At 46.6% G+C, this 51,414-nt stretch overlaps 5 protein-coding genes across 7 annotated transcripts in view; 2 read left to right on the top strand and 3 right to left on the bottom strand.

Moving 5' to 3' along the window:
* The first annotated feature begins 2,233 nt into the window (after window positions 1-2,233).
* Window positions 2,234-18,372, top strand: clvs2 (clavesin 2). Its single transcript, XM_076013066.1, has 5 exons — window positions 2,234-3,732; window positions 4,687-4,861; window positions 15,458-15,568; window positions 15,661-15,893; window positions 17,010-18,372. The coding sequence occupies exons 1-5, from the start codon at window positions 3,344-3,346 to the stop codon at window positions 17,101-17,103; spliced, it is 1,002 nt and encodes a 333-aa protein (XP_075869181.1). The 5' UTR covers window positions 2,234-3,343; the 3' UTR covers window positions 17,104-18,372.
* Window positions 18,373-21,957: 3,585 nt separating this feature from the next.
* Window positions 21,958-32,823, bottom strand: LOC142879668 (uncharacterized; the record flags this gene model as incomplete). The annotated part of the gene is made up of 25 exons (XM_076013054.1): window positions 21,958-23,002; window positions 23,040-24,433; window positions 24,966-25,010; window positions 25,990-26,016; window positions 26,095-26,142; window positions 26,491-26,526; window positions 26,670-26,765; window positions 26,847-26,894; window positions 26,976-27,023; window positions 27,291-27,341; window positions 27,610-27,654; window positions 27,786-27,824; window positions 27,921-27,968; window positions 28,160-28,489; window positions 28,583-28,630; window positions 28,722-28,775; window positions 29,026-29,073; window positions 29,216-29,254; window positions 29,353-29,421; window positions 29,539-29,574; window positions 29,742-29,780; window positions 30,084-30,140; window positions 30,226-30,435; window positions 30,605-30,745; window positions 31,080-32,823. Coding segments are annotated over 24 exons (3,498 nt in total), but the record flags the coding sequence as incomplete, so codon positions are not given.
* A 152-nt stretch (window positions 32,824-32,975) lies between these two features.
* On the bottom strand, window positions 32,976-38,473 carry LOC142879667 (triadin-like). 2 transcript variants are annotated; one of them, XM_076013051.1, is made up of 6 exons: window positions 38,180-38,473; window positions 36,269-36,496; window positions 35,231-35,281; window positions 34,188-34,313; window positions 33,830-33,856; window positions 32,976-33,092 (listed from the first exon to the last, which is right to left on the bottom strand). In XM_076013051.1, exons 1-6 carry the CDS (start codon window positions 38,196-38,198, stop codon window positions 33,031-33,033), a joined length of 513 nt encoding a protein of 170 aa, XP_075869166.1. In that variant the 5' UTR covers window positions 38,199-38,473; the 3' UTR covers window positions 32,976-33,030. The 2 variants fall into 2 exon arrangements, with proteins under 2 accessions (XP_075869166.1, XP_075869167.1); XM_076013052.1 differs by lacking the exon at window positions 35,231-35,281.
* Window positions 38,474-43,439: 4,966 nt separating this feature from the next.
* Window positions 43,440-47,053, bottom strand: LOC142879672 (uncharacterized). Of its 2 annotated transcripts, XM_076013063.1 has the most exons (7): window positions 46,739-47,048; window positions 46,021-46,212; window positions 45,652-45,854; window positions 45,516-45,543; window positions 44,360-44,434; window positions 43,939-44,013; window positions 43,440-43,770 (listed from the first exon to the last, which is right to left on the bottom strand). In XM_076013063.1, the coding sequence occupies exons 1-7, from the start codon at window positions 46,752-46,754 to the stop codon at window positions 43,685-43,687; spliced, it is 675 nt and encodes a 224-aa protein (XP_075869178.1). In that variant the 5' UTR covers window positions 46,755-47,048; the 3' UTR covers window positions 43,440-43,684. The 2 variants fall into 2 exon arrangements, with proteins under 2 accessions (XP_075869178.1, XP_075869176.1); XM_076013061.1 differs by having other exon boundaries at window positions 45,516-45,854; window positions 46,739-47,053.
* Window positions 47,054-49,874: 2,821 nt separating this feature from the next.
* znf512 (zinc finger protein 512) overlaps window positions 49,875-51,414 on the top strand; it is a 6,889-nt gene continuing 5,349 nt past the window's right edge. Inside the window, exons 1-2 of the mRNA XM_076013090.1 lie at window positions 49,875-50,235; window positions 51,233-51,414. The exon at window positions 51,233-51,414 is cut by the window's right edge and continues 88 nt beyond it. Of these exons, the coding sequence (XP_075869205.1) occupies window positions 51,266-51,414 (149 nt within the window). The 5' untranslated portion in view covers window positions 49,875-50,235; window positions 51,233-51,265. The remainder of the gene's footprint in view (window positions 50,236-51,232) is intronic.

Below are 51,414 nucleotides of genomic sequence, written 5' to 3'. Positions count from 1 at the left end.
TGACCAGTTCACTGACCAGTGAAATTGACGCGTTATGATTGGACGGAGGAGGAGACGGAATATTTTTTTTTCCAAGTAATCAAAGAGAAAAATAGAACAACCATTCCTGACAGCAAACAAATGTAAACAAACAAAAGTTACGGCTTCTGTGCTCCGCACCATTCAACGGAAACACCTGCAAATTGCAATTGTACTTTGTGGATATTTCAGAAAGGTGGCTTTTATTTTGCTAAAACGTGTCATTGAAACGCAGCTAGTGAGAGCCGCCTCCTCCTCTGCGCTTAACGAGCTTAATGAGGAGCAGGTGAAGCTAATGAGGGTCACTCACCGGGATACAGAGCAGGCAGCAGGTGACTCAGCCCACCTGTAGGCAACCACAGGAAGTGGACAAAAACTGCTTCCTGTGTTGAACCTTTAACCCTCTTGTGCTGCTTGAACGTCACATTTCCCACCATCTCTACTTGCGGCTGATGTATGTTGTCATCTCTTCATTCCTCCTGTGGTTTCCACCCAGGAGCTCCTCTGTCTCCTCCTCCTCCCTGCATTTTCCCTTCATCTCTCCTGCCATGTCATTCTTTTTTAGGTTGTTCTCGCCTCTTCTCTCTATTCTTGTCCCTGTGTCTTCTGTCCTCTTCTCGTCTCCTGACAAAGTGATGGTTGAAGGTCAAAGGTCTCCTCCTCTTGCTCCTCATCTTCTGTCCTTCTTCCTCCCTTCTGCTCTCATGTCTGTTGATGCAAAGAAAAATGTCCTCACATTTCTATCCTCTCTTCTCTTCTCCTGTTTTTCCATGAGCCTCTCTTCCTCTTTTACTCCTCCCCTTCTCTCCTCTTCTTCTTCCTCTCCCTCTTTTTCCACCCCCCCCTCCAACAGTGTATTTCTACCTCTTTTCTTTAATCCTTTTCTCCTGCACTCCACTCCATTTCCTCACCGCCTCCTGTCCTTTCCTTTCACCTCCTCCTCCTCTTTGTCTCCTTTTCTCTCTAATCTCCTCCTCCTCCCCTCATCTCTCTGCTCGGACTCTCTCTCTCTCTCTCTCTCTCTCTCTCTCTCTCCCTCTCCCTCGTGTCCTCGGCTCGTGTTATTCTTTCGCTCAGCCGTCGGTAAAACCTTGCCTGTGGCGCGACAATAGAAATTAATTCAGCATGTTTAAGTGCAGCTGTCTGGTCAGCACTGAGCAGGTGCCATCTACCCCCCACCCACCCACCTCCCCCGCCTCCCCCAGCCACCCGGTTATTCATCCCTCTCTCCACCCCTCCTCTGGGTCCACACTTCATGAATGAAGCCCCTCCCTGATAAATCCCCCACCCCCTCCAGCAAAATCCTGATTATGAAAAAATATGATAAGAGTGAAGAAAGTGGCTGTTGGTCCCTCCAACTCCTCCTCAACTCCTCTGGACCCACAAAGATGAACATTTGTGTGTCTTTTTAGTTTAATTAGCAGCATTGAAACATTTCTATTTCCTTTATCTTATTATTTTTTTTTTTTGAAGATCAGAATAAATCTCAGTGCACAACAACCATGCATTCAATATCTTTTCTCCAAATTTTGAATGATGAGTTGCTGATCGCTTTTCTACTATCCTGGGAACAATCTAGATTTTTTAGAAATTGTTTTTATTGTCTCAGAGAGGAGCTTGCAGCAGAATTCCACACCAACCATACGCATCTTTTTTTTTTTCCTTCCTAAAAGAAAGCACAACCACATTTTTTTTCTAGACCTGTGACGTCACTTTGCAGCAGGTGGCAGGTCTTGACTTGACTTTGTTGGGGCAGAAACTCCTCCAGTTACTAACGACTAACAACACGGCAGCTTTCACAGATATGTGACGCTGCTGCTGCTATTGGCTGGCAGCCTCCCAGTGTACTCAAATACAACTGAAATTGTGATGATAATACGTAACCGCTTGGAGATGCCTTCACCGGAACTGCAGCAAAACCTCAATATCTTCAACCTGTTAAAATGGATCCATGAACCTGGCAGCCTCTCATTCCGTGAGCATCCAGAGGAGAGGCTGGAAGTGGACCTCCACCCTCCCCCTCCTCCCCTCCTCCAGCTCTCCATCTCTCCATCCCCCTCAGCATCCTCCCTCCCTCCCTCCTCCCCGCTCCACCAGCCCCGGTTTTTAAAATATCTGCTGCCTTTTTTCATCCCCCAAACTCCGCCCCCTTTCCTCCTCCTGACACCCACCCTTCCCTCCCCCCCTCCCCTCCTCCCCTCTGCCGGTGGCGTCCGTACATCGACCGGAGCACCAGCCAGGCTCCCTTGTTGTCAGTCACTTTCCTCCGCGAGCAGACGGCAGCAGCCGGAGCAGGAGGCAGTAATCCCCTCCGGCCCACCCCACCCTCTGAAAGGAGCCAGAAAAAAAAGAGAGAAAAAAAAAACACAGAAAGGGGCTCGACGGAAACCTCGCGGGACACCTGTGCTGGTGGAAAACAGGAATTATTGTTACTATTTTATTTTTATTTTTATTTTAAACGGCGGGCAGATCTAATTTGAGCGCCGCGCTGAGGAGGGAGGAGGGAGGCAGATGATGGTGATGCTGAGCAGCAGAATCTGCTTCGACTGACGGCGCCACCGGCAGCAGCGGCAGCAGCAGCAGCAGCAGCACCGGCTGCGGACGAGCGGACGGACAGAAGGACAGACGGGTGGATTGGATGGATGGATGGATGGCTGGATGGATAGACGGATGGATGGAGGTGAAGGCGGAGGCATGGTGACGGTGGCGGTGATATAGCAGGTGCCGCCGCTGCAGGTTCCGTGCCGCATCGTCCTCCGGCCGCCAGAAGCGACGCCGCGGGAGTCGGTGATGCTGTCGTCGTCATTCGAGGAGAGGCTTTCTGACATGGAGGAGGGACGCGGCCGCGTGAGCTCAGGCCGCCCCCATCAGCAGGTTGGATGTAGCGCCTGAACACAAGATAGAGGAGAAAAGAGAGACAGAGAGAGAAACCAGCTCGGACGACCTGAGTCATGATACACGCGGAGGGAAAATCGCGATAAAGTTGAAATCTTTCCCGAGGTGGAATTGCGACGTTTCTGCGCGTAGAAAACGCGGAGTGAATGACACGTCGTGTGGATAATGCATCATCGGGAGCATCGCAGCAGCAGCAGCAGCAGCAGCGGCGGCGGCGGTAGCAGCGTCTGTGCCAGTTCAGGGTGGATTACGTGTGCAGAGCAGCAGGCCTCCATCTGAAGTCAGCCTGAGAGCCCGAGAAGCTCAGAGACTCTGAATCTGTGCTGCACCCTGTTGCTGAGCGTCTCATTGTTGCTGTTTCCCTCACTGACTGACTGACTGACTGACTGACTGACTGCTGTGGACTGACTGACACCACTGTGGCCACAAGATGACTCACTTGCAGGCCGGCCTCTCTCCAGAGACCTTGGAGAAGGCCAAGGTGGAGCTGAAGGAGAACCCGGAGACGCTGCACCAGGACATCCAGGAGGTGCGCGACATGATCATCACCCGGCCGGACATCGGCTTCCTCAGGACAGACGACGCCTTCATCCTCAGGTTCCTGCGAGCGCGCAAGTTCAACCACTTTGAGGCGTTCCGCCTGCTGGCGCAGTACTTTGAGTACCGCCAGCAGAACCTGGACATGTTCAAGAACCTGAAGGCCACCGACCCGGGCATCAAGCAGGCGCTGAAGGACGGCTTCCCCGGCGTGCTCTCCAACCTGGACAGATACGGCAGGAAAATCCTGGTGCTGTTTGCCGCTAACTGGGACCAGAGCAGGTAAAGGAAGAGGAGGTGCAGGGCTGGAGGGGGGGGGGTGGTCGTGTGCGGTTTTAGGAGCAGGAGGTCCATAGTGACGTGGAGAAGGTTCTGGTTTGAGGAGCTGTCCTTTCAGCACCAGCCAGCTCACTGGAAAGACCACAGGGAGCTGCAGCTGGTGCCTCCAGGACCTTCTCCAGAGTTTTTATCTTTTGCAATGTTTTTTGCAGGGAGGGATTGTTGAGGTGATGATTGATGATTCTCAAAGTCGGAACTCACAAGTTGTTGTTCTGTCGGGGGGGATTTTTCAGGCAAGACTCTGATCGGCCTTAAAACTCAGGCGCCGAGATGTTGTCTTGTCATCCCCACCACCCCCCCTCCCCCAACACACCCCCACCCACCACTCTCAAGTCAGTTAAAAAAAAAAGAAAAAATCTTCAGGAGCTTCAGCCAGCGGCTGAGAACCGCTGCCGTTCATCCCTCTGAGGGTTTGTGTCAAATTCTGTACGAAAGTCTCACAGGCCCGTCTGAAAAAGCTTTCATCCCACGAACCAGTTTCAGCTGGTTGGAGGACGACTGGTGGGCCTGTCAGCGTCCAATCAGGGGCGGAGGGGGGCGGGGTTTAGTTGTGGCTGAAGCAGGAAGCTACTGCCCCCGTTTTGCACGCAAAAACTGAGACATTTTCTTCTGTGGAGCAGCTGGATTTCCAAATCCCCCTCTGATCTGCTTGTCCTTCCTCGTTTACAAACTATATATTCCTAGAACTATGTAAACCAAAAAATATTTCTTTCTCTTTATAGCTTCTTTTTTTTTTTAAGGCAGGACACAAAATCCAGACATGTGGAGAGCAAACAGGCACAAAGTGATGCTTGGTCTGGACTTTTTCTCCCCGTCAGAAACAAAAAAAAAAAAGAAAAGAAGGAAAAACAAATTTGCATAGTAATATTGACCCGCCGCGACCTTTCACCCCTGCAGATACACCTTTGTGGACATCCTGAGGGCCATCCTGCTGTCGCTGGAGTCCATGATCGAGGACCCGGAGCTGCAGGTCAACGGCTTCATCCTCATCATCGACTGGAGCAACTTCACCTTCAAGCAGGCGTCCAAGCTGACGCCCAGCATGCTGCGGCTCGCCATCGAGGGCCTGCAGGTAAGAAGCTGCTGCTGCTCGCCGCTGTTGGCCCGAACTGAGGGATGGCTGAGCGAGTTCAGGGTTGACGATCAGCGAAACTGGTCAATCCGAGCAGTGCTGGGAAAATTCCCAGCACTGAGTCACCGTCTGAGGTCTTTGTTGCCCGAAGAGCTTTTCCGTCGAGTGTAAAATGCAGCAGGCTGGTCGACCGGTGTTGGAAGGGAAGGTTTGCCGCCCCTCCAACACCAGAGCAGACACTCTGGCTGGTCCGAGTCTCGGCCCCTAATTGACTCTGAAGGGAGAGTTTGTCATTTTATTTTTTCATTTTCTTATCCAACGGCGGCGGAGCAGACCTCCAGCCTCGCAGCGGGCCACTTAGGGGACGAGTCGAGCACCGCGTTCCAGCCGTGAGCTTGTTTAAAGAGCAACGGGAGGAATAATGATATTTCCATTGAGGTTCCACACCGCTGGCCGCCTTGTCAGGGCTCGTTTGGCAGCTAGATGGAGCAAAGGAAAGCGATGCTTATCGCCGGCTCCCTGTTTTCTTTTCCCTTCTGGTGAAAAAAGAGAACGCTGAGGAGGTTTCACGGGCCTCTTGGTGCAGCTTGAAAAAACCATTTTGCAGTGTGTGTAAGTGTGTGCGTGCGCGTGTCAATCGGTTCGTCACCGCTTTCTCTCGTGTGAATCATCTGGCGATTTGCGTGGAGCGAGTCGGCCCGCGATCCGAGCGGAAGCGTCGCCGCAGAAAGTGACTCGCAGCCGACAGATGCCAAAACTGTCCGCTGAGCTGTACATTTTTAATTTGAGAGGTTTTTGAGGTTAATTCATGTGGGAAAATCTTCACGCCTTCAGCATCACAATGGCAAAACTCTCGTTGACACAAGTGAACAAGTCAGCAAAGTTATGACTGCTGCGTTTCCATGACCCCCTAGAGTTGCGCAAAACCTAAATATTGCAGTAAAAAAAAAACAACTCAACTTGGAAAAAACCTCTCAAATATGGCTGAAAGGTTTCGACGCTCTCGTGAGGTGGTTTTTCACACGTATCCATGTAGAGGTATATCGCAACATTACGGCTTGAGCGCTTCACACCATTCAATGGAAAGCCCTGCAAATCGCAATCGTACTCTGTTGAAATTTTAGAAATATCTCTTTTATTTTGAAAACGCAGCTACTGACTGAAATGAGCTAAAGATCATTTTTACATGTATGAGTTTTTTTGTTTTTTTTTCCTTTTTGTTATACCCATTCTTAAAAAAAAATGCCTCATCCAGGTTTAAGTCAGTGGACACAACAACATACAAAAAAAACATCAATAAACATTGCTCTATGGTGCGACTCGTGGGCAGCTCGGACCAGCTGCTCATTCAACACTGATATCTCACCAGCCAATCAAATGGCAGATCCTCAGTGCATTAAAGTTGCAAGGTCAGAAACTTCAATTTATTTATTTATTTATTTTTTCATTTGCAAAGGATCGTCCGACAAAAAAAAAAAGCATCTAATAAAGTGGGCGGAGGAACCAGATGGAACCTCAGCGAATCACTGAGCCGCTTCCGCGAATCACTTTGAACCAGACAGCCGACGTCCACTCCCTCCCTCCCTCCACTCTCTCCACCCTCGCCCTTAACTGACGTCCCCGTCAGGACAGTCGAAGTACAGAACCACACACACACACACACACACACACACACACACACACACACCCGCTGCACTGGCGGGACCAGTTCATATACACAGTGTAGACGGCCGGGATGCCTGCCGGCTCTCCAGACACAGATTAGAGGCTGAATTATAGATGGCAGCTGTTAGCAGAAGCCTGAGTCACTCCCAGCTGCGGCCGCCACAACCAACCAACCGGGCAGCGGCTGCGTATTGTGTCTGACACAAGAGCCAAAAGAGTGACGCTGCGATTCATGCCTGATGCTGGCTTTTACTGTGAAAACACACTGAATTGAACACAGCACGGGTTGTGTTTTAATTCCAACGTACTCTCACTGCTTATAATGAAGACAGCAATAATAGTAACACTAATAATATGGGAGCCCGTCGACAATCTTATATAACCTGAGGCTTCAAATGCAAATGACAGAGTTTCCAGCGCTACTAATCAAACTGACACGGATTTATCTGATCTTCTCATCGTCACTCTGTCTGAAATAAAATCAGGGGTGACAGCTGAACTCCCAGAATGCATCTGTGCTGAGTAAGGGCCACGAATGACATCAGCGGCGCAGCTTCATGTTCCTCGCTGCGGCAGATTGTGCCGACGCTGCGCTCATCTTTATTTCCGTCAATGATTCAGAACCGCAAAAATAAAAAAATAATAATAAATAAAATCCTTCATTTGATTTATTTACATTTTAGAAGCGGGCGGCGGAAAGTGACGACGACTCTGACTCAAGCCAGTGTGAAGAATGCAGCGCTGCTTTGTTCATTTTTCAAAAAAACAAAACAAAACATGGGACACGTCAGACTCTTGAAAGTTTATTTCTACTTTCTCTGAGCAACAAATCTCCTTTGCCCCTCGAACGCATCATCAAACAGCGTTGACGTGTGTGTGCCACGAATCCATCACCAGCACAGTTAGCGTTCGTGTCCCTGCTCGGCGCGTGAGAATCGTGGTGCTGAGTCACTCCAACACACACACACACACACACACACACACACACACACACACACACACACACACACTCACCCAGGTCTGAATATTTCAGAAGTGATGGCAGTGAGTCACTGCAGTCTGAGCTGTTCCGCTTCAACCCTCTGAAAACTGGTTAGACCTTGAAGAGCTGCTGAGATCGACTCACCTGCAGCTGCAGGTGGCGCTCACTCGCTCTCCTCTGCATCAGGGCCTGATGCGTTTTGATGTCTGATTTACCCCAAACGCATCGCTCACTTTACTCCTGGGTGCATCAGCAGCTTATCACCTGCTGCTGCTGCTGCTGCTGCTGCTGCTGCTGCTGCTGCTGCTGCCAGGACGGATCTCTTGCTCTCTCCACAGATTTTGTTTTTGCTTCTGTGGCTCTGGCGCCGTTTGACAGGAGTGTGGACTCGTTGTGCAACCCCCCCCCCCCCCTCTCCTCCACTCCCCCCTCCTCAAAAAACGAAAAAAAAACAAACAACAAAGTTTTACAAGGTTGCAAAAAAATCCATTTGTGCAGGGAAACTTCAGTCAATATAAAACAATTTAACTGCTTGTTCTTTAATTGATTTTGGAACGATTAGAACGCAAACAAAATTCGAAAGCCTGCGCAGTGAATCAAGTGATTTGTTTTAATGCACCGCGTCAAAGCAGTCGTACTGAGGAGCGACCCCGAGGCCGTGCAGCCGACCTCGGACTTCTTGGTGACCCAGTCCAGTCCAAACCTTGAAAATTGGGTTTAAACCTGCCAATTATTGGAGGGTCATTGGTGGGTGGAGCCACAGTGCGCAGCTCCCGCCCATTCATTTGTCAAAATGGGGGAAAAAAAAAATGTTTCTTGGCTAAGCCGCTTCCTTGTTTGCACTCGCAGTAGCCTCAGTTACAGGCTGACAACTGCGGCGCTGTTTGTTGCAAATGTTTTTCTCCCTGGCTGGGTTTTTTTTTAATTGGACGACAGCGCTTTCGTCTCGCACGGTCTCACCTTTGATTCCGCTGCGATTGATATTTCATCCTTTTTTCAGCTTTCACTGAAAAACGCTTTTTAACAGCCGACGTCTGATTGTCTGACTGTGATTACGCCAAATCAGGTACAATGGAACTGAATGTTTCACAAAAATACTTTCATTCTTTTCTGGTGCCTTGGAAGAAAAAACAAAACAAAAACAAAAACAAAAAAAAACCCTCCAATCTATTATGTTTTGCTGTTTTCTGCCTCCAGTTTCCGCTCACACTGAGTCATTCCGCTCGCGCCTTTTCCCTTTTGTCTGCATGTCGGCGCTGCTCAAATCCTGTCAAGTCTTCGTCATGGCAACCGTGACAGTGCCAGTGTGTGTGTGTGTGTGTGTGTTTTTAAAAGCAAATACAAACAGCATGTAGGTCACATGCCCTGGGATCCAAACTGGCAACGCAGTTCGCTGCGGATCACAGCAGGAGCAGCAGCAGCGGCTGCCGGCTTCGGCCCCCTGCTGGTGGCGCTGGGAAGCTTCACCGGTTTAAACTGCGGGCAGCGCACCAGCGTTTCCGCCTGTTTGTTCTATTCAGTCGTGTGATTGTTCTGGGAGCAATTTAAAAAAAATATATATATATATATATATTTATTTTTTTTTTTTTTGCTTTTGCTTTTGCAACGCATCTCGTTAAGCGGCAGAATTTTAAAGGATAAGTAAAAGACTGACACGCCGCTCGGCTGGATTGGCACCGGTGGTGACAGGCGAGGTGGCTCGTCTTTGGTGTCTAATGAGAATGAACAGATTTGTCTTGAATGGCGTCGCTGGAGTGGATTTCATCAGTGCGATTCTGTGACCGGGTGCAACCCTGGGAAAAAAAAACAAAACACCGGCTGGATTTTTTCGATTGATTCTTCCAGTTTCATCTTGAAAACTTCCAATCCATTTTCACCCCAGTCAAAGTGTGGCTGGACCAATCGGTGTCGAATGAGGAGAAGGAGGGCGGGGTTTAGTCGTGATGCTCAGATGCTCAGAATTTAAGGCACTGAGGGCTTTTCCCTACTATCAGCACTGCTACAATGGCTACTATGCTACTGCCACTACTGCTACTATCACCACTGTCTTCCACTTCTTTATTCTTCTCCTACGAGAGGGATCACGCTGAGGAGGTGAGGCCGTGCGTGAGGAAGAAATACCAACAGATCCAGTCGTAATCCCGCAGGATTAGAACGTCCAAGACGGATTTAAGTTTTCATAGAACCTGTATGAGTTGAAAAGTGGGGGTAAATCTTCTTAAAATGGGGCTGATGGGCTTCCGAAGTGTCCAGATTTGATCTGGTTACAGAACATTTTGAAACTTTAAATTGACCTCAAACTGATCTGAGCGTCCTACGTGAAATAAGGGCGCGTTTTGACTCGTCGAGGCTGTGAGACCAAGAATCTGCAATAAGAAAAGACTAAAGCTAAAGCTAAAGCTGCAGGGTTTTCACTGACTTTACTCACCGCCGCCTCGTACCCACTGGGAATTAGGCATCGCCCTGTGGTTGTACTTGGTATTGCTGGAGGGAAACACACAAACGCGGCGATAGGAAGCAGCAGGGAGGAGCGCTCCGAATATTTAAGAGCGTTAATGAAGTAGCAGCCCGCTGAAGGAGGACGTGGGTGAAGGAACAGCTGATTGATGGAGACTCGCCGCTGCCGCTGCCTCCCTTGAACGCCTCAGCTGACTCCACATTGATTCTAACGGGAATCCATCTCCTCCCCCTCCCTGCCTCCGCCCCTCCCCTTCTTGCCTTTTGTTTTCTTTTATCCTCCCCCCTCTTCCCTCACGTCCACTCCTGCCCCTCCCCCTCCGCCTCTCCCTACCACTGGCCCTTCCCCTTTTCCCAGACCCCTCCCCCCCCACCCCCCGCTCGGCCAAACAACCTAAAAAAATTCAACATCATCTTGTGGAAATTCTCCTTCCTGCTGTTTGACTTTCCGCTCTTCCTCTTGACAAAACCTCAGACGCCATCATCCTCCCGCTGTCTTCATCCTCCTCCTCCTCCTCCTCCTCCTCCTCCGCCTCCTACTCCACCCTCTCCTCCATCCTTGCCCTGTCCTCCAGATGGGCTTCCTTTTGTTGTGCGCCTGCCTGCATAAACAGTCGACCAGCCTCCTCCTCCTCCCCCTCCCCCTCCTCCTCCTCCTTCCCGTCTTCAGCAACACCCAAACACGACCGCATGGTTGCTCAACAGATGCACGCCTACAAACAAATACATCATGTACTGAATGGTCATTACATTAAAAAAAAAAAAAAAAATCAATTCATCGTGTCTTTACTTCATTAGACAAATGGCCCGTTGCATTGTACATGCAAAGCGGATCTGACCAGCAGAGGCCACAACTGCTGCAGACAATTCATTTTACAGGCCAAATTCAAATATTGGTCTTTTATTCTGATGGTTTTTCAAAAGAGAGACTTGTCAGCCAAAGGAGAATCTTCGATGCAGTTTATTCTGCATATTCAAATTATATTTGAAATCCTTTTTAATAATTTAGAACGGCAGCTTTTCGCATCTTTGCATCTTCGCCTCACTGCTGATAAGTTTCAATGTTTCTCTGCAGCGAATTCAAAGATCCTGTTTGCGTGTACTGAGTCATTTAAATCCGGGTCCATATTCAGCCGATGACAACACTGTCCTCATGCACAGCAGCCCCTCCGGTGTTGATGTTCATCCACAGATTGTGGTTCAACCCCAGTAGTGGCAGCAGGAAAGCAAAGTGTTCACACCTCTCACGCTGTCCTGTATCCTTCACCGGCTCGTCGAGTGACACAGGCGTAAAACGTGCTCACTTGTCGTTAAGATTTTACTGCATTTTTCAGAAACGACTTCCTCAACACTGCGTCGATGCCACCACTCAGGCGGAGCTGCCAGTATTTGGAAGGAAAAGCTGTCATAGTTTTTGGTGTTTTTTCAGTGCAGCGCAGCGAGGGCTCTCCGCTTTCGGGCTGCATCACCATAATTACATAATGTTCACACACACACACACACACGTTGGGAATAACTGGCAGGGAAGTGTGTCAACGACCTGCAGTGGAAGCGCTTTGTGTGATTCACAGGCAGCAGGTGTCTCGCACTTTGTTCTTTTGTGTTGCGCCGCGCACGATTTAGCCTCTCGACAATCTGAAGCGGCGCCACTCAGGGAGCCAACTGCTCACGTGCCTGACAGCAGGAAACCAGCCTTGTGGTTTTTTTTTCTTTTCTTTTCCAACATGTGTTGGAACTTTTTGCTTCAAACTCACTTTGACTTTGTGAAGAACCGAGCCTCTCTGTGAGCTCCTGCCGCTAATGAGTCCGGCCTGTTTGTCTGCACCAACGCGACAAACGCGCGTCGATGGAACCTGCTTCACGCTCTGTCTTTTATCTTGGAGCTGCAGCTGCCCTGCCTCCGTGAACCAGACGACTCGACGCGACGAGCGGCCGCTGACCTTTTGGCAAAAGTCACCGTCAGCCGAGAGCGTCGCGTGATGTCGGACCTGAGGCCCTGAGTTTTTCTCTTGCTTCAGTTCAGTCTGAGTGCGTTGTGTTGTGGTTCTGAATCACTGCGTCACATCCATCATGAGGAGAGAGGCTGTGTTGGGTTGGGTTGCGATGGCTTTGCTTGTTTAACAGCTAGATGGATTGTTTTTATTATTTTAGACAGTATTTGAAAAGGTTCCAGACCAGTGAAGCAGCAGCAGCAGCAGCAGCAGCAGCAGCAGCAGCAGCAGCAGCAGCAGCAGCAGCAGCAGCAGCAGCGGCTCAAACTCTGAGGTTTCTGTCACATTCATCTCTGAAACTCAGATGAACTCCAGTCAGACGTGGTGGTACGAAGGTAGTATGAGAAGCATAAAAGCCGGCGAAGCCAACAAAGAGCCGCCCTCCGGCCGGCACTCTGCTGCGTCTGCCCCACCGCAGGGGAAACCACTCAGGATGCGAGTGGCCTCTTTGTTCCTGGACTCACTGCGTTCCCGCCGACTGCGGGACATGTTTGCTCGTCTCGGCCACGATGGGAAGTGACAGGAGCAGAGCGGAGCCGGGCCGAGCGGAGCCGGGCCGAGCGGAGGGAGCTCATCAATCCCAGGCTGCTGCTGCTGCTGCTGCTGCTGCTGCTGCTGCTGCTCCACCACTGAGAGGGCGGAGGTATGACGGAGAGCCACAGCGAGGAGAAGCATGACCTGAACCCTTTCACACACACACACACACACACACACACACACACACACACACACACACACACACAGTGCAGTGGACGAGGCGAGTCACATCCTGTAACGTCAGCCGCTCGGCGACGCAGAGCTGATGGAGCCTCGCAGAAAGTGCAGAAAACACCTCGCAGTTTCTGTTTTCTGGATATATTAAAATCGACATTCATGCCCTCAGAAATATGTCATTTCAGGATGGGAACGACCTTGGGCTCTTTTTTTTTTTTTATATAAGAAAACTTAACTTTTGATAAGACAGGAAATTGAAACAGAATCGAAATTGTACATCGGCCTTGAAAATGAATGGAAAGTGTGACATTAATCCATATGAGTCATTTGGATTTTTGCCATGACAAAATATTTATGAAGGAATTAGAAGCTTAAATATTTTCCCCGGACTGCTTCTGTTTATGACTTTAATGAGACGAGCTGCCGATGTTCTGCTCTGTTTTCATCTAGGAGGTTAAATTGGCGTTTGTTGGGCATTTTTCTGTATTTATCGCTATTCATTATTTCCCTCCATCTCCTCTTCTCTTCATTCATGCGTCAACTTTGACTCTGCCGTTTTGCCACGTGCAATATTAAAGTGAAATCGCAGCACTAAGCCATAAGTCTCCCTCCTCTAACGAAGATGAAATTAAATTCATTAGCCCATCACCAGCGAGACGGGCAGCTTTTTCCTCTCCTCCTCTGCCGTGGCCCCGGGTCAGATTTAGAGGGAAATCTGCAGGATTACTGAGTGTGAGCGTCGTGGGCGCCGCTCTCCTCCCTTCAAACGGAGCCACGGAGAGAAAATCGCTCCTAATGTGTTTATCCTCCCCAGAGGAGCCACAGGCTGCCGGCAACAGATGGGATTCGACGAGATTGGGAGAGGACGCTGGAAAAATCTTAAATATTCCAAAGTCTTCCTCTTCTTCGTCCTCGTGCTTCTCCCGACTTCTCCTGCCTCCTGCTCCAGTCAGGCTCAACACCTCTCCGGTGGAACAGGGCTGGGTTGGGTGGAGGTCATGCGGTGATTTTAGTGGCTTCGTTAACCGTGTGAGGTGTGAACAGGAAGTGATGGCGTTGAGCGGAGCCGAGCAGAAATTTGGGAATTAAGCGAGCTGAGGAAACAAACACAGATATCTGCAGTGATGTGTTTTTGCAGGACTGTGTCGGGTTTAAAGATATTTATCAGATACATGCACTATATCTGATAAATATCTCTCTACAGTACTATATATACACATATGCGTTACCAGTCAAAGGTTTTGATGCCGTCGGTGAGAAACTGCAACGTCAATGAGCATGACAGAAAAGACATTGGATTCATAGTGAGTCCAAACGTTTGACCGGTAGTGTGTATATCTGATATATCTTTTTATATGTCTTATAATAAGATGTAATACAATCTTATTATACATCTTGACATTTCTTCTTATTGTTATTACCAGCCAATAAACCTTAGACGATAATAACTTCCATGCTTCTTCTCGCTCCTCCTCCTCCTCCTCCTCCTCCTCACTGCTCTCCTGCACGTCGTTATTATCTCTCTCAGTCTGAGCCACAGACGGTGACGGCTGCAGTGCGTCACTGAGGTGTGACGGCGGTGCAGACGGGGAAGGGGGGGGGGTTGAGGCGGGAAACGTTCCGGGCCCGACGGCGGCGACGGCGAGGCTTCACGCTCCGCTGATCGGAGAACATCTGCGCTAAAACGCAGCCACTTTTCATTTTCTGGGAGCCTCGTCATGGTTTGGCGGAGCCGGATGTGCCTGTTTGCAGGCTGATAAAAGTCCTGCGAGTGGTTTTAACGAGCAGCGAGAGCGAGAGCGACCGCGACGCTGCTGCTGCTGCTGCTGCTGCTGCTGCTGCTGCTGCTGCTGCTGCCAGCCGAGGCGGAGGGTCACAGCGGTCAGACTGGACACTCACGCTCACACTCTCTCATGTCTGCAGCTCAACGTTTGAGATGCACCGACACACGCACGGCGACTCATTTCCCTTCAGAGTCGACTCCAAAATAGCGCCGGCCGCTTCCTGTCGGCGATGAGATTAGGAGGCCCATTTTTACAAAGCTAATCTAATGAAAAGGGGGACAGGAAACTCACAGAGGTAATTTTTTCATTCGTCGGGAGTCGGAGGCGAAGCAACGAGAAGCTCCCCTTGAGTGAGAGCCCCCCCCACCCCCTACCCCCCACTTCCCCCGTCCATCACCAGCGATAACGAGTCTGCGTTTTCACGAGTCCGCTGCTGCTGTGATTAAGTCCCTTCTGTCCTCTGGAGCAAACAAAGTGGATCATCGATGCACCCATTTTTAGGACGGGCGGCATCACCGCGACTCCACTGACTCTGGTCTTTTAAATCATAGGTTGAATCAACCGCTGACATGCAGAATTCGTTGTTCTGTTCGTAAAGTGAAAAAAGCAATATATTGATTTATCCTGAACTTGCAGTGCAGGTGGATCAGATTTCCACTCTGCAACTGTCTTTAGATTCTGTGGGCAATCACGGCCGGTATCCCCGATACTGATGCTGTACGATAGCGGTACGATAACGGTACGATACTGACACAATACGATACCGAAAACGAGAACAATACTTTTTGATTAAGGTGGATTCATCATCAAATTGCTAAATGTGAATGAATTTTCATGACCTTTAATTATTTCTTTTGGCACTCTTGTTCTTCTTCTTTTTCTTAACATCCAGTCGATATTCTGGATGTTTTTGGATACCAGTTGGGCAGTGTTTCAGTTGGCAAACAAGCTTAAATTTGCTTTGTGTGTGTGTGTGTGTGTGTGTGTGTGTTTTCCCCAACAGGACAGTTTCCCTGCCAGGTTCGGTGGGATCCACTTTGTGAACCAGCCGTGGTACATCCACGCCCTCTACACGGTGATCCGGCCCTTCCTCAAAGACAAGACCAGGAAGAGGGTAACGCCCCCTTGTCTCCGCCTCTACCTGCCCGGATAAGACTCACAATGTTAACGCCTCTTCCCCCTCCCCCGCTGTGCCTGATCCGGCAGATCTTCATGCACGGCAACAACCTGAACAGCCTCCACCAGCTGATCCACCCGGAGATCCTGCCGTCGGAGCTGGGCGGGATGATGCCGCCCTACGACATGGGCACGTGGGCGCGCACGCTGCTGGACCACGCCTACGACGAGGAGAGCGACTACTGTCCCGAGTCCTACACGCTGTCGGTGCAAGACCTGGAGCGGGACCTGGAGAAGAACCTGTCGCCCAAGACCATGAAGAGGTCAGAGCAGCGACTCACGCTGTCCTTGGCTCTTCTTTCTGTTATATAACCCTCAGGAGCCTATGAGAGGAAAACTAGACTATTTGCACTTCCCCACCAAATTGCAAATCATTTTGGTTTTCCTACCCTTGGGAACAATGCTCATTTAGATATAATCATGTACATTGGTCGAGGGTCTTGCTCCCAGTTAGTTGCCATCTTACACCACCATGTTTCTAAGGAAGCCTGGCGTGGACAATTCAGCTGCCTGACAGCACGTTTCATAATTAGCGTAATTAAAGTGGCAAACCCGGGAGGGGGAGGGAGTAAAAAACGTTGCAATCTAAAATGTAACCACTTGACGTTGCTGTTTCTTCTTCGAGGTCTGCAAACGTTACACGCTGAACCTTTAACTAATGTCTCAGCCTGTTTGTTTATGCGTTCGGAGCCTTTATCACTCCCTGATTGGCCTCTTTGCTTGTCACTCAGTCCCGTGTGCGTGCCGACGGCTCCAAGCGTGTTTGACAGTGTGCAAGTGTCGCCACTTGCAAGCAGCCGCCGCCGCACGGCATGATTCACCGTGACAGTAAATCATCTGAGCCCTGTGGGACACCAGCTGACTCGCTCAATCGCAAACACAACACACACACACACACACACACACACACACACACACACACACGCCGACCAATGAGGGCAGAAATCAAAAAGAGAACGAGCTCAGACGCAGAGCGACTCCGTTCGTTCTCTGTTTATTCTCCATCCTTGTCCTTGTTCACATCTTGTTACCACAAAGGATGAAGGTCTCCCGTCAGGCCAATTTTCTGGCATTTTCTGAATTTTCTCAGGAACATTTCAGAAAAAACAAACCCTTAGAAGCTTCAGCATAGAGCAGCATGGTATTCACTTATTCTAAGTTCTTGTCGTCAGACGTTTTTCTAAATTATAAGTGAAACAAGCAGAAGACATTTGTGGCAAAAACTATTGTTGGAAATCACGGATAAGTCAGAGAATTTAGCTGGAGCTGAAAAAAGTGGTCTGGTTTTAAACTGGTGTCGGGCTGAGACGCCTGCCAGGTGGAGCGCCGTCGTCTGGAGGATCTCACCTGTTGTGCTGTTGTGTCTCTCTGTTGTGCAGGTCGCAGTCGGTGGTGGAGCCCGGAGTCCTGAAGCGGCCCGAGAAAGTGAAGAGCGAGGACGACAACATGCAGCCGCTGCTCTCGCTGGACTAGACGTCCACCCCTGTAATCTCACACACGGCAGAGGGAGGAAAGAAGAAACGGAAGGACGGACGGACTTTAAGCGATGAGTGAACATTTCTTGAGAATCGCGGCCCCGCCACCTTTCTTTCTGGCGGTCGGACTCTTGCTCCTCTCGAACTCCAGCAAGTCAGAACAGAACTGGGAGACGCGGGAATGGAGCTGTAGAGCAGCCGAGGACGAGGCGGGACGTTTCCTCACGCTGACAGCAAACCCGTGCTGTTTATATATACATATATAAATATATTTATTTAACGACCTATTTGTCAAGTGCCAATTCCGACAATGTAAACAGCAGAGAGAGGAGCGACCAGTGTGGTGAGTGAAGGGGGAGAAAAAAAACAAACACTGGAGAGAGAGCGGCCGCATATTGTGTGTTTCCTACTGTTGTATAGCAATCGTGATGGATGTTGGGGAGTGGGGTCACATTTTCGACACTTTTCTTTTGTCGTCCTTGTAAAGAAGTATACTTTGGGGAGCAAAGTCCCGCGTGGGGAGGTTTACCGGCCATTTTTCCCCCCCCCCGTGGAGGTTAGTGGGGCATCGGAGCTATCAGTCACGCTCCAGTTAAGGAAAAGCAAAGCCCCGCCCCCTCTGTGATGAGAGTTGTTCTCCGCGGATTACGTCTTTTATTTCCTTGTTTCCCTTTTGGCTATTTTGCTCCTCCCGCCCCAACCCCCGAACGTTGGAAGACAAAGTGTTTGTGGAGACGCAACACTCAACATCTAGAGTTTGTCGAGTGTTTCTAAGTATTTCTAGAACTCTAAATAGAAGGACAGCTTTGCCAAACTAAAAAGTCTGAACTAAAAAAAAAAAAAAGTCAAATAGAAAGGCAAAGACGTCGCCCTCTCCCGTTGAATTTTTTGCAGTAACTGTATTACATCTAAATATTTGTTCTAATTATGTCGATATTATCCAATCTAAAGAGCTACACTCCACTATATTTTTGCATGTTTAAGAGTCAATGTGTTTTTGAAGGAGAATCACGTTCTTATTTCAATTCAGATCTCAGTTGCGCACAGCGGTCAACGTACGTCTACACGTGTTGTTTAATGTGAAGGAGCTTATAGAGAACAGGCCAAAGTCTTTGTGCTTTTGCTCTTTAAAATACATTAAATGCTGAGTTGATGAGTTCCACGACCTTCCACACTACACTACCACACCTCCCTGATGCAAAACATCAAGGGGAGTAATCACTGTCCAGTGTTCCGCCTGTTCATGGACCTTGTTTTGACCCTCATCGCGGGCCGACGTGTGATTACTTTGAGCCTGAAGCTCGTTTCTTATTCCCAGACGTGCGGCTGAAACGCTGAAACGCACCTAATTTGCATCTGCAGGTCACATGACTCGAGCAACAAGTCACATCAAACGCTGACTTTTAGCCTCAAAAGCTTGACTGAAGCATTTCAAACACAGCAAACACTCTTAGAAGTAGAAGATCACATCACCACTCAAAGTCGGCTTCACAGCTTTTCGCCTGAAATGTAAGATTTGATTCACTGCGCACGTTGATGCTTTCGGGCCTCTCTGAACGAGTCTTTTTCACGGACGCGCACGATCGGATTGATCACATTGTTCAGACGCAGCGGAGGGGAAAGCAACACTTTTAGATATAGACTTTCCCGGCGCGTTAAAGCCGACGCAGGAAAAACCCTGTTCAGTCTCAGCGCTTCCTGACTGCACTCGAAGGCACCGCGGCCTGCGGCACCACACTCAACTCAACCTCAGCTCTTTACTTTTGCAGATGACACTCTATTGTCGTCCGTCTTCTCAGGCAGTTGGCACGATGGCAGTGAAATCGGGGGAAAACGCGGGCAGTAAACGTACTTCCTCACCTTTACGTGCTCAGAACGCAGTATTTTAAGTGTGCGACATGTTAGCGGCGAGACAAAAGGGCTGCCAAAGTGGGCCGTGTATTTCTAGTTGCTCTTTTTTGCCCCCTGCTGCTCTCACCGACGTCCCCAAAAAGCACCTCGTCCCGCGTCACCAGCGGCAGCCGAGCGCGTTGGACCCGACTGCTGGGTTTTTACGACGAGTGGCGGCGGGTTGAGCTGAGCGCCGAGGAGGCGTGCGGGGGATGGAGGTTGTGCATGACGAGGCAGAGCGACCGGGGGGGGGCGAGCGGGAGCAGCTCCCAGAAGCGCCGGTGGCCGCCAGGCGCTGAGGTGGCCGACTGCAACGCGAGCAGACAGCCGGAATGTTGAGCCATCACACCAGCGTACGTGACGTGTCACTTACGGCGGCTCGGAGGCTTGACCCGGCGCTGGCGAGTTCAGCCCCGGTGGCGCCCGACTCTTGCCGTGCTGGGGTTTTTTTTGTTGTTTTTTTTTTTTTGTCTTTTATTTTTTGCTTGGCTCATCGCTGATAAAAACGCCGCAAGGGTTTCCAACCGCCCCCTCGTTTAGTTGTTGTCCTGATGTTGCGAGGCAGCTCGATGGCAGCAGAGGTTTTATCGAATGCCGGTGAGGTTAAACTGGACCAATCAGAGTGGAGATGGCGGGAAAGAGGCGGGAGCTGCAGACAGGGTTTGAGTTTGACGAGCAAAAAAAAAGAAAGAAAGTCAGAAAAAGGAAGCTGCTGCTCTCTGCTCCTGGCAGTTGGTTGAACTCCGCCCAGCAGGGGGTGCTGTCGCAAGTCAGGCATCAGCCCTGGGACCATTAGGAAGCCTCGCACTGAACTAGTAGATAATGTAGGTTCACTTTTGTGTGTGTGTGTGTGTGTGTGTGTGTGTGTGTGTGTGTGTGTGCGTGCGTGTGTGTGTTTTCTATCATAACAATCACACTGTCACTTATTTAAACTTCACCTCAAACAAACTTGACAACGTCTTTATCACAAAGATCAGAAACTGACTGAGAACCGCCTCTGTGGCTGTGACATGTGACTCGGGAGGATTTGATTTGAACAAATTCAGCGTTTTGAATGTTTCTCTCCTCCGTGTTCATCATCACTGTTTGTCATTGTTTCCTTGATCAAAGTATCGATGGATGAGTTCCTCAGACTGTTTTGGGTTTTTTTTTTTTTTTCTTTCTTGTTTTTCTGGCTGCATTTGCATTTAAAGTGAACACGTCTGTCCTTTCCTGACCAGAGACTCTGCTTTGTCAGTGTATGATGTGAGTTTTACAGTGAGACAGCAGAGGTGATTATTGTCCCGGAGGTTCTGCAGCCCATAGAGTTGTTTGGGTTTTTTTTGCACCCACTTGCAGGGAGGGAGACATAGAGCAGAAAACCTGTTTTCCTCCTGTGCCGAGATGGACGGACGGAAGTTCAGATGATAACAGCGCGGCCGACTTCCTCCCCGGCGTTTTCTTTATCCATTTATCTAAGTGGTATTTGTCAGATTTCAGGAATCACGTTCTTCCAGCCCTCATTTCAAAAAAAAATGATCACAGCAGGACGTCCGGTGCGTGTTTTTGCATTAAAAGCGAACCAGGATGTTTTTTTTTTCTCTCATGACTTTACCGCAGGAGAAAAACAGCGGCTCTATGTTTCCTCCGTTGCCTGTGATTTGCTTTGAATGTGCATGATGGAAGTACAGTATTTAGGAAAATGTTTGGTTTTTCAAAGCATGAACACAGTATTCATTTTTTTTTCTGAATTTGTTGCTTTTACTGACAGTCATCAGTTTCCCCATCGCTGTTTATTCCATGCCAGCCCAAAACGGCGGAGCGTTCCCAGCTTAAACCACGCAACCCCTTAAAACGTGTTTATTTACGAAAGAAAACAAGGTACAAAAAAAAAAAAATACATATAGAAGTGTTTACACATACCATGCCAGCATTTATTTGGCCTCATGATTGTTGAATCAAGCATAGATTTACCAACCAGGCAACTCGCACTACCTAAACCGCACTGGTTTTATTTTAGCGTTTTTTTTTTGTTGTTTTTTTTTATATTTGTTGTTGTTGTTTTTTTCAAGCGTGCAGGTTAGTTGAATCACATTGAACGACGCATCTGGCAGCAGTTAAATGTTGGCTGACTGTTTTGCTCTCGGGAAAATAATTCCGTGGCGTCAAAAATGAAGGCCGCCTCCAACCAAGTTATTTACCGATCGGCAAATTCAGCGCCACTGGAGAATCCAACGAGCTGTTGAGTGACGCACGCCGCAAGCGCGACTTCAGTTTCCCACTGACTTTGACTAATGTTGATTCCTCCATGCCAAAGCCGCCTCGTCCTCCACAATGTTTCCGACGGTGAACTCAAACTTGTGTCGTCGGAGGAAAGTGAATGAATGGGCACTGAATGAATTTGGGTGTTTCGGGGGGGGGGGCTGAGTTGTTTTGCTTTTTTTTTTTTGTTTTTTTTAAACGATGAAATTGAATGCATCACGTTGAGGCTGTGATTTTGTTTATATGATTCTTTTAATGCGACATCACTGTTCTCTGATTGTAGTTACAGTAGAGAAGCTGTAGGGAGGCCAAACGAGGAACGCTGTAATGGAAAGTCAATTCATTATTATTAATTGTCATTATTACTATTTTTATTATTATTATTATTATTATTATTATTATTATTATTATTATTATCGAACAAATACAATTCTGTTCAGTTAGCGGGTGTCAATGTATAAATGTCCTCAAAGACAATTTTGCTGGAACAAGTAAAAAACATTCTGTAAAAAAACGAGTAAAATAAATATCTGGACACATGTCAATTAAATAACCGCAGTGTTTTTGTTTGTTTGTTTTGTTTTGTTTTAATAACCTTAATTCAGCAGCAGCTTCTATCTCACTTCCCATTGTTGCCAGTTGTGTAAAAAAAAAAAAAGAAGAAGAAGACAAAAAAAAACACATATACACGCACAGCAAGGTTTTTGCAAGTTCTTGTGAATGTTTATTGAAATAATGACTCAGGAAAAAAAAAAAGCATTTTGCTGATTGTATCCTAAAGATTGCATTGCAGGGTGGCACACAAGCAAAACTCAAACTTCTTTTGCTGCCACGTGGCACCCTGCACATTTCTTTCTTCAGCGACACCATCATGCAAATTACAAAACAACAAAAGAAAATATCTTGACCTACACATCTTGAAACCGTGTGTGTGTTCAGTGGAAATGATGACAGAAACAACTTCAAAGCGTCATCTTCTGCTAAAACTACAAAATCATATTCCCGACTGACCTTAAACATACCAAATTGCAATTTAAAAAAAAAAAAAAAAAAAAAACACGTCTGCGATAATTACGTGGAGCTCCATGAAGTTCAAGGAGCTTCAGTTTTTCAAGCAGTAAACCAAGAAAGATTTTCATACATTCTTGCACTTCAGAGGGCTAGCTGTCACTTCTTTGTGCACAGCGCCCCGTGGTGTGCTTTACCTTTTCTTTTTCTTTTTTAGCCTCTGTGCAGTGCAGAGTAGCTGAATAGCATCCTGCTGTTGTCACTGACAACAGTCAGATATATTTCCCTCGTTAATATGTTTCCCCCCCACACACACACACACACTTTGTTCAGGTATTCAGGTGACGTGCTAACACCTGAAAAAACTAGCTGCAACGCTAACCGTGGCTTAGCTGCCGCCGTTAGCTCGTTAGCAGAGTCACTCCTTTGTTTTATTTTGACAGTAAGCCACATATTTCTGCTGCTTATTAAAAACTCGCCAGCCTGTCGCCATAGGCTCAATTATTTCTTGCCGTCATCATCCGACTCGGACGTCTATGATGAGCACACCCAGTGGCGAGGCAGCATAAAATTTGAAATAATAAGGCTTTTAGAAGACTCGTCCTCGCCGGGAAAAAGCTGTGGTAAAATCATGAATCCATTTTTCAATGCACCACAGCATCATCGTTATCGCTCAAGGTTCAGTGTTTGTATCTTTGGTTCCGTAACATTTAAATATAAACAACAAGATGTGCCGCTTGGGTGACTCGTGTAGTTCCCTTTAAAATGAGCTGAAAACTACAGTGACAGTATGACAATCAGGCCGTTTGAATCAAAGGAAGACACAGTATTGTCTCCTTCTCCAACAACGGCAGCGGATACTTAATCGTCTAAAAAATAATCTGTTGATCTCCAGAAAGCAGCGTAACTAGCCTTCTGTTTGCAGCCTGCTGTTGAAACCCTCCTGCTAGAGCTGATGCTCTGTTGGACCTTCCAGGTGTTTGGAAGTGGACGGAGGGCGGGGCCAACACCTGGCTAGGGGTGTGGTCACTAACCAGGAAGAGGTCTCAGTTGCGGTATCGTACGATAACATTGGTAAAGTGAATGTTGTTCTCTGCAGGGACCTCTGACCTGCGTTGGTTCTCGTCCATCGCGGTTCTTCCCTCAGTAAGACATCGGAAATTTCAACCATAGCGTTAAGAAAGAGTGTCAAGTGTTCAGTGGTCGGTCAAGCAGCACGCAAGCCAGCGAGGAATCAAACCCATCCAGCGGCTCGACGTGCCAGAGTGGAAGAAAATCTTTTTTAAGTATAGATTTTCTTTTTAGTTCAAAGATTGTCGTGGTGAGGTATATCATCGCCATCAAGCTGCAGGGAGCTCCTGGGATTTCAACCTTTTCCCTTCCAAAATAAAAGCACGCTAACCTAGAGCAGAAGCAGCAAAACCACCTGATGCAAAGCTGTCTTTCAACCTGCATGAATGTGAAGCTTGAACGCAAACGCATGATGGTGAAGTTTCTAGTTTGACAACATGTGCTCGCAGCAGCAATGTATAATTTTGTGAAAATTTCACGACCCTCCCCTGATAATGTGTGTGTTTTTAAAGATGCCCCCGGGCTCGACGTCATCAGTGCAAGTGATCAATGGATAGTCGACGCTGCCGAGGTCTCCTGCAAAAGCACGCTGTGAAGAAAAAGTGTAAAAGTCTAACATTTATTCTAACACAAATCACAACATTCTGCATTATGTACACAGAGACAAATGGACAACATACACATATATTCTTCCCTGTGAGGAGGTTGGATTTGTTATGACGGCAGCTGCAGCAGCTCCAGTAGCTGGTGGAGCCAAACAGGAAGAGGAGAAGATCCAGAGGAACCCAGGAGCTCGACCACGCACAAATAAGTTAAAGACAAATAAAGACAAAAAAAAAAAAAACAGTTCTGTCCTTTCGGATCCGTCCGTCTCGTCAGGATTTAAGAAATATCATCATTTTTGTTTGTTTGTTTTGTAAAAACAGCGCCCCCTGCTGAGCCGGGAGCGTCGGCGTTCAGGTGGAGCTACTGTCCAGCAGCCCTGGCTGCTTTCTGCTGCTCCAGCATGGCCTTGACGGCCGGGGACATCATGGTCGGGGTCATGGCCGGGGTGAAAGGTCGCAGCGGGTACTGCGCGTTCTTACCCGGTACGTAAATGCACTGGAAGTATCTCTGGGCTGTGAGGACACAGAGAGGAGACGCCGTCAGTCGAGATTTGCTCAGTTCGTTTTTGTCTCATCTGCCTCGTCACTTCCTGTTTTATTGTGAAACTCAGCTGGGCTTCCCCTCCATGATTGCCTGCACCTGTTCCCAACACCACCTTATTTGTCTGTGTTGTGTGTGTGCAGTGTGTGTGCAGTGTGTGTTTGCTAGTTCTTCTTCAGAGATCCAATTATATGCATTTCACTTTGTGACTTTGCTTAGTTTTTTGTCACCAGGCCTTGTTGGAGTTCTTTGTTGATGTCTTTCAAATGCATGCGATACTTTTTAAAACTATGTTTACATAGTAGCGAGTTGATTTTTTTCCTCAACGTGATCGGAAGCTGATTTAAAAAAAAAAAAAAAAGGCTGGAATCAGAAGGGGCGGAGCCAATGCTTGGCCAGAGGAGTGGTCACCAAACTGGGAGTGGTACCCGTGAGGTGTGTGACCGTTACATCATCTAAATAATAACTAACCTGAGTGATTGTGAAGCTTTTCAGGACTCGTACCTGGTTTCTTTTTCTCTGCTGGATCTTCTGCTGCCTGTGGTTGTTCTGTCAAAACAACAATAATATATCATGAAGAGGAAGATTTCAAAGTGTGTGTGTGTGTGTGTGTGTGTGTGTGTGTGTGTGTGTGTGTGTGTGTGTGTGTGCGTGTGTGCGTGTGTGCGTGCACTTTCTTTCAACGTCAAAATAGTTTTGATTTCCTTTCATGTTTTGAATCATTTTTGCATTTTCATAATTTTTTTCTCTTCCTTTGCTTCAACCTGGTATCAAATGATCTTTTGAATAAGACATCACATAACCACGCAGTCCTTTTTTTCTTTTTCTTTTTTTTTTTTACCCAATTGACTCGAGTGCTGGAATGAATTAGTGAAGTGTGGTGTCACTCTGGAGGGGTGATGGATGTCGACTCGGTGAGAACCGAACACTAAACCTCCTTTTTTCTGTCAGATTTGACTCGGTGGCTTTTATCACCGCGGCTCCATATTCATCAGCGGCTGTAATCTCTGCCAGAGACTCAGAAGTGGATCGGCTCATCTCATTAAACTCTAATCGCATACGTTCCACCGATGTCATTAAAAGTCTGTCCGTATTGAGCGAGGTGCCGCTGGGGGGGGGGATATGAAAGGAAAACCTCCGGCTCTCACAAGTCGCTCTCCTCCCATTCTCCGCTCACGGCGAAGCCTGAGACGCGTTCATTTACACTCGTGCTTATTGTTTTGTTTTAAAAAGCTCTCTTCATCGTGCAAAAAAAAAGGTTTTCCAACGGCCATCCGTGTCTCCGTCCTGACAGTGAACGACCTCAGAAATGAGAACCGGCGGAGGCTTCAACAGAGCTTCAGGAAGCTGGAGTTTGGTGCTTTTAGCAGAAGGCTGTAAACGCAGGGCTAACATGGGAATATACGTTCTGGAGAGACACACTCTCAGTGTTCACACTGGGTTCTCTCTGGTTGGGCCAAACGGCATCTGAGCCCTCGGAGGATTCGACTCACCGAGGAGTCACTGACGCCGTCGCTGGGTTACTGACCTTTAGGCGCCGCTTGTTTGTCCTTATCTGAAAACACAAACCCAGACTGGTCAGTGCAGTGCAGGCGACGTGCGGCACTTGGCTGCGGCGGTGAGGAGGACGAACCTTTCGGGTCTTTGGCCGACTTTCTCTCCTCCTTCCCGGCGGTGGCGCCTGCGAGCAGAGACGCAGCCGTTTAAATCCCGCCCCCACCTCAGAATCACGGTGTTAGGTTTAATATTCTGGCAGCGTTAATCCCATCAGCCTCCCTCATTAGGCTTCCATTAAGCTTTTAAAGGAGCGTTTCGTCTAATAATGTGGCGAGAGGACAAACGTTCACGGAGACGACGACCTTCTCCTGCCTGCTGCCACCTCCGGTTAAAAGCTGTTTAAATAAAGTTCCCTTGGAGAAATTAATGAGGGTGCTGGGGACAATTTCACAACTTGCTTTTTAAGTGCACGTTTGTCTTGAGCTCAATTCAAAAATCTTTTCAAACTTCGAAGTTTGACGCTTTCACTTGCCTTTCTTCTCCTCCACTGCTTTGGCTCTTGTCTTGGCTGGGAACAACAGAGTGTGAAGAGTCAGAAGGTTGCAGTTGTGCTCACCGTACCTTCCACCTGTCTTCAAACATTTCCAATGACCTTCACCGTTTAACTTTTCAATCGCAACAATCGCAACAAACATGCTTTTCTGGCGCCACCTGCTGGAGGGGAGGACCTGACGGCCTGCAAGGTGACGTTGGCTCTGCTCTCGGCCTCCAGGCGGCTCCTCGCTCTGATTGGCTGCATCTCGGCGCCTGCGATCAGAATTTTTATTGCAGCTTTGTCGAGCGAGAGGGACGGAAACTTTGAAAAATGAGGCTCGCAGACGACTTTACCTCTCTTCACCGTGGACGCCTTGGCTCGGCTCTTCACGGGCGACTCTGCTGTGAAGGGGGCGGAGCCGTTATCCATCCGCTCGTCTGGTCTTTAGTGAGACAGGCGTGCGAGAGTGTGCGAGGGCTCACCTGCTTTCTCAGAGGCTACTTTCCTCTTCTGTCGCGCAGCTGCAGGCTCTGAAACCACAGCTGCTGTTAGTTTCCTGAGCAATCTGGACTACCGGCATGTTACTAGAGAGGTTTTTTGGGGGTTTTTTTTGGGTTTTTTTTGCCTTGATGATGTTGTCTGACCCTTTTCCAGGTTTCCCTGCAAAATGTGTGAGATGCACTCGGTGCATCTTATTTATCACCGTCATTTGACAAAAAAAAATCAGTCAATTAGAGCCGCCGAGAGTGTTACAAAAACATCTGACATTTGTTGGGATGATACAAGGCGCTGATTACCTTTCTTTGCCGCCGCAGGAGTCCTGCTTTTCTCTTTTTTCACGGCTGCTTCTGCAACAGAACAAATTGAAAAACGGTGCAATCAGCCGCCGGGTCCTTGATCAACAGAAATGGGAAAAGAGGCTGATGAGATGCGGGATAATTTCTTTTTTAAAGCGTTTGCCCAGCGTTCTTTTTTCACTGTGGATTTGTCAAACACATTTCTTTTTCTTTTTTTGTTGTCTCTAAACAGAGTCTGGTTGTGTTTGTGTATCCACAGCTTTGTTTCCGTGTCATTGGCAACCACCTTTGAGATTAGCGAGCGGCGGTTGTGAGTCACCTTGCTTGGCCTTCTCCTTCTCTGCTGCCGGCTGGGGGACGATCCCTGTGGAGGAACGTCCACAGAGTTCATTTATCTGTGACCATGAATGAGTGAAAGGCTGCAGATGAACTGCTGAGGCAGAGACACTCCGGATACTGGAGAGTCGAAGGGAGCGGAAGGATGCTTCGCACTACCTTGGTCGGAATCGGCAGCTTTAGTTTTCTTCTTTGCAGCTGGAAAGGAAAAAAATCAGGCACATCAGACTCATGATGCACTGCAGGAATAAAAAAAAAAAAAAAAACACATGATTTGTGCACATGTGACTTTACCTTTCTTGGCAGAGGTCACCTTCACCTCCTGCTCAGCGCTTGGTGGCTCTTTTTGACAAGAGAAAATTGTGAAATGACACTTTTTTTTCATGGGGAAAACACAAAACTATGAGCTGCTCTTGACATCTTGTCCTCCAGTTGAGGGCATAAAGCACGTTTAAGCCTGCATGTAAATTGAAATGACCTTGACCTTGAAGGACAGAAGTGTAAATGTAGTCACCATGCCATCCTTTGCTCACCCTGGACTGCAGCTGCAGCAGGTGGAACTTCAGCAGCTGGACTCTGGATCTCAGGCTCAGCCGGAGCCACTGGTTCCGTTGCCTCTGGTTGAACTGGTTCCACTGGCGCTGGTTGAGCTGGCTGCACTGGCTCTGCTTGTGGCTGCACTGGCTCTGGTGGTGGCTGCACTGGTTCTGGTTGAGGCTGCACTGGTGGCTGCACCAGCGGCTGATATGGTTGGTAGTGAGCGTAGAACGGCGGCATGAGCGGCGGCAGCTGCTGGTAGAGAGGGTGCAGGGGCGGAGCTCCAGGGTGGACGTGGTGGGCAGACAGGACGGGGGCGGATGGAGCTGGAATGAAAAATAATGAACAAAACATATTAATAATGTTTGAACGTGGACTCACTGGAGTTTGTACAGCAGCAGGGAGGGGAGGGGCGTCACCTGGCGTGTTGGGGGGAGGGTAGGGGTTGTCCGTGACCACGTGATGGACTAGAGGGCAGAGAGAGATGAAGGATTGGATTCTGGGCAGGTGTGAATAAGAAGAGCGCACTGTAAAGGTTTGGACACTTGGGCCACGTACCGTACCAGCCGGGTGGAGACGGGTAGTAGACTGGAGCAGGTCTGCAGGGGCCGACTGGAGCACAGGAAAACACACACACACACACACACACACACGCTGGCGCTCGTGAAAGTGGTTGGTTTGTATGGAAGAACAGTGTTCTGGAAGTCATTATTGCTGAATTGAAATTAGAGGCAAACCTCTTTTGTATTTGATTCAAAACTATGGCGTTAAATTGAGAGAGGAGTGAAGTATTCACGCTGTCCGGATACTTTGAGTTAAAATAAAAAAGAATGAGGATGATGTAATAAGACAGCCATCATACCTTCAGCTTCTGGAGCTTCTTGCTGCTGCTGCTTTTTGGTCTCAGTTTCTGCAGAACAGAAGATTAAAATGACGTCTCTGCTCTTATCTAGTTTGTTGTTTCGCTCTCTCTCTCTCTCTCTCTCTCTCTCTCCCTCTCTCTCTCTCTTTCTCAATAAGCAATAAACCAAACACACGTTGCAGCCACTGACCTGTTTTGGAAGTCTTGGTCTTCTCCTCTTTCTTCACGGCTTTTAATCGGAATTTCAAAGAGAAAACACCAGTTAGCGTTGGTGTCAGTTTTCCTGCTTTAACATCGTTCCACTAAACTCTTACTAACTCTAAGTACCTCTGAAGAAGGGGGAAGGCCTCTTGATGCTCCTGATTTTTTGGCCAATTCCACTCAGTCTGGGTAGAACTGGACATCAGAAGATAATTATGCCACCAACAGCACACAACTATCTGTTATTATTACTATTATTGATTATCATCACTCAGGACTGATTACAACAGGTAAGAGTAGAAGCACTGTTACCGAGTTTTCTGGGCTTTTCTTCTGTCTTCACAGATCCTAGAAATTATTTTTTTTAAATAAAGTGTCATTTCATTTCCTAAAAAGCATTTTTGTTTTCATTTTTTTTAGAATTGATGCCTGCTGTGCATCGTCTCCTGCTGCAAGTTGCCTTTACTCGGGCTTAAGAAATATGATTGATTAAGACATTTAAATTTTGAAGCTACCTTTCTTTCTCCTCAGAGCTGAAACCCTCCTGGGTGCTTCTGAAATCACCAAACAAAAAAAACTTTTTAAAATTCATTAATAAAACATTTTGCAGAAATTAAACAAAAAAACAACAGCAAAATCCTCAATATCCTTCAAATTTGTATGTGTATCTATAAGGACCTATATTGCATCCAGCCACTAGGGGGCAGATAGAGTTTCCCTCCACTTTTGGGAATCTTCAGTCGTGTTCTTGTATATTTTCTTAATGTAATAAAATAGAATACGATTTTAAACGTTAAAGTTCCCCTTGAAGTCAGTGAGCTGGAATGAAGAGCTGTGATTGGACGAGCGTCACCAACCTTTGGTGGGTGTGGCCTTGGAGATGGCCTCTCTGGCGGAGTGCACACAGGGACACTCTGAAAGCAGGAGAGAACAGAACACCACCTTGATGGTTGGTTGATGTGAAGGAGGAGCTGGCGATGGAGGAGCTGAGGTCCTGACCTGCGGCCTCGGCTCTGCTGTCTCTCTCCTCAGGCTCGGCCAAAGGTTCGGTAACGTCCACCGTCGCCTTGTCCTCGTCGCCGGCTTCATCCGCGTCCTCCTCCTCCTCCTCTTCTCTGTCTTCAGCTTCGTCCTCGGCTCTCTTGGGTTCCACCGTCGGCTCCCGGTCTCCTCCCTCGCCATCCTCCCGAGCAGAAGGCTCAGTGGGAACTAGAGCGGTGGATTAATACACATCACTGCACACTCATTTAGGATCTTCTGCATCCAAACATTTGGATTTCACATCCAGAGAAATGATTTGTTGATTTCCGCCCCAAATCCTCACAAGTTGTGAATCTTAGGAGAACCATCAGATGGGCGACTTTAACCAGACACTTACAGCTCTTTTCTGTTTCAGCATCTTCTGAGTGGTCTTCATCGGCAGCTCGCTCAACATCACCCTCATCAGCCTCACTGTCCTGCGAGTCTGCCTCAGTCTTTACTGCCTCCTCCTGGACAAACAACGCTGCTGCAGCTGCAGCTGACAGGAAAACGGTGACGGTAGGAACACGACGGGCCAAAAGACTCAGAGGGTTGAATAGAACAGTCTGATGGGACATTATTGCAATGAAATGATCTCTCAGGTCACAGCGCCCACCAGTGGCGGAAAGGAGAAGCTTTAAACGTGACGTGTTAGCGGTTAAGCGACTGTCCAGGTGGAGTAGTTTGTTTATTTTGTTAGCTACTGTGAAATTAATATTAATAGAGAAGAAATAAGATTTAAATTTAAAATAACAATAATAATGAATGAGGGCAAATTTATTGTTTCGTGTCTAATTCTGAATTGACCGACACTGAACTCTCTCACAACCTACCTGCGAGTAAGGCATCATCATCCTCTTCTTCATCATCATCATCATCATCATCATCTTCGTCATCATCATCGTGGTCCTCCTCGCTGGCCGGGGTCTCGTCTCCATCACTCTTAGCAAGCAACAACGCCTCTTCATCCTCGAGGTCGAACGTGATGTCATAAACGCTGCTGTCGGCGTCTTCGTCCCACTTCGCCTCTTCGTCAGTGGTGGTTTGGTCGCTGAGCAGAGTCGATTCCACAGATTCTTCATCCGACACCAGAGGAACGTCTTCGTCGTTGTCTTCGTCGCCCAGGACTCCGCTGTCCAAGCTGTCGTAGAAGGAGAGGTCCAGTTCCAGGTCCAGTTCCAGTTCCTCCTCCTTTATGACATCATCATCATCATCATCATCATCATCGTCGTCGTCGTCATCATCAGCATGGTGGATGAGGTCGTCAGTGACATCATCAAGTTTGTCGTCAAAGTGGAAGTGGAGATCTTTGAGGTCGTCCTCGTACTCATCATCAGCAAAGTGTTCAGAGGAGGCGACAGAGATGAGCTCCTCTGATTGGTCCACGACATCATCATCATCATCATCATCATCATCATCATCATCATCATTTTCAGAAGATTTTACACCCTCTTCATCGGCAGCTAAAGGAGGAAGATCTTCCTCCTCTAAGGGTTTATAATCTTCATCGTCATCGTCGTCAAGAGCAGCAGGAAGTGAAGGAAAACGAAGGTCGAGCTCTTCATCGGTGTCTTCAGCGATAAAGTCTTTTAACTCCTCTTCCTCCTCGGTGGAGAGGGGGACAGTTTCGCTGGTGTCCGAGGTGTCAGTGAATGCCTCGTCACTGGAGTCCTCTTCGTCAGACACGTCTTCATCGCTGTCCTCCAGGTCAACGGGTGAATCAGAGTCTTCCTCACCAGAGGTGGGTTCGGGAGATTCTTCATCATCATCTTCATCAGCAGCTGCCACCGTCTCCATTCCTTCCTCCTTACCCTCATCCTCATCTTCCTCTTCATCTGCAGCTTCCTCTTTTGCTTTCTCCTCAGGTTCTTCCTCATCTTCCTCGACCTCCTCCGCGTCGTCAGCAGCTGCTTCCACAACCTCCTCTTCCTCTCTGCTTGGCTCCTCTTGCTTCTCCTCCTCCACTGCTTCTGCTTTCTCTTCTTCTTCTTCTTCATCGTCTTTTTCTTCTGCTTCTGCCTCCACTTTAATTTCTTCCTCCAACTCCTCCTCCTCCTCCTCACCCTCCTCTTCCTCTTCAACTCCTGCTGTATCCTCCTCCTCACTGTCCTCCTCCTCCTCCTCCTCCTCCTCCTCTTCAACTCCTGCTGTATCCTCCTCCTCACCCTCCTCCTCTTCTTCAACTCCTCCCTCCTCTTCTCCTTCCTCCTCCTCTTCCTCCTCCTCTTCCTCCTCCTCACCCTCCTCTTCTCCTTCCTCCTCCTCACCCTCCTCTTCCTCCTCAACTGCTGTTTCTGCTTCTTCCCCCTCCTCCTCCTCCTCCCCCTCTTCTACCTCCTCCTCCTCCTCTTCTACCTCCTCCCCTTCCTCTTCCTCTTCTTCCTCCTCACCCTCCTCCTCTTCTTCTTCCAACTCCTCGCCTTCCTCCTCTTCTTCGTCTTCCAGTTCCTCCTCTTCGTCCTCATAATACTCCTCGTCTTCGTCGTAATAGTCATCTTCCTCGTCATACTCTTCTTCAAGTTCTTCATCCTCCTCTTCTAGTTCTTCATCCTCCTCAGCAGCCTCCTCGCTCTCTACCTCTCCTTCCTCCTCCTCTGCCACCACCTCCTCCTCCTCCTCCTCCTCCGCCTCCTCTTCCTCCTCCTCCTCCTCCTCCTGTACAACTTCAATCGCTGGTTGCTTAGTTTTTTTCTGCATCCCTACAACTAAAAGAAAATCAAAGCAGTCTCAGTAATGACTTTTATCTCCTATTAGAGACAATTAGACTCTCTTTTCTCAAGCACATCAGTTGTGTTGTATGTAGGCGAGGAGGTACGAACCTTTACTTCGAGACGGGAGGAATTCTCCTGGAGCCAAGAGAGAATGATGACAATCAGCAACACACCGAGGGAAACCCTCAGATTAAACTGGTTTAGACGGGGTTGTCACATGGATGCAGACTAACACACGGTCAGATTTAGTTGAGGATTAGATCATTTGAAGCCACTCGGATGGAGAGTTAGTATGAAAGCAGACAAATTAGAGACACGGTGTGAGACTTCACTGACGTTACTCCTGTTGATCAGTGACAAGGTCAGAGGTCGGGTTTGATAATGTCTTCCAAAGTTAAGGGAGTTGTTTGTAGAAGGGAAGTGGCCTTTAAATACCTTTTGCTTTCTTAATCTTCACCTTCATTTGGTTAATTTCCTGCTTTTCTTCTTCCCGCTCCTCCTCCTCCTCCTCCTCCTCCAACCACCTTAAATCTTTGACATTGTTTACGGATAAATCAGCTCAAACCGTTAGAATCATCCGGCCCCTATACAGAACCGCTCTTCTCTGCCCTGCAATTAAAGCCGAGCCACCTGAAATTGCAGTAATTGCGCTGCAGCGTAAACTGGATTTTAATCAAAGCACAAACAGCCCGATAGAGGCACATTTAAAGCAAAGTGCGCTCAGTCTGGGGGAAACACTGTGCAAAGAGCAGCTCAGCCCAGCGTGAGCACGACGGCAGCGAGCAGGTCTTTGATTTGTCTCTTCCTCTGATGGATGTGGAGCAGCAGGACCAGGCAAACAACAACATCACAGAATCTGTGCCAGTACCAACCTTTTTTCCTCACTGCGTAGAGATTTCCTGCAGATGAAAGGAGAGGGCACACAGTGACTGCACTGATTGACGCGTGTGTCACATTATTTAGGATTATGAAATTGATTTGGATGCCCTAATGTGTAAAAGCCGGGCTTCGCTGCTTTTGTGTGGTCTGTAAACACAGCAAAAGGTCAGATTTTTTGTTGTGTTGTTGTGTTGTTTTTTGTTTTGACAAGCAAATCCACTCCAAATAATCCAACCCAATCCAAACATTAAACTCAAGAAGTATATTTTTGTTTTGTTTTTTAACTATTGCTTAATTTAAGATTAATTGATTAATTCTGTGTGTGTTTTTCCGTGTGTGTCACTCGTGTACCGTCGTCCTCATCGGGGGCGACCAGACTGGCAGCGAACTTCATCACGGCGCCGACAAGGTTCATCGATCCGTCCACAACGTCGTTCACCGCCTTCACCGGGTCCGAGGCGATACTGCTCAGGCCCCCTGGTGGAGCAGAGAGACAACAACATCCAGCTGTTCAGCCTCCTTCCTGGAGCCAAGCGCCAACCACCGCGACAGGTACTGTTTTCTCAGATCTTGGGCTGAGAGCGGTGGAAGAAGTGGGAGTTAAACTGGCGGAGGGGTTGAAAGTTGAAGAAGAATCTTCCCCCTCCCAGTCTAACCACCAAGAAATAAACCGCTGTGCAGGGAAGAACCAGCAGATCCTCTTTCACCAAATTAGGCATTCCCTTTCTAATCTGCTGGCTTGGAAAAGAGCCTTGTTGGATTTTTAAAGTGTGCCATAACTTGATGAAGGAGGATCAGCTCCAGAAACACAGTTTTGACAGATCTGAGTCCCAAAGAGAGGCAATTCAGTTCAAAAGAAAAAACCACAGGTTGTGATTTAGCTGTCTTATTAGGGATTCTAGCGGTTTCTAGCGTGCTCTGAATGAGACCAGATCTGTTCAAAAGGACTAAGAGCAAAATGATCAGGACACAGAGAGGAAAACTAAATTCAGACTGTTGGATTCCTGCCAGTGCCACTCTTGCTTGTGCTCACCTGGAGTCGGCTGAACGCTGGAAAGTTCAAACCTCAAAGCAGGCGACGCGGACGTGAGAAACACGTGCATGCTGAAGAGGCATAAACGGACCTACTAACTACAGTCAAGCTAAACGATGTCATCGGAGAGCAGCCCTGCTTCCTCTCCATGCCATCCCTCCATCCATCCATCCAACAGCAGAGGAGATAAATAATAGCATCAATGGAAATAATACAGACTCTTCCACAGCCCTTTTGGAAAGATGTGGAATAAAAGTCTGTTTTACCCACGGCCTATCTAATAAGTTTATTCATGTTAGCTAGCTGGTGTTTTGGGGGAGCTTGCGATGCCACAGGGTTAGTAGCAGACAGGGTGCCTTGCCTTTACGGCCTGAATCCTTTAAAACCTTCCTGGCGACGGGTGAGGAGCGACCTGGTTGGGCGAGAAACACAGTGGCCATAAGCACAGGAGTTTAGTACAGTGAAGCGGAAACACACACACACAGGTTTCAAAAGGGGAGGAGGGGGAAGTGAGGTTGATTTGGTGTGTCCGTCGTCACGCTGGGACGATGAATCAGAGATTAGAAGTGATGGCTGATGTGGAAGAAAGACAAATACAGATGTTATTATGACGGTGTTTTGTTCGGGTTTGCCAGGGTTGTAACTCAGTCTTGCTACTGAGTCATAGCAAGAACCAAGAGACAGACAAGGTTGAGGTGAGAGTCAGGTGAGTGTTGGACATGATATTAGGATATTAATTCCGCTTTGGAAGCATCGTGTGTTTTTAAACGGCGTGGTTGAGAAAACCCATGAAAATCGATGCTTGCAACTCGATGTCGTCCAGCCGCTGCAGAGGTGAAATCATGTCGAAGGTGAAGATGGACTTTGATGAAGTGAAGGAAATATCTTTTTTATGTCTATTCATTCATTACGATGCATATTCATATAAAAAACAAAGCCAAACATGCAAAAAAAAAAACATTTATTCAAACTTTATTGTCCCAAAAGAACAAAAAAAGGAAAACAGTTCATTTTTCTCCTGTTCTACTAACACAGGCATGGGCAAACTACGGCCCGGGGGCCACATGCGGCCCATTAAGTTTTTTAATACGGCCCACCGAACTTGAAGAAATTATATTAATAGTGAGATATTTTTCTCTCCCATGAGGTGGCTCACTGAACACTCCATCCATCTCCATCAAATTTTAGAACCTACTGTGGCCGACCAGTCAAAATGTTATCCCACCCCAGTACTAACACAATATTAGGAGGGAGGGAGGATCATTTTCTAATGATAAAATGCTGCATCCTCAATTAAAACACCCTAAATACCTCCTGAAAGAACACCTGAATTGCACTACATTCGTGGGACACACCCCTGCTGCACACCAGGCTGCAGCTGACCGCTGCCCCCGCTTACCTGAGACGGTCTTGTAGTCGACCAGGTCCAACATGATGACAAACACGCACGACCAGGTGATGATGAGAGCCAGGACCAGGATCCAGGCCAGCGGGGAGCTGAAGGTGGAGTGCAGGTTATCAGAGAACGTCTTCTGGGGCCCCCTGGAGGCCGCCGCCGCGGCCGCCGCCGCTGCCACCGCCTCGCTGCTCCGGCTGTCGATGACCATGGTGGTGGTCGACGACCGAACTGGAGGCCAGAGAGACGGCGAGATCAGACGCAGTGTTTGTGGTTGTGTAGCGAGAGGTAGCGAGAGGTTTGGTTTTTCCCACCATTTAACTTCACAACTTAACGTTCTGTTTCGTTTCTGGGTTTGTTTTTCTCCCACTCAAAGTTGTTCATGTCACACTGGAAGCTCAGGACACCTGTTGGCTTCCCTCAGCCGCCTGCCGGCTCTGACTGGAGGGTACACTGTTACTGCTGACTCAAACAGCTTAGCGGAGCTCTCAGCACGCACACACACACACACACACACACACACACACACACACACACACACACACCTATATTTCCGTCCAACCTCATTACCACAAAGCCCTACATACCCAACAGACTGTTGACCACCTATTGGCTACTGCTGGAGGGAGCTCAGGGACAATGTGATGTGAGATGATACAGTACAGTATGACAGGGTACCACCTTCACACTCTCTCTGGGTATCCAGGACATCAGCAGGAGGGCAGTGCCCCTCCCAGTCAGTAGGGGGCGGTAGTGAGAACACTCCTTTAGTCGGTGATCAGATATTTCCTCATGCGGTGTGTCGACAGCATTCAGTCTGTCTGCATTGTTTTAGCAGGTCAGGTTGGACCTCAGAGCTTTGAAACTAGTGGAGCACAAGAACACGTCTGTCAAAGAACAACAACTAACAACAATAACCCTCTCCTGGCAGCTACTGACAGCTAAGTGGCAGTTCTAAGGCAGTAGACAGGTCTGAACTCATTACTGCTCTTCAACACACCTGCAGCAGGTATGGAACGATCGAAACAAAGAAACATAAGAGTGTCATCGGTATTTGTTAACATGGAGACACATCTAAAACAAGAGCAGGCCTCTGGTTTAGCACTCGGTTGCGACTCCAAACACTGAAGCTGCGAATATTGAACTCTTCTTATTATTTGTGTATTTTATTTCACCTTTATTTAGACAGGAGTAATCCCATTGACGTTAATCTCAATGGAGGGAACCACAGATTTTGGATTTGAATCCCCACAAGCAGATAGAAAGCTGTCTGCTGTGGCGGCGGCTGCTGCTGCAATAGCAGCCTGATGCCTGAATGACAAAATCTCACACAAATCCTGGATGCATGACAGTCCCAGAAAAGGCTCCAGGAATTCTTTCATTCTCCGAATCCTGACAGCAAGCCAATAAAACCTGAACCTAAATCCTGTGGGCAGGGACTGAAAAAGGTTCAATCCCTTTAACATTTCATGATGACTTAACCGAGGAAACTGGCTACAGTGGAATATGCATCAATGTAAACTGAGACACAACTGCCATTCAGACAGAAACACACACACACACACACCAAAATGTTGCCTCCCAGCACAGGAAAGCTGTGGCAGTGCTATCAGTTTGGCCCTTGGTTCAACACACAGCGGAGACATCGGCTGACACGCTGCTGCTACTGCTGCTGCTACTACTGCTGCTGCTGCTACTGCTGCTGCTGCAGCCGCATCACAAATAGCTGCTACATGATAGCGCCATATTTTTAGACACATCTGATCTGTAAATTCCCTCCAAACAACACAACATCGGAGCAGCGGCGTGCAAAACAAAACACTCACAAAGTCGCGCAAAAAAATTTAAAATAGGTTGAAATTCTGAAATTCCAAATGTGATTTTTTTTTTTTTTCCTTTTTTTCTTTCATTTACCTTCAATCGTTTCAGTCATAGTCTCAAAAAGGCAACCTTTGCTCCGGCAGTAAATCCTCTCTCCAGGTTGTTGCCATGAAAGCGCGACACTTGTCCAGCTGCAGCTGTGGTCGACCCTCAGCTCCTGCCGGCTTTAATCCCGGGGTTTTATTCCAGAGCTGCAGCCGTCCTCTGGTAACACAACACCTGGTCCTCTTGCCTTTCTTCTTTTTACTTCCAAGCTGTCAAACTCTTGCAGTTCTCCTCTCTGAAAACCCACAAACTGTTTTCCCAGGGCTTCAGATGGGTGCTGTGTCCGGGGTGCTGCTGGGTGGCTTTGATAGACAGACGGACAGACGGCGAGCTGAGGTGAGGTGGCCACTGCCTTCACCCTCTGTCAGGTTGGGGCTCTGGGTTGCACTCTGACAGATTTAGATTGACGGCGTGGAGTGGCGGAGGAAGGGAGGGAAGCCGCACTTGAAGGTAACTTCAACCCCCAAACCACCGGTGTTGCTGGAGAGCCGTTCAAGTTAAACCAAGAGGAAATCCACAACACATTTGAAAAAAAAAAAACACATGCTGATGTTTTATTTCAGAAATACGTTTTGGCACAACTGCGTTAAACTCTTGAGTGTAATTAGGGGCCGTTGCATTCATGTCGTGTTTCCGAGCCCCACGCAGGCCTGGAGTTATTCTTAGAGCCGCCGGCTGCTGCTGCTGCTGCTGCTGCCATTCTGCTTCGCCTTTTTAGGCCAGAGGCGTGACCTTAGCGCCGCCCGCCACCCTCCGTCTGGGAACCAGAGCCTCCTCCTCCTCCTCCTCCTCCTCCTCCTCCACCTCACCCTCGTCACCCGCCAGCCCCCCACCCACAGTCACAGCTCCACACTGTGATGTCATCAGGCACAGGAAGGGAGAGACATGCAGGAGCTGAAACCTCCTGGTCAAGTATTTGGTCCAGTTTTTTTAAATTCTATTTATCATTATTATTATTATTACTTTAACTGTTGTTATTTGTGCAACGCTATTTGTTGCGACGGCGTTGCAGCTTTGTGTGGGCAATGCCCCTGGGGTTGCCTGCAACCTGATTGGTCGGCAACCTGCGCATCTGTGAAAAGCTCAGAGGCAATCAGAGGGCCGGCAGCTGGACCTCTGGGCTGCCCTCTGTCTCCTTGTTCCATTGTCTTCTGAGTAAGTAGCTGCGTTTCCATCACCGTTTTTTCAAAAAAATAAAAGCGATATTTCCAAAATTTCGACAAAGTACAATAGCTATTTGCAGGTCTTTCCATTGGTGTGAAGGGCATGAGCCGTAATTCTCGTAAAATCCCGTCCCGCTAAGATGGCAAAGTTTATTTTGTTTTCACAGCACAGACTATTAGGGACAATAAAAAAAAGTAGTGATGCATTTTTTTTGATGCAGTTTATTTGTATGTTTTCTACAGACAATTGACACTAACGAGCAATGTCAATCAAAACAAAGCAACAGAAACATCATTGGCTCGCTTATATACATACTTCATACTGTCATGTGTAAGCAAATAAGAAAATGTGTATACATATATATATATATATATATACATATATAACCAGGATGCATTTTTGTCTTCAGTCAACACCTTGTTCTCTGGTGACACTCTGTCCTGCTACTGACAGTGAAACAGTTGCTGTGGGTGTAACACAGCACAAACAAGAAGCTCCAGTACAGAAATGAAGTACAGCAGCAGTGTGGCCACAACATCTGACACCTAGAAATAAACGCAAACAACTTACCAAACCGACAAGAACACATTCTCCAGCCCAACTCCAACCTTCTTGCTGCACTGATGAATCAAATAACATCTGGCAGTGGAGCTCATTTCCATCTACTTGACTGACTAAATAAGAATTTTTGAATTTCTTGACTTATAATGACGTCATTCTTGCTTGTGTTTTTTCTGAGACGCCAAGACGCTTGCGAGTATGATCACGACGACAATTCCAAAAATTACAACAGCAATAATGCCTAGAAGAGAGGAGAGAGATCATAATTATCATTATTATTTTCATTATGAGCACAAGAGTAAAGCGTGAAGGTAGGATTCTGTTTATTAAGTGACGCTTTGAATTTTGAAGTGAACACTCAGACTTACAACGTTTAGCTGCATCCCAGTAAGTTGTCTGCAAGGAAACAGAAAAAACTATCAATACCAAAACAGCATCAGGCTCCTTGCTTTTTTCGCAGTGACACCATATGAGGAAAACGAGTGACTTCCTGGTTGTTACCTGTGGAGACGGGATTGCAAGAGACTTGCAGATTTGGTCAAATGCGATGTGGTTGCGGTTACAGTTGAGCAGCTCATGCTCATAGAAGACACAGTCCACCGTGAGGAGCACGTTGGGATCTTGCACCTGTCGTCTGCTCTCAGCAAGGGCCGCATCAGGATTGAAGGTATGGTGCATAACCACCAGCACTTTTGCTTTGTTGGCTGTGAACACGCAAAAGAGACGACCACACAAGGGAAAAGACAGGAAGTTTGTTTCACGGAGCCACTGAAACAGAATCTGCAAAAGTTTAACGTCAAATCTCAATATCTGGCTGAAAAAGTAATGAACTCTGCTGCTCATCATCTGTTAGAACCTCCCTGTCATTGTAAACACTGTGCATTTTCAACTGTAAATCTGATATCTTGACTTCTGTGTCAGTCAGGCTGACGCAATAAATAGAATGTCTTATAAATTAATGGATCTATGTCACGTCCGGCTGAAGAAGCCCACATAGGAAAGGAGCCACGACTCCACCTATTATTTCAATTCCTGAACCATCCTGCTGGGCTTTCAGTTTAAATTTAAAAAAAAAAAAAAAAGATAGTTTAAACTTCATGTCAGAAGGCACGTAGAGCTGACTCGTTTATCAGCTTCTAAAAAAAAAAGGAAATCCAAAGTCTTAAAGGTTATATTTTACAGTTGGGCGTGTCTGTGGCTCTGAACAAACCAAGTTTGCACAGTCACATTCTTCTGCACTGCACACTCAGGAGCGACTAATATTTTAAATCAAGCCAGAGGGGGGCGCTGGCGCGTACGTACGGTCCAGGCCATGCAGGGCCTCTCCGATGTCCGTTCCAACTCTTGACACGACGGGACAGAAGACGAGGATGAAGTCACTCGCATCCGGTGACTGCACCTCAACATAGCCCATCTTCGTCATGTGCGACACGAATGAAGTGTGAGTGTTGTTGGTATTTCCGACCACCGCCAAAAAGAAATTCTTCCCAGCCACTAAGAACACAGGGGGGGGGGGGGGGAAATATGTAAACCATCTTTTCGTGTGTGTGTGTGTGTGTGTGTGTGTGTGTGTGTGTGTGTGTGTGTGTGTGTGTGTGTGTGTCTATCTAATCACCGCGTATGTAACTGTGGCGAGAAACTTGGTGGGTTACACGTGAAGCTCAAACAGAAACTGAAATTTCAAAATAAATGTTTCTTTAAACTCTTTAGCTGCGCTAAGAGGTCACCAAGTCGCTCAGAAAGACCCACGTTCTGATCTCGCGGTCACTTCCTGTAACCGCTGGCGTCGCAGAAGAAGACAATAAAATACGGCCGCAGCGAATAGAATTGAATAGAATGGAATTCAAAATGACGGGCCCGTATACGTCGCCGAGCGCCAACAATCAAAGGAGTGTTCTCACCAAATCGCCCCTCCATGGTTCTGCAGAAGAAGCAAAATGGACAACGAGAAACAAAAAGTCAGTCGCTGCTGAAATCATGCGAAAGTGCGCAGTTGCAAATGCGCCACGACAGTCTCTTAATTTCGTTTCGTTTCGTATTGTTGTTGGGTTTGTTTTTTTTTTTGTTTTGTTTTTTCAGTCCAGGATGTTGCTGCGGCTTCAGTTGACCGCAAACCTGGGGAGGAAAAAAACAAAACAAAAAAAAACTTGTCTGCCTACAAACCGTGACGGTGTGTTCAGCAGCGCAGACGCAGATAAATGAAGACACGCTTTACTTACGCGATAGACTGGTAGTCACCTTGTGGCACCGATGACATAGCGAACGATTGAATGGGATCGTTTTCGAGGAGTTTAAGTTTCACTTTTGCTTTTAAAAACCGGATGCAGCCGGATAACTGACCAAAGCTGCAGATAAACCTCCGCCAAGTTGGACACACGGAGGTCGTTTTGTGTGGGTTTGTGACTCTAGTGTGGGCTGTCAGGTGTCGTTTTTTTGTTTTTGTTTTTGTTTTTTTGTGGTTTTTTGTTGTTTGCACTTCTGTTTTCCTTTATAGGATCGCTTAACGCTTTCCAATTTTGACCCTTCTCCGCCACCAAAGTGCCAAACATGCTATAACTAATTTAACCCAAATTCTTTATGCGAGGCAACTTTAGCCGAGAGGCAAAGTGTTATTGTGTCAAGTCTGATAATGTGACCTACTGACCAAAAGTAAATGCTGTCATTTTAGTTGTTCTATTGGTATGAGATTTTAGATGGGACTTTGGATTTTAATGTTGTATATTTAATCCTTTATGCATTTTCTTATTCACAAGCAAAATATTTCTTGGTCATCCCCGAACTTTATACATATTTGTTTTTCGCTATAATTGTCTTAGAAGTTCTTCACAATTTGTTTAAAAAACATAAAAACAAATGTATACTTATGATGGTACCATGTACACCAAATATTCTTTCTTGATGTCCTAATTGGTTTGTTTCGTTTCTTCTCCTTCTTTTTAGTCTTGCTGTGCTCTTCTGTTTTGCCTTAAATTGTTTGCCAATATGGGAGGAGGCTGACTTGTCTTTCGTGTTATTTCAGTAATCTACTCACCTTGCTGGGTGTTCGGTAAGTGCTCACTTTTGTCCTAATTTAAAGAGTCAGGGCAGAAGGGAGTGACCTAAATACCAATACTATCTGGAACAACCAGGACTGGAGCGATAAAAAAGGAAGAGGGTCAAACGTGAATTGAGATCAATGAGGTAAAAAGATAAGCCTAGCTGTTCTCTGCTTCAGTTAGAGCATTTCAGTTACCAGAAGGAAACAACAGAGTGTTATTTCTCACATAAATATTGCACACATCAGCTATGAAAGAAAGGATAATAATACAAACCTTCTTCCCGCCAGTCCCTCGCAACTGTATGTTTTCACATTGTTAACAGCATAGGCATTTATTCCTTCATTTTCAAAGGTTTTTATTTTCAGATAACATACGAATCAGAATCAGAACAGCCTTTATTGTCACTGTAGCAGAAGATACAATGAAATTGCGTGGCAAGAGGTTACAACATACACAGTGAGTACAAGCGGCCAACTGGACTTACGCAAACAGGAGACACAGCAGCAGTAGCCAACAAGAGCCCTGGTCTGCTTTTCCATCTCAAAACTTTACTTCAAATGTCGGAAATAAAAACAAAAGAAAATTCATATAGTGGCGATGTTAATCCCAGCGGCACGATGTAGCAATCGCTGTAGTGCAAAGACGCTCTGAACATCCTTGTCGATGAAGTTGATTTCAAACTGATGACATGACCTCTCTTTTATTTTCAGGTGTTTTTGTGACGATGCACTCAACGACTGTACAGAACACCAGGGAGGGTTATCACAGCTCCAGAAAACACAACAGCAATGGCGAGCACTGAATTGTTGTTGATGCCTAGAAAAGCGGAAGAAAAGAGTAAGTAATCATCCAAACTACAGCTAATTTGCTTGCATTGTTGTTTTCATAAATGTATCCGTCCGGTCGTGGGTTAAAATGATTACACACTACTTGTGTGACGTGTTTTGTTTTTCAAGGACTTATTGTGACGATAAACTCACTGACCGAACTGAGTCTTGCAGAGAAATAAAATCACAGCTCCGGCAAACGCAACAGCAATGGCTATCCACAAACTGGTACCTGGAATAGAGGTGACAAAAAAGCAGGGAATTATCTTCATTCATTTAGTTTAATTGTCAAAGCTCTTAATATTATTATTAATATTATTATTATTATTAGTCATTGTCTGTTTTAAAGAGTTATATATTCTAAAAATTTGCTTTAATGCATTTTCCCGCAGAATGTCGCCATATAAACTAATTTGTTCAAAATTGTCTGGCTTTAAGGTATAAATAGAAGAACAATAGTGACAGTCATCATTGAGGCAACGATATCTCCAAAGCTCATGCCATTATTTGACGATTACACACTGACTACAAGACCCTTTTCTTTTTCATGGACTTATTGTGATGATACGCTCACTGACCGTACAGACTCCAGCAGAAAATCACAGCTGTGGCAAATAAAACAGCAATGACTATCCATACATTGTTCTTTAAACCTAGAATAGAGGAGAGGATAAAAAGAGGTCACTCATCAACACTGCAGTTTATTTCCTCGCATTGTAGATGATGAATGCTGTTTTATTTTCATAGCTTCGGCCATGATCCACGTTACTGGAACTTTTTTTGGTTGTCTCTTTCTAGTGGATAATTTACTGTACGTGTTTAAACAGTTTTCCCCGCAGAGTGGAGCCAAATAAACACATACATTTCATTTTTGCCTTTTTTTTTATTTGTAATTGAAACACATTTTTTGATATACATTGGTTTAGAGATCTCTGATTCCAGCAACGCCTGTATGCTACTGGTGAGTTACATAACCCACAACAGGATCTTTGTAATTAATTAATTAAATAATAACATAATAGAAACAGTGTTTACGTGCAGATTATGGCACACAAACTAAATGGTGACGTTTTTTTGTCCTCCGCGGGGATTTATTGGGGCTCATCGATCCATTTGTCAACTCTCGATTGAGGGTGGGACTGTGACAATGATCACCATGTTCATTAATATACTCAAACATCTGCAAATGATGGGCCTTATAAAATCCCATGCATCTAAAGTAGAGGGGAGGAAAAAACAAGTAATCATCAATCATTAATCATCATTAATTGATTTGTTTTACAGTCTAGACTGTGCATAACTTCATAGTTTGTAATCATCTGTCTGTTATACGCTTGGAAAACAAAAACTAGATGACAAAACATTTTTAAAATTTGAAATTGCAGGAATGATTTTAACAGTGTATTTCTGTGACCAGTCAGCGAAAGTGGCTGTAAAGTCTTTGTTCTTAGCATGACGAAACGCGATAATATAACAAATCCAAGTGTCCAAATCATTTGCACTTTTTTCAAGACGTAATGCAAAACTGGAAAGCAGTTTGGCTCAACTTTTCAGGAATTCTATCTGTCAGGGAAAACATTACATTACTTTTAGTGTCATTTGGTTAGAATGCAACAATATCTTAAACAGACTATTAAACAGATTATCATTACTTCGATGAGAGTAAAGAGTGAGGGTTGGATTTGAAAAAGGGACGCTTTGAATTTTGAAGTTCAGGATAACACTCATACTTACAATTTGTCAAGCGTTCCAACGAAGATGACTGGAAAGACAACAGAAAAATTATTAATACCAAGACAGCATCAGGCTCCTTGCTTTTCTTCTCACGGTGACGCCATATGAGGAAAACGAGTGACTTCCTGGTTGTTACCGGTGGAGACGGGATCCCAAGAAAACTGCAGATTTGGCCCCATGCGGTGTTGTTGCGTTCACAGCTGAGGAGCTCACTCTGATAGAAGAGACAGTCCACCGTGAGGAGCACGTTGGGATCTTTCACCTGACGTCTGCTCTCAGCAAGGGCCACATTAGGATTGAAGGTATGGTGCATCACAACCAGCACTTTTGCTTTGTTGGCTGTGAACACGCAAAAGAGACGACCACACAAGAGAAAAGACGGGAAGTTGTTTCACAGAGCCACTGAAACAGAGTGTAATGTCAAATGTTAATATCATAACCTCTGGCTAAAGAAAGTATTTAACTCTGCTGCTTGTCATCTGTCATTGGGCTAATGTGTACGTACGGTCCAGGTTCTGCAGGGCCTCGCCGATGTCCGTTCCAACTCTTGACACAACGGGGCAGAAGACAAGGATGAAGTCACTGTCTTGTGGAGAGCGCACCTCAACATAATTATAACTTTGAATTTGTGACACAAAGGCCGCGTGAGTGCCATTGGTGTTTCCTGCCACCTCCACAAAGAACTTCCCCCGGGGCACTGGGAAAATTGGAGGGGAAATATTTTAGTGATTATCCATCACAGGTCAACGCAACAGTGATATATATTTTTCAGTCTATAGAGGTGTTAGTGTCAGAGTGAGCAGTCTTGGTATCTAATCACTTTGTAAATATATGATTTTAGAAACTCCTGGGGCCTTTAAAAAAAAAAAAAAAAAAGTCTAAGTAGAAGAAGACTTAGCGGGTTGGAGTACCCCCTAACGGCGAAGGTCTGTAACTACAAGGTAGAGCTTCAAATGTAATTTTCTTTATTAAACGTATAGTCGCTAAACGGAAGCTGTGACATGACCCAAATTGCATCCGGTCCGGATTTGGTTATTAATGTGAAAAACCTGCACTGTGCTCGTTTCTAAAAGGCCACGTCGTCGCTAAAGGAGAAGCAACGTCATAAACTCGCTCGAACTTCCTGTCACGCGCTGCCTCCTTGTCTCCCACCGCCCCCTTAGGTGCACACGTTTGAACGGCAACTATTGGAATTGGTACCGAGGGAGGCGAGTTTTGCTCACCGATTCGTCCGACCATGACGCTGCTGTTCACGGGTCGACTGCGACACTCGTCCAGGTGCACTGCTTGGGGCAACTGCCAGTGGCACTTTGGCGTAGAAGAGTCTCGCGGGCGGCGTCGAAACAAGGTTCCGCGTACCTGTTAATTAGGAGACCAGACCGAAGTCGATCCGTCGCGTCCTCTCTCTGGTGCAACCGAGACAGAATTGACTTCGCATTTGGCTTTGCCAGGGAGGCCCGTCCTTAGGTTTCTCTTTCGCTTTTAAGTCGGGGTGCAGCCGGTTATCTTTACGTCATCATCAGCACGTCGCCATTTGAAAGAGTTTCAAAGTCCCATGCAAGAAAAGCTTGCCAATAACAGTAATAATTTGATATGAATTAATGATGATGACAGGAACGTGTTCCGTTGTGGCTGCAAATCCGTGGCAATCACAATATTATCGTCATAATCGTTGCCTTTAAAAGCACATTTGAAAACATCTCTGTGGCACTTTATGGTACTACATTAAGAATACATCATTATTAAGAAATAGTGCTCAAAGAACTGCACACACACACACACACCAGAATGTTCTTTATTCAGATAATATTACTTGCAGTAATATTGTTCCATGCTTTTGGATAATTCCGTGGCAGCTGTCAGCTGTCAGTCTTTTGAAAAGGAAATGTTGTTTTCATGTTAACCCTATTGCCATTGTTATGACTACCGCAAGTGGAATCAAAATTAAAAAGACCATTAAAAAAATCACTGCCAACTGGAGGACGATGAACCTGGAAGACCAGGAGGGGAAACAACAGAAAATTAGTGATGTGGCAGAACCAAAAATAATTTCACCACAAATGATTTTGGTGCTTTTACTCACCATCAATAGGGAATGAAAAGGAGAAGACAAAAAAAAAGGGATTTCAAATGTTAAACAGCAATCAAACTGTGTCGTTCAGCACAAGCGTACAATCGTGTAAGCAAACCACACTCACCTTTCTGTTTTGGTTTTTGTAGGATGCTTGGATCAATATGATGACCGCCTTCACTGCAACGTTATTAGGCTGGCATCTTTTGAATTTTCCCTGGTAGTGCAGTATGTCAAGGGTCAAGTACACATTGGGGCTGGTCACGTGTGTTTGGTTTCTAGGGACAGACTCCGACTGGTGATGCATCACCAGCAGGATTGTGGGTTTACCAACTGTAAGCGAAGGAGAGACACAGCTATGTTTAGTTAGTGAAGAAAAAGGTTGAGCCACATGGAATGTTTCCTGACGCAGAAACAACTTCTCTTTTCAAACAAATGCCAACATCAGAATGCAAAAATAATGGGGATATTTCAACAATTGTAACAATTGATTGGTACCAACAACAAATTTCCCACCTGGAAAGTTCACGAGGGTCTGTTCAATTTCTCTTGCAGGTTCCGAGAAGACAGGACAGAAAATTAGGACATAGTCACTCTCTGCAGGAGTGAACACTTGTGATTGTCGTGAGCGGTTGAGATAGAAGAGGAACTCTTGGTGCGATCCACCTGTGTCTCCCGCCAGGTGGACATAGTACTTTTTCCACTGCCCTACGGCCACAGGGAACAGTAATTAGTCGTTAGTGAACTGTTAAACATCAGCACCAGGTAGAGTTGCTGCCTTGGTCCACAAAACATGAGGCAGATGCTCTCTACTGTACAACACTGTGCTTTCTAAAATACACACTAACAGAAATTCTATGGGCGGAGCTGACTCCTAAGCCACACCCACTGGGAGCAGCATCATGCCCACTTTAAATTAGTGATGGGATTTCTCGTCACTTCTGTCATTGTTCATTCATTAATGTGTAAAATATGGCACAGGACACACTAAATAAAATACATTTTCTCACCATCTGGGGGTACTTTGTCTCTGTGGAGTAGAAGGAACAGATACAGAACAAATAGTTAAATTCATCCTCAAGACAAATAAATGAATCTGTTCAAACTGTAAATGATCCTGTTCTGCAAGGCGTGGTCAGAGCCCTTTGACTGAGCACTTGCTCCAGTGTGAAGGAGCTTTAAATCTCAGGAACAACAAACAAACACATTGTGTAATGCAAATATATAGCACTTACACACATTAACTATCTGAAACTTTGAACTGAATTATATTTTAATTAGGATTTTACTGGGAATTTTACGTTTTACTCACTCATCACTTACCGTATTACCTCACACTTTAAAAATATATTCAAATTATTTTTCAGTCATATTTTTCCCAGGTCCACTGAAGTAACTTGGGATTTAATACTGTAAACGTGAAGGTACTGTGCCCAGTAAAGTTGGACTATGTTCCAGTAGAGCATTACGGTCCAGCAACGTATTCATTCTGATTCTGAACACCATTGCTCTATTGTAAAAAAAATAATAATAATAAATAAATACATAAAAACTAACAATTTAAAAAAAAAAATCATCACATCGTTGTGATGCCAATATATAGCACTCTCTCACACAAGAACCTATCTGAAACTTTAAACTGGACCATATTTAAATCAGGATTGTGTAAATCAGGGGGTACGTCTTACTCATTTTTACCAGCGATTAACGCAAACAGTGAACGTCTACTCACTGAGCGACCTGATGACTTCGCAGCAATGGATTGTTCATCTTGCAGCTGAGAGTTGAAATCGACAACAGTTATGTTGTTTTTTTTCCCGGACGTTCCAACCCCTCTGACCGGAAGCCCTTGCCTGTTGACAGCTGTTGCCTTCACGGACTGCTTTTATGGTGTCCAGCTCAGCACTTCCTTTTCTAAGTTATGCCTTAAGCTTAACACAGGAGAGAAAAAAAAAAACTTTTGACTGCCTTTCGCACATCTGCTTTGATTTTCTTTTTGTTGTACATAGATTGATTTGAGTGTTTTTGTAACTATAGTTTATTTTTGTACTGTTTTTTTTAAGCACTTCAACAGTGTAGTTTCCCAACTTGGGATCAATACAGTACTTTTTATCTATCTATCTATCTATCTATCTATCTATCTATCTATCTATCTATCTATCTGTCTGTCTAAACACTTTGTGACAGGAGCTCCAACACATTTTCCTTTGGGGGAGGGGGGCGTAATTTGAAGGATTCTATTATTTCCGACGGTACATGAATCCACCGGCCGCAGACGCAGCACTTTCTGTTGCGAGGAGGAGGAGGAAGAGGAGGGCGTTCCTCCGATGGAACACAAAACGCAGCTACGAGAACCAAACGATGGCGCACGTGCCGCCGCCTTGCAGTAGCGCGCGCTGAGCACCTGAGCTCGTGCCGTGCCGTGCCGTGCCTCAGAATTTACACCCGGGCTTGAACGAACCCGTCTGGCCGGCCAACCGTTTCTGGATGCTTCTGGTTGCCTCTCCCCGGTCCTCGCCACTGACTTGGAGGAGGAGGAGGAGGAAGGAGGTGGGAGGGGAAGGACAGCGAGCAGGAGGAGGAGGAGGAGGAGGGAGGGAGGAAGGAGGCAGGCCAGAGCTCGAAGACATGGAGGCGAAGGACGCGACGGTAGGCTGCTGCCCCCCTGCCTCCCTCGACAGTCTCTTCCCACCGTTAGCAGACAATGGAAAGCCGACAGGTCACCGCCGGAGTGCGGCTTCGTTAGCGAGCGAACAGCCGCTCCGCTTTTAGCTGCATTCAGCTGCAGAATCTGTCGTCCTTAAAAGCATTTACAGCGTTGTTGCTGTTGTTTTTGCTGCTGCTGCTGCTGCTGCCGCCGCTGCTGCTGCTGCTGTTTTTATCCACAGCTGTGATAAGCGTGGTGTTACTGAAGCTGTATGTCCCGTGCTAGTTAGTTAGTTGGTTTGGTTGGTCATTTATTGAACATGTTATATTGAGCAATACAATACAGGCAGATCAAAGATAGCAACATCATCAGCTAAAAAAAAAAAAAAAGAAGAAGAAAAGAAGAAAAAACAAACACATAACAATAAAAAAAACAATATTTCTGCCTGAAGTCACTTTGTAAATCAACCTCATGTTCAAAAGGAATAGGAAGAAGTCGTGAATAACTTTTTCCATCTGTTTTGAATATATACTGCAAAGAAACAAAATAGCTCATTAACCTTGCATAAGAAATAGGTGCATTAGACAAATTCAACAAAAGCCAACAAAATAAGACACAAGCCATCACTGCTCCATGCCATATGATCGCAGGAGTTACCTTTTATACGGCCTCTTCAAATTATATGCGTTCTTGCAAGTTTTAATCTCATCACTGCGACCGGTCCACAGGAACCAATAAGTCATGTTGCACTTGAACTTGAAGATGTCACTCACTTGGGAGGTACGTCAGTCACGGTAAAACAACAACGGGGGAACTGGAGTGAATATCAGTGGGATTTTTTTTTTTCTCTCAAAGCATCAGTGGAACTTCTGTGGAATCAGAGAGAGGCTTGTTACTTTTTTTTTAATGTATATGCAAGTTTTTTTTCTTTTTTTTCTTTTTAAGCAGTTCTGCATAATATCTCCTACTGGACGGTAAATATGAAGTTTCTCTTTGCAGTGGTGACTCCCACAAGCAGCTGACCATCCTGGAATGTACTGTGAAGACAGCGGAGGGGATATGTCGCCGTTGTATGTGCCAAGGAAAAGGAAGTCTGCGCTATCGCAGTCCAAGTCAGGCTCAGGTAATAGAAAGCCATCAATATCACTGATATCTCTGTTTTTTTCTATCCTAACATCGAT

This window comes from Nelusetta ayraudi, unplaced genomic scaffold (assembly GCF_046127955.1).
Source record: "Nelusetta ayraudi isolate G7.1 ecotype Tasmania unplaced genomic scaffold, CSIRO-AGI_Nayr_v1 ptg000140l, whole genome shotgun sequence".
Lineage (NCBI taxonomy): Eukaryota > Metazoa > Chordata > Actinopteri > Tetraodontiformes > Monacanthidae > Nelusetta > Nelusetta ayraudi.
The sequence above is the reverse complement of the archived record's forward strand: the minus strand, read 5'-3'. Positions and strand labels throughout refer to the sequence as shown.

What these genes read in the sequence shown, in the direction of transcription:
- clvs2 (XM_076013066.1), top strand. Translation starts at nt 3,344, where the DNA reads ATGACTCACTTGCAGGCCGGCCTCTCTCCAGAGACCTTGGAGAAGGCC. An exon ending in GCTAACTGGGACCAGAGCAG is followed by an intron (nt 3,733 to 4,686) that starts GTAAAGGAAGAG and finishes TCACCCCTGCAG; the next exon opens with ATACACCTTTGTGGACATCC. An exon ending in TCGCCCAAGACCATGAAGAG is followed by an intron (nt 15,894 to 17,009) that starts GTCAGAGCAGCG and finishes TCTGTTGTGCAG; the next exon opens with GTCGCAGTCGGTGGTGGAGC.
- LOC142879667 (XM_076013051.1), bottom strand. An exon ending in CGCCCCCGATGAGGACGACG is followed by an intron (nt 33,857 to 34,187) that starts GTACACGAGTGA and finishes TTTCATCTGCAG; the next exon opens with GAAATCTCTACGCAGTGAGG. An exon ending in CTACGCAGTGAGGAAAAAAG is followed by an intron (nt 33,093 to 33,829) that starts GTTGGTACTGGC and finishes TCTTGGCTCCAG; the next exon opens with GAGAATTCCTCCCGTCTCGA.
- LOC142879672 (XM_076013061.1), bottom strand. An exon ending in TTTCTGCTGGAGTCTGTACG is followed by an intron (nt 44,014 to 44,359) that starts GTCAGTGAGCGT and finishes CCTCTATTCCAG; the next exon opens with GTACCAGTTTGTGGATAGCC. An exon ending in TCTCTGCAAGACTCAGTTCG is followed by an intron (nt 43,771 to 43,938) that starts GTCAGTGAGTTT and finishes CCGCTTTTCTAG; the next exon opens with GCATCAACAACAATTCAGTG.